The sequence below is a fragment of the Triturus cristatus genome, chromosome 4_1 (assembly GCF_964204655.1).
Source record: "Triturus cristatus chromosome 4_1, aTriCri1.1, whole genome shotgun sequence".
In the NCBI taxonomy this organism is placed as follows: domain Eukaryota; kingdom Metazoa; phylum Chordata; class Amphibia; order Caudata; family Salamandridae; genus Triturus; species Triturus cristatus.
This window is the reverse complement of record NC_140585.1, coordinates 789,632,801-789,704,889: the sequence shown is the minus strand read 5'-3', so window position 1 is coordinate 789,704,889 and position 72,089 is coordinate 789,632,801. Positions and strand designations below refer to the sequence as shown.

The following is a 72,089-nucleotide window of genomic DNA, read 5'->3' as shown; positions in this document are numbered from 1 at the left end:
GCCAATTTGAAGCCTAGGCCTGCAAGCTTGTTGTCTGGCCTTGTTGTCTGCCAACAGGCCTGCTTTCATCCAGTAGGCTCAGAGCAGGTAGCCACAGCTGTATTAATCAAGTGTTTCTGTGTGGTCTGTTGAATTTAGACATCATTTAGGGCATGGATGGCATTGGATTGAGTTGGGAAGTGTGGTTTTTTGGAATGGGCTTTCTGATGTTATTGGGCCTGCCCATGTGGCTGGTGGCCATTTTGAAGCCTAGGCCTGCAAGCATGTGGTCTGGCCTTGTTGTCTGCCAACAGGCCTGCTTTCATCCAGTAGGCTCAGAGCAGGTAGCCACAGCTGTATTAATCAAGTGTTTCTGTGTGGTCTGTTGAATTTAGACATCATTTAGGGCATGGATGGCATTGGATTGAGTTGGGAAGTGTGTTTTTTTGGGGTGAGCTTTCTGATGTTATTGGGCCTGTCCATATGGCTGGTGGCCATTTTGAAGCCTAGGCCTGCAAGCATGTTGTCTGGCCTTGTTGTCTGCCAACAGACCTGCTTTCATCCAGTAGGCTCAGAGCAGGTAGCCACAGCTGTATTAATCAAGTGTTTCTGTGTGGTCCGTTGAATTTAGACATCATTTAGGGCATGGATGGCATTGGATTGAGTTGGGAAGTGTGTTTTTTTGGGGTGGGCTTTCTGATGTTGTTGGGCCTGCCCACGTGGCTGGTGGCCGGTGGCCATTTTGAAGCCTAGGCCTGCAAGCTTGTTGTCTGGCCTTGTTGTCTGCCAACAGGCCTGCTTTCATCCAGTAGGCTCAGAGCAGGTAGCCACAGCTGTATTAATCAAGTGTTTCTGTGTGGTCTGTTGAATTTAGACATCATTTAGGGCATGGATGGCATTGGATTGAGTTGGGAAGTGTGGTTTTTTTGAATGGGCTTTCTGATGTTATTGGGCCTGCCCATGTGGCTGGTGGCCATTTTGAAGCCTAGGCCTGCAAGCATGTTGTCTGGCCTTGTTGTCTGCCAACAGGCCTGCTTTCATCCAGTAGGCTCAGAGCAGGTAGCCACAGCTGTATTAATCAAGTGTTTCTGTGTGGTCTGTTGAATTTAGACATCATTTAGGGCATGGATGGCATTGGATTGAGTTGGGAAGTGTGTTTTTTTGGGGTGGGCTTTCTGATGTTGTTGGGCCTGCCCATGTGGCTGGTGTCCATTTTTAAGCCTAGGCCTGCAAGCATGTTGTCTGGCCTTGTTGTCTGCCAACAGACTTGCTTTCATCCAGTAGGCTCAGAGCAGGTAGCCACAGCTGTATTAATCAAGTGTTTCTGTGTGGTCCGTTGAATTTAGACATCATTTAGGGCATGGATGGCATTGGATTGAGTTGGGAAGTGTGTTTTTTTGGCGTGGGCTTTCTGATGTTGTTGGGCCTGGACATGTGGCTGGTGGCCATTTTGAAACCTAGGCCTGCAAGCTTGTTGTCTGGCCTTGTTGTCTGCCAACAGGCCTGCTTTCAGCTAGTAGGCTCAGATCAAGTAGCCACAGCTGTATTAATCAAGTGTTTCTGTGTGGTCTGTTGAATTTAGACATCATGTAGGGCATGGATGGCATTGGATTGAGTTGGGAAGTGTGTTTTTTTGGGGTGGGCTTTCTGATGTTGTTGGGCCTGCCCACGTGGCTGGTGGCTGGTGGCTGGTGGCCGGTGGCCATTTTGAAGCCTAGGCCTGCAAGCTTGTTGTCTGGCCTTGTTGTCTGCCAACAGGCCTGCTTTCATCCAGTAGGCTCAGAGCAGGTAGCCACAGCTGTATTAATCAAGTGTTTCTGTGTGGTCTGTTGAATTTAGACATCATTTAGGGCATGGATGGCATTGGATTGAGTTGGGAAGGGTGTGTGTTTTGGGGTGGGCTTTCTGATGTTGTTGGGCCTGGCCATGTGGCTTGTGGCCATTTTGAAGCCTAGGCCTGCAAGCTTGTCTGGCCTTGTCTGCCAACAGGCCTGCTTTCATCCAGTAGGATCAGAGCGGGTAGCCACGGCTTTATTAATCAAGTGTTTCTGTGTGGTCTGTTGAATTTAGACATCATTTAGGGCATGGATGGCATTGGATTGAGTTGGGAAGTGTGGTTTTTTGGAATGGGCTTTCTGATGTTATTGGGCCTGCCCATGTGGCTGGTGGCCATTTTGAAGCCTAGGCCTGCAAGCATGTTGTCTGGCCTTGTTGTCTGCCAACAGGCCTGCTTTCATCCAGTAGGCTCAGAGCAGGTAGCCACAGCTGTATTAATCAAGTGTTTCTGTGTGGTCTGTTGAATTTAGACATCATTTAGGGCATGGATGGCATTGGATTGAGTTGGGAAGTGTGTTTTTTTGGGGTGGGCTTTCTGATGTTGTTGGGCCTGCCCATGTGGCTGGTGTCCACTTTTAAGCCTAGGCCTGCAAGCATGTTGTCTGGCCTTGTTGTCTGCCAACAGACCTGCTTTCATCCAGTAGGCTCAGAGCAGGTAGCCACAGCTGTATTAATCAAGTGTTTCTGTGTGGTCCGTTGAATTTAGACATCATTTAGGGCATGGATGGCATTGGATTGAGTTGGGAAGTGTGTTTTTTTGGCGTGGGCTTTCTGATGTTGTTGGGCCTGGACATGTGGCTGGTGGCCATTTTGAAACCTAGGCCTGCAAGTTTGTTGTCTGGCCTTGTTGTCTGCCAACAGGCCTGCTTTCAGCTAGTAGGCTCAGATCAAGTAGCCACAGCTGTATTAATCAAGTGTTTCTTTGTGGTCTGTTGAATTTAGACATCATGTAGGGCATGGATGGCATTGGATTGAGTTGGGAAGTGTGTTTTTTTGGGGTGGGCTTTCTGATGTTGTTGGGCCTGCCCAGGTGGCTGGTGGCCGGTGGCCATTTTGAAGCCTAGGCCTGCAAGCTTGTTGTCTGGCCTTGTTGTCTGCCAACAGGCCTGCTTTCATCCAGTAGGCTCAGAGCAGGTAGCCACAGCTGTATTAATCAAGTGTTTCTGTGTGGTCTGTTGAATTTAGACATCATTTAGGGCATGGATGGCATTGGATTGAGTTGGGAAGGGTGTGTGTTTTGGGGTGGGCTTTCTGATGTTGTTGGGCCTGGCCATGTGGCTTGTGGCCATTTTGAAGCCTAGGCCTGCAAGCTTGTCTGGCCTTGTCTGCCAACAGGCCTGCTTTCATCCAGTAGGATCAGAGCGGGTAGCCACGGCTTTATTAATCAAGTGTTTCTGTGTGGTCTGTTGAATTTAGACACCATTTAGGGCATGGATGGCATTGGATTGAGTTGGGAAGTGTGTTTTTTTGGGGTGGGCTTTCTGATGTTGTTGGGCCTGCCCATGTGGCTGGTGTCCATTTTTAGGCCTAGGCCTGCAAGCATGTTGTCTGGCCTTGTTGTCTGCCAACAGACCTGCTTTCATCCAGTAGGCTCAGAGCAGGTAGCCACAGCTGTATTAATCAAGTGTTTCTGTGTGGGCCGTTGAATTTAGACATCATTTAGGGCATGGATGGCATTGCATTGAGTTGGGAAGTGTGTTTTTTTGGCGTGGGCTTTCTGATGTTGTTGGGCCTGGACATGTGGCTGGTGGCCATTTTGAAACCTTGGCCTGCAAGCTTGTTGTCTGGCCATGTTGTCTGCCAACAGGCCTGCTTTCAGCTAGTAGGCTCAGATCAAGTAGCCACAGCTGTATTAATCAAGTGTTTCTGTGTGGTCTGTTGAATTTAGACATCATGTAGGGCATGGATGGCATTGGATTGAGTTGGGAAGTGTGTTTTTTTGGGGTGGGCTTTCTGATGTTGTTGGGCCTGCCCACGTGGCTGGTGGCTGGTGGCCGGTGGCCATTTTGAAGCCTAGGCCTGCAAGCTTGTTGTCTGGCCTTGTTGTCTGCCAACAGGCCTGCTTTCATCCAGTAGGCTCAGAGCAGGTAGCCACAGCTGTATTAATCAAGTGTTTCTGTGTGGTCTGTTGAATTTAGACATCATTTAGGGCATGGATGGCATTGGATTGAGTTGGGAAGGGTGTGTGTTTTGGGGTGGGCTTTCTGATGTTGTTGGGCCTGGCCATGTGGCTTGTGGCCATTTTGAAGCCTAGGCCTGCAAGCTTGTCTGCCAACAGGCCTGCTTTCATCTAGTAGGATCAGAGCGGGTAGCCACGGCTTTATTAATCAAGTGTTTCTGTGTGATCTGTTGAATTTAGACATCATTTAGGGCATGGATGGCATTGGATTGAGTTGGGAAGTGTGGTTTTTTGGAATGGGCTTTCTGATGTTATTGGGCCTGCCCATGTGGCTGGTGGCCATTTTGAAGCCTAGGCCTGCAAGCATGTTGTCTGGCCTTGTTGTCTGCCAACAGGCCTGCTTTCATCCAGTAGGCTCAGAGCAGGTAGCCACAGCTGTATTAATCAAGTGTTTCTGTGTGGTCTGTTGAATGTAGACATCATTTAGGGCATGGATGGCATTGGATTGAGTTGGGAAGTGTGTTTTTTTGGCGTGGGCTTTCTGATGTTGTTGGGCCTGCCCATGTGGCTGGTGTCCATTTTTAAGCCTAGGCCTGCAAGCTTGTCTGGCCTTGTCTGCCAACAGGCCTGCTTTCATCCAGTAGGATCAGAGCAGGTAGCCACAGCTTTATTAATCAAGTGTTTCTGTGTGGTCTGTTGAAATTAGACATCATTTAGGGCATGGATGGCATTGGATTGAGTTGGGAAGTGTGTTTTTTTGGGGTGGGCTTTCTGATGTTATTGGGCCTGTCCATGTGGCTGGTGGCCATTTTGAAGCCTAGGCCTGCAAGCATGTTGTCTGGCCTTGTTGTCTGCCAACAGACCTGCTTTAATCCAGTAGGCTCAGAGCAGGTAGCCACAGCTGTATTAATCAAGTGTTTCTGTGTGGTCCGTTGAATTTAGACATCATTTAGGGCATGGATGGCATTGGATTGAGTTGGGAAGTGTGTTTTTTTGGCGTGGGCTTTCTGATGTTGTAGGGCCTGGACATGTGGCTGGTGGCCATTTTGAAAACTAGGCCTGCCAGCTTGTTGTCTGGCCTGGTTGTCTGCCAACAGGCCTGCTTTCAGCTAGTAGGCTCAGATCAAGTAGCCACAGCTGTATTAATCAAGTGTTTCTGTGTGGTCTGTTGAATTTAGACATCATGTAGGGCATGGATGGCATTGGATTGAGTTGGGAAGTGTGTTTTTTTGGGGTGGGCTTTCTGATGTTGTTAGGCCTGCCCACGTGGCTGGTGGCTGGTGGCCGGTGGCCATTTTGAAGCCTAGGCCTGCAAGCTTGTTGTCTGGCCTTGTTGTCTGCCAACAGGCCTGCTTTCATCCAGTAGGCTCAGAGCAGGTAGCCACAGCTGTATTAATCAAGTGTTTCTGTGTGGTCTGTTGAATTTAGACATCATTTAGGGCATGGATGGCATTGGATTGAGTTGGGAAGGGTGTGTGTTATGGGGTGGGCTTTCTGATGTTGTTGGGCCTGGCCATGTGGCTTGTGGCCATTTTGAAGCCTAGGCCTGCAAGCTTGTCTGGCCTTGTCTGCCAACAGGCCTGCTTTCATCCAGTAGGATCAGAGCGGGTAGCCACGGCTTTATTAATCAAGTGTTTCTGTGTGGTCTGTTGAATTTAGACATCATTTAGGGCATGGATGGCATTGGATTGAGTTGGGAAGTGTGGTTTTTTGGAATGGGCTTTTTGATGTTATTGGGCCTGCCCATGTGGCTGGTGGCCATTTTGAAGCCTAGGCCTGCAAGCTTGTTGTCTGGCCTTGTTGTCTGCCAACAGGCCTGCTTTCATCCAGTAGGCTCAGAGCAGGTAGCCACAGCTGTATTAATCAAGTGTTTCTGTGTGGTCTGTTGAATTTAGACATCATTTAGGGCATGGATGGCATTGGATTGAGTTGGGAAGGGTGTGTGTTTTGGGGTGGGCTTTCTGATGTTGTTGGGCCTGGCCATGTGGCTTGTGGCCATTTTGAAGCCTAGGCCTGCAAGCTTGTCTGGCCTTGTCTGCCAACAGGCCTGCTTTCATCCAGTAGGATCAGAGCGGGTAGCCACGGCTTTATTAATCAAGTGTTTCTGTGTGGTCTGTTGAATTTAGACACCATTTAGGGCATGGATGGCATTGGATTGAGTTGGGAAGTGTGTTTTTTTGGGGTGGGCTTTCTGATGTTGTTGGGCCTGCCCATGTGGCTGGTGTCCATTTTTAGGCCTAGGCCTGCAAGCATGTTGTCTGGCCTTGTTGTCTGCCAACAGACCTGCTTTCATCCAGTAGGCTCAGAGCAGGTAGCCACAGCTGTATTAATCAAGTGTTTCTGTGTGGGCCGTTGAATTTAGACATCATTTAGGGCATGGATGGCATTGCATTGAGTTGGGAAGTGTGTTTTTTTGGCGTGGGCTTTCTGATGTTGTTGGGCCTGGACATGTGGCTGGTGGCCATTTTGAAACCTTGGCCTGCAAGCTTGTTGTCTGGCCATGTTGTCTGCCAACAGGCCTGCTTTCAGCTAGTAGGCTCAGATCAAGTAGCCACAGCTGTATTAATCAAGTGTTTCTGTGTGGTCTGTTGAATTTAGACATCATGTAGGGCATGGATGGCATTGGATTGAGTTGGGAAGTGTGTTTTTTTGGGGTGGGCTTTCTGATGTTGTTGGGCCTGCCCACGTGGCTGGTGGCTGGTGGCCGGTGGCCATTTTGAAGCCTAGGCCTGCAAGCTTGTTGTCTGGCCTTGTTGTCTGCCAACAGGCCTGCTTTCATCCAGTAGGCTCAGAGCAGGTAGCCACAGCTGTATTAATCAAGTGTTTCTGTGTGGTCTGTTGAATTTAGACATCATTTAGGGCATGGATGGCATTGGATTGAGTTGGGAAGGGTGTGTGTTTTGGGGTGGGCTTTCTGATGTTGTTGGGCCTGGCCATGTGGCTTGTGGCCATTTTGAAGCCTAGGCCTGCAAGCTTGTCTGCCAACAGGCCTGCTTTCATCTAGTAGGATCAGAGCGGGTAGCCACGGCTTTATTAATCAAGTGTTTCTGTGTGATCTGTTGAATTTAGACATCATTTAGGGCATGGATGGCATTGGATTGAGTTGGGAAGTGTGGTTTTTTGGAATGGGCTTTCTGATGTTATTGGGCCTGCCCATGTGGCTGGTGGCCATTTTGAAGCCTAGGCCTGCAAGCATGTTGTCTGGCCTTGTTGTCTGCCAACAGGCCTGCTTTCATCCAGTAGGCTCAGAGCAGGTAGCCACAGCTGTATTAATCAAGTGTTTCTGTGTGGTCTGTTGAATGTAGACATCATTTAGGGCATGGATGGCATTGGATTGAGTTGGGAAGTGTGTTTTTTTGGCGTGGGCTTTCTGATGTTGTTGGGCCTGCCCATGTGGCTGGTGTCCATTTTTAAGCCTAGGCCTGCAAGCTTGTCTGGCCTTGTCTGCCAACAGGCCTGCTTTCATCCAGTAGGATCAGAGCAGGTAGCCACAGCTTTATTAATCAAGTGTTTCTGTGTGGTCTGTTGAAATTAGACATCATTTAGGGCATGGATGGCATTGGATTGAGTTGGGAAGTGTGTTTTTTTGGGGTGGGCTTTCTGATGTTATTGGGCCTGTCCATGTGGCTGGTGGCCATTTTGAAGCCTAGGCCTGCAAGCATGTTGTCTGGCCTTGTTGTCTGCCAACAGACCTGCTTTAATCCAGTAGGCTCAGAGCAGGTAGCCACAGCTGTATTAATCAAGTGTTTCTGTGTGGTCCGTTGAATTTAGACATCATTTAGGGCATGGATGGCATTGGATTGAGTTGGGAAGTGTGTTTTTTTGGCGTGGGCTTTCTGATGTTGTAGGGCCTGGACATGTGGCTGGTGGCCATTTTGAAAACTAGGCCTGCCAGCTTGTTGTCTGGCCTGGTTGTCTGCCAACAGGCCTGCTTTCAGCTAGTAGGCTCAGATCAAGTAGCCACAGCTGTATTAATCAAGTGTTTCTGTGTGGTCTGTTGAATTTAGACATCATGTAGGGCATGGATGGCATTGGATTGAGTTGGGAAGTGTGTTTTTTTGGGGTGGGCTTTCTGATGTTGTTAGGCCTGCCCACGTGGCTGGTGGCTGGTGGCCGGTGGCCATTTCGAAGCCTAGGCCTGCAAGCTTGTTGTCTGGCCTTGTTGTCTGCCAACAGGCCTGCTTTCATCCAGTAGGCTCAGAGCAGGTAGCCACAGCTGTATTAATCAAGTGTTTCTGTGTGGTCTGTTGAATTTAGACATCATTTAGGGCATGGATGGCATTGGATTGAGTTGGGAAGGGTGTGTGTTATGGGGTGGGCTTTCTGATGTTGTTGGGCCTGGCCATGTGGCTTGTGGCCATTTTGAAGCCTAGGCCTGCAAGCTTGTCTGGCCTTGTCTGCCAACAGGCCTGCTTTCATCCAGTAGGATCAGAGCGGGTAGCCACGGCTTTATTAATCAAGTGTTTCTGTGTGGTCTGTTGAATTTAGACATCATTTAGGGCATGGATGGCATTGGATTGAGTTGGGAAGTGTGGTTTTTTGGAATGGGCTTTTTGATGTTATTGGGCCTGCCCATGTGGCTGGTGGCCATTTTGAAGCCTAGGCCTGCAAGCATGTTGTCTGGCCTTGTTGTCTGCCAACAGGCCTGCTTTCATCCAGCAGGCTCAGAGCAGGTAGCCACAGCTGTATTAATCAAGTGTTTCTGTGTGGTCTGTTGAATTTAGACATCATTTAGGGCATGGATGGCATTGGATTGAGTTGGGAAGTGTGTTTTTTTGGGGTGGGCTTTCTGATGTTGTTGGGCCTGCCCATGTGGCTGGTGTCCATTTTTAAGCCTAGGCCTGCAAGCTTGTCTGGCCTTGTCTGCCAACAGGCCTGCTTTCATCCAGTAGGATCAGAGCAGGTAGCCACAGCTTTATTAATCAAGTGTTTCTGTGTGGTCTGTTGAAATTAGACATCATTTTGGGCATGGATGGCATTGGATTGAGTTGGGAAGTGTGTTTTTTTGGGGTGGGCTTTCTGATGTTGTTGGGCCTGCCCATGTGGCTGGTGTCCATTTTTAAGCCTAGGCCTGCAAGCTTGTCTGGCCTTGTCTGCCAACAGGCCTGCTTTCATCCAGTAGGCTCAGAGCAGGTAGCCACAACTGTATTAATCAAGTGTTTCTGTGTGGTCTGTTGAATTTAGACATCATTTAGGGCATGGATGGCATTGGATTGAGTTGGCAAGTGTGTTTTTTGGGGTGGGCTTTCTGATGTTGATTGTCTTAAAGATGTGCCTTTGTTGTGTGTGTCTGGTGTGTGTTGGTGTGCAATGCATGCACCCTGCAGACCTTTTTGGGGCCTGTGAATTTTCGTATTTGCATTTTGTTGCATTAAAAAGGCAGAGCAGTGTGCTTTAGCATGCATCCTCTGCCTGGCTTTTATAGGCCTTTTGTCAGCTCCTGGTGTTTCCCAGGCCCCCTGCTTGTTTGTGATTTGTGAGTGTCCATGTGGCTGGTGGCCTTTGTTTGTGTTGGGAGTTATTAGTGTCCTGCTTTTGCAATATAGGCCTGCATGGTTTTCCTATTGGCTTACTGCTTCCATCCATCCACCCCCTTTGCCAGCAGCAGCTCCATGAATGATGAGATGCTCAAATAATTTAATGGCAAACAGGTTCCACCCCACTTCCATTACATTTTTATTTGGTGGTTCCTATTATCTTTCCTATCCTTCCTGAGAGTGTAGTGAGTGTACACAGTAGTATAACATAGCCCTTGTTTCAGAAATGGCTAGACTATATCTTTTGTTTGCACTAGTACGGTAGTAAGTAACTGAACCACAACAACAAATGCAACATTTCACTGATGTTCTTCTCCTGGCTTATTTGCTTTTAGGTGCACAAAAAGCCAGAGGAGGAGGTGTCATCATCATCACCCGTTGTACTGCCAGCCAGACAGAAGTCCTGCTGCGCATCACGTTCACGTGTGACCAGAACTTGTTGTGCATCTGCGTCCTGCCTGACATCTGAAGAAGATGGCCCCAAAGAAAGGTACCAGGTCCAGTACCAAGAAAGGTGCCGGTGAGAAGCAGGAACAGAAAAAGGAAGTGCCATTAACCACGACTGGTGTGCCGGCCAATGTTTTTTTTGGCACCAAAAAAGTTATGCCTGCAGCAGCGTTGTCCGGGAACCAAGCTGGGAGTACACAATCAACGCAGGCGGAAACTCAGCAGAAAAGTGTGCAGCCGCAACAAGAACAGCAGCAGCCGCAACAAGAACAGCAGCAGCCGCAACAAGAACAGCAGCAGCCGCAAGAACATCCCACCATAGTAGTTGTTGCTCCTGACGTACGGGCATTTCAGGAAATTGAGCTTCCTGCAGACAAAGTGGAGCAAACCACTGTTTCGGCAGATCTATTGTCTTCCAGACCACCAGCAAGGAAAAGGAGGCTTAGTCCATCATCTTCTTCTTCAAGCCCCGCTTCTGATGATTGGGATGCCACTTGGCAGCCACCAGCTCCATCTAAGAGTGATGCACGCCACAAGACAATGCTTCTGAAAAGGAAGGTCCCAGAAAAACTTAGAGTTATGGAGGTAGATGTAGAAGAGGGGGGTGATGTTGATGAAGATGAGCCAGTCATCACGCACATCGCTCCCGCCCCAAAGGGATTGGAGACCAACATTCTCACCCTATCCAGAAAGGCTGCTACTGAGCGGGATGTAGCACGGATATCACCAACACAGGTTACACCACCACCACCTCCAGCTGCCATATTTTCCAAGGCCCGGCAGGGACCTACATCCAGCTCAACCATCTCAGTAGGTAGTGGTAGTAAAAGTCACAGTGTAGCTGCACAGAGTCACATTCCAAGCACATCCTCCAGTTCATCTGGTATTGAAAGTGGCACATCCAGCAGTGCCAGACAGTTCTCCTCCCCACTTTGGGATTTCTTTTCTGTTAGCACCAAGGAGGAGAACGTTTCTATATGCTCAATTTGTCGACAAGGTGTTCGGCGGGGTAAGCTTGGTACAAACTATGGTACCGGAGGCCAAGCAAGTCATCTCAGAATACACCACACTATCGTGTGGGAGAATCACCAACTTCAGTTAAAAGAAAGTAGAAAAACTCAACCTATTGAAGTTGGTCAGGAAGAATCAGGGGCGATATTATTGTGGTGGAAGGTGAAGAAGAGGGAGGCATTTCTAGCCCTGTCCCCAGTAGTGTAGTGGTACCGCCCACATCCTCCTCAGTAACATCTGAGTGGCACCGCAGTAAGAGCCATACTCAGAGTCAGGCTGAGACACCAAGGCGACCGAGTACTGTAATGAGACAAACTGCGTAGTTGAGCCGAAGTGGGTTAATGAAAACAACAGCACCACAAAGGAAAGTAATCCAGCCTACCACTGAGAGCATGCTTAGGTTGGAGGGGCAGTTCCAACGCAACCACCCAACGGCACGGCTGTACAATGCGAAGCTGGCTAAAATGTTAGCGCTGGACCTTCTCCCTTTTTCATTTGTGGAAGGGGTGGGTTTCCTTGAATTTGTGTCAGCCATCTGCCCTAAATGGAAGGTTCCCAGCCGTTCCTATTTCGCAAGAATTTCTGTTCCGGCACTACATCATGATGTGCTGGAATTGGTTGGACAAGCTTTGCAGCAGAGTGCTGTTCACAATATCCACCTGACAACAGATATGTGGACCAGTTGCCAAGCCACAGATTACATGTGCATCACTGCACACTGGGTCTCTTTTGTGGGGGTTAGAGATAAGCTATCTGAACGAGGTGCTGTTGAGACAGCTGCGATTTTTAAAGGTACTCGGAAACATGCAACTGTAGCCATGTTCGCCATGGAGAAATCTCATACTGCTGTAAACATTTTGCAAGAGTTTCGCAGCAAGGTTTTTGAATGGCTGCGCCCAAGAGGGCTTAGTATTGGTTCTGTTGCCACAGAATATGGCAGTAATGTACTTAAGGCCATGGATCTTGGTTCCTATTTCAGGGTTCCGTGTTTGGCGCACTGCATAAACATTATAGTTCAAGACTTTCTGAAAAAAGAACCCATAGTCAGCAACTTACTGGCCATCTGCCGAAGAATATGCACTCATTTCAGCCATTCTTTTAAAGCTCGGAAGCAGCTGAGGATCATTCAACGTGAATATAGGATGCCAGTCAAAGCACTCATCCAGGAGGTGGCAACACATTGGAACTCAACGTATTACCTGCTTGATCGTCTGTTTGAGCAGTATAGGCCACTCAATGAATATGTCATGCACAGAGGGGATGCTACTGCGAAAGGCATGACCCTTCAGATGGAGCAATGGGGCCTAGTTAAATGCCTGACTGAGATGCTTCGTCCTTTTGAGGTCTTCACACGTGAAGTCAGCAAGGAGGACTGTACAATGGGCCAAGCTATCCCATTATTGCAAATGCTAGAGCATCAGCTGAAGAAGGTGTCTGAATCATACAAAGGTGTAGAGGACAAAAAGGGAGCCTATGACTTGGTGGAGACCGTAGCCCGTCGCTTAGCTGAAAATACAAGGATAGAAAATCAAGTTGTCACAAGAACATTACATTTCTGCCACAATTCTGGATCCACGGGCAAAATTTGGCCTGAAGACATTCTTTCCTTTTTCAGAGCTTGATGTTGTCCGCTACAAAACTTGGATAGCTGAGGCAGCGAGTAAGTTGGAAAATGAACGGCTGCTAATTAAAAGCCCGCAAGATCAACCCATAAGAAGTACTGAAGCAGGGCATGCAACATCAAGTGCAACTTCGGAGGCTGAGGGCAGTGCGTTTGGATCACAACACTCACCATCACTATCGACAACAGCAACAATAACTGGATCATTAGGCCCAGTAGAATCGTTAGACGATTGGTATGTACAGTTAGGCATTAATAAGCACAGTGCTTATGCACAGAGAAAAGATCCCGAAAGCTTAGCAGCAGCACCCCTGAACATTGAGCGGATGGTCCAGGCCTATCTGGACGACCCAACAGAGGTGTACATTGATCAAAACCCAGTGCAGTATTGGTATAGGAAAAGGTCTGAATGGCCACTGCTCAGCAGGCTGGCGATAAGCTATCTGGCTTGCCCTGTCGCAAGTGTCTCTTCCGAACGTGTTTTCAGTGCTGCTGGTTCCATTGTAACAGTGAGCAGGACCAGTCTCTCGCCCAAAAACGTGGAGAGGTTAACAATGATCAAAATGAATCAGCACTTCATACCACCAAATTACACAATACATGAAGCAAGGGAGGAAGATGAGGACAGTGGCTCAGGTGACGGAAGTAGTGTGTCACATGATTACTACTGGCTGAACCCCCAGAGTTTGAGGACGAGCTATACTTCCCTGACAATTAGGCTTGCACTTACTGTCTTCCTCCCTTTTTTCCCCCCTTTATTTGTGTGTCTGTCGTTCCGGTTACAAACTTGTGAATCACAAAAAATCCATTACCACCGTCTTCTACTCTTCTTATTTCAATATACAAGTTTCAGGTGTCTGCAATTTGACAGTACAGTCCTCCGAATCCAGCTCCTCCGCTCCATCATACTGAATCTCCCGCCTAAATCCATTGCCCTCATGAATGATGATTGGATGATGGAAAATAGAAGAAAAAATAAAAACTTGCCTAGTCCCACCAAAAGAAGTGGAGCATGAATCAGATGACTACTATAGCTATCCTCCTTTCAGAGCCGAGAGAGACTGCCCATTAACTGAAAATGAGATGGAACAGGTAGTGATTGATGCCATGCATTGGATGCAGAGTCGCAGACTGAGTGATTTTGTTGTTGTTTGTTGTGCATGAAGTTATGTCATTGTGCACTAATCATCGTTCTACAGTACACACTAAACGTAACTCAAGGTGAATTTTCCCCTTCTTGCAAATAAGAAATGTGTACTTCTCCTGCAGCTGGATACATTGCTTTTGATTGAATACAGGAAGAGGACTCAATCTGCGCACTGAGTATGATTGACAACAGCACCGTTCATGATGATGATGATGGCGAAAAAGACGGCCCGTTAACTTAAGATGAGAAGGAACAGGTAATGAAAATTAATGGAATGCACTGGACACCTGACTGAGCAATTGGTGTTTGTGTTTTTGTGGTTTGTTTGTTGTGCACAAAGTGAAGTCAAAGTGTACTAGTAGTCTTACTGTACACACTAAAGAGTGACTCAAGTCAATAATATTTCTACTCTTGTTGTGTGATAACAAAATTTTACTTCTACTACAGGCCGATCTTCACAGTCAGTCAATACAAGTATCGGAGATGATTGATGGAATAATAACAAGTCAGGAGGACGTTTCATGAGTGGCATAAAAGCCTAAAGGTAAACACGTCAACAACAACCACAGCAGACCCAAATGTCTGTGTAGAAGTGGAGTCGAGAGTAGCGGTGGGATGACTGCGATGCATTGATTTACTAACTTAAATTGTAAAATGCTATGTTTGGAATGGATATGTGCTTTGCCTTTGTCCAACTCTTTAAAAAAAAACAAGTCCTCTAAATGGAGAATGTGCTAAGCAACGTGCCGTCAGGCCTGTCACTGTGGGCCTGCTCTGCGCTGTTGTTGTTGAAGGTCAATGCTGGAAACAGACTAGAGTAGAGATGATGCATATATGCCGCCTCGGAAAGTGTTCTTGTTGCACTACACCATAACTAAATAAAATATTACAATGTACACTTACCTTACCAATAAATCTACATTTTTTCCAGCCGGCCAGTGCCGAGTGGCGACACCCAAGACTGATGGACGAGAGGACCAAGAGGAATGCCGAGATGCAAATCCAGTCCACATTTTTGACCAGGATAACACAGTAACAGTATCAACTTTCATCTTCTTCTAAATAATTTGATTCGTTTTTTTGCCTACAATCTTTACAACAGTGTGTTCTTCTTGTTGTTATTATTATCATTAGGTTTGCTCTCTGTTTATGATTCATCCCTACCAATATTTAAAAATTCTATTTGCTATCTGTAAAAGTATTAAGCCAGTAACAACAGAACAAGAAGTGTATGTAATCCCGGTCTCCTTATCAATCATCATCATGCAACCATTTCCTTTTTCTCCCTTAACATATTGATATGGATATGGATATGGTAGTCTTCAAAGATTGTCATTTGTTTGTCCATGCGTACTGTTTTTCACTGTCAAACCTTTCCCCAAACCCCCTTCCCATCCATTCAATAAACCCTAACCCTCTTCCCCCGGGCTGTGTGACTTATTGTCGAGGTGTGACTAAATTAAATGTACACCAATACTTAATCACACACTTGCTGGGGCGGATGTGGCGAAAGCAACAGTACTTCAATTTCAAGGCAGAGCGATGATCTTCTTCTGCTTGCCCACCCATGAGCAGTATATTTTAGAGGTGATTTTTATTTAACAAAGGAACATATACCTCAGCATTAATTGCCGGCATTGATTGGATTTGTTGTCATTCCTCATACACAGCACTGTTACGCTGTAGGCCTAGTCAAGTGACTCGACACAACTATTGTTTGTAACTCTGTCTAGTAGGCTATCCCCACCACCATTATGTTTTGTTGTAAAATATTTTAGCATATTATTGTTGCTCGGTAAGGTCTGTACTGTACATTCTACTACACCTCGAACAGTCTCTCAAAGGCGACTGACTGTCTCATTTTCTTTTTTTGCAAATGCTGCTGCCCTGCCAGTGTCTACTACTACTACTACTACTATACTACCACTACCACCACCACCCCAATCATGGCATGTTAGAAAAAGGAAACCATCTTCACCATGAAGCCATCACTGTGCCTAAGTTAAACATCAAGCAAAGGTAAGAGAAGTTTGGGGGAGGCATATTTAATAATGGACATGTTTTCAATGAATTCACACACCCCTTTGAGTCCAGATAAAGAATGCATAGACTAGAAGAGAGACTGAAAGTACTAGTAGGACAACTCAATCACTTACACAGTCAGCCAATTATTTAAAATCAAACACTGGCTATGGGCGGACCTGCACCACCAAGGAAACAGTGTGATGTAAAACAGTAACCCCACCTACAAAACATTAACAACATTGCATGTAACGTAGAAATATAGATTTAATGTACCCTAACAAAAATAAATTATGTAAAAAAAAAAAACACAAAAGCTGACCCACCTCCCTCACTAATCCCAACCAATGTCTGTAAGAAAGTCCAAATGTCCAAAACCCCAATGCCCAATTCCCACCCACCCACCCAAACAAGAATTTAAAAAGGGGCAGAAGACAGGGACTAAGATGTGGGGCGGGATTGCAGGACGACATGCATCTGCTCCTCTAGACAGGCAACGCGGCGCTTGAGAGCGCGGCAGTTGCAGCCACAGTGGGGGGCACCAGAGATGGTATTGCGGCGGCGGGCAGCCACCAGATGGTGGCGCCGTACCGCTGGAGGGTGGTGGCTGGGGCCCGGGGCACTGGAGGAGGCTTCAAGTGCTGCAGTCTCCTCCTCCTCCTCTGCCAAGACCATCAGCCGCCGATATTCGTGCTGGATTGCCTCCAGCTTGCGGCGCCGTGCCTTGGTGGCCAACTCCTTCCGATCAACTTTGGAAGGAGTAGCTGTATATCAAAAAGAAAAAAACAAGACAATTGTAAAATATACTCTTAGAAAAACAGTAAGACAAGTTAACTATACACATAGTGGCATTGTAGCACTATAAAGCACAGTACATAACATTTATTAAATCTAGCCCGTCCTTCCTTCCACCCGTCTTTCACTTTTTAGTTGAACACCAGGTGATCTGATCTGACTTTTAGTCTTCTCCATAAAACTTTCAAAGCGGAGTTGAAATCAGATAGATGAGGCCATTGCTTACTCAATACTCCCGCCCCTATGCCAATTAAAGGGTGTCTTCACTCTTCAAACGTTCACAACAACTCTTACTTAGGACATTGGATGGCGGGCGGACAAACGCTAAAAAGGAAACGCCCGCCATAAGGGCGGGGGTCCCGTGGGGACAATTAGGATGCGCCCGCCACAGTGGTGGGCGCATCCCGTATTTTTAACATTGTGGTGGGTGGTGCCAAAAGCACCGCCTGCCGCAATGCTAAAAATACATGTTGTGCTTTTCCAAGCACAACGTGACAGGCCCCGCGCAGAGCCTGCCACGTTGTGCTTTGAAAGGCAAGGGGGTACCATAGCATAGGTACCCTCCATGGGGGCCCGCAACGGGCACCCCAAGCATACTCCGCATGCCTTTCCATGGCGGCAATGCCGCCACGGAAAGGCATTCCAAAATGCAGATTATATGGCTGGCGGTGTGTTCAGACACCGCCACCATATTGAACCCTTTTTGCCCGGTCGACATGTCAACTGTGCAGAAAATCGGCAGACGGTTTCTATCCGCCGCGGACCCCCCAGCCATTGTGGCGGGGGTCTTTTCTACAGGGATGGCGGGAGGTTTGCCCCTGCGGGGTCGGAGGTGACTACCGCCGGCCCGGCGGGGGCAATCCGCCCGCCATCCTAATGGGGACCTAAGTCTCAACAGTACCGTATACATACAGTACACCCTTGCAGTGAGTGTAATGTCAACAATAGTTAAGGATTATGAATCTAACTTACCACCGCCCGCCACTGGTGCTGGCACTCCCCCTACCGCTCCATCGGTATCGGCAACTGCCGCATCCTCTCCCTCCGCGTCGCCTTCGCTGGCCCCGGCAATGGTGGTCGTGGTCAGTAGTGCGCCTAGAAAACATTACACATTTTTTAGGCGTCATATACACCTCCCCCTATTGGTCAGTAGCAAGATTGAAAAATGAGTTAATAGTATAGAACATACATCACTAGTACAAATCAGGTAGTAGTAGAGTAGACACTAGTAGTTATATATGATCCCCCCCTAGGGTCATTCCAGCCTTTGCTTAGTTAGCCCGAGCCATGCAACCATTTTACCTTTGTGTCTTTTATTTTTGCACATGTGACGTTACCTTGCAGCTTGTTGTATAAGACATCTTTGAGCCCACATGACCTCACATTGCTACTGTCTACGCGCTGCGTACAAGCGGTCAACCAAAACATTAACAAGCCACTTTTTTATGAAGTACTGGTGTACTGTTAGTCCATATTGCTTATCCATAAATGCTACAGTTTTTGGCACGGCTGAGAAATGCTTGCAATATACTAACGCGCACCATTTCATTTTTCGCATTACAGACGGAAGATTCCCTTCTACGAACCAGAGCTTTGCAGAGCTTATGATGCAACAACTACCAGTACTAGGTTCTTCTAAGGTGAGGGGTCCCTTCACTCAGAGATCTTCATTTATAAATTTATATAAACTAAATTCCTTGGGGATGGTGGTGCTTCCACCACTGTTCAGTTATCATGATTTAATTCCCAACTGTAAGTAAGTGTAACAATGTTTATTGTTTTAATGTGATTGATTTTCCTGTTGGTGCTGCATTATAATAGAACAACGTACAGAGCTTGTCAATTCAAAATAAACATTTTGAACTTACATAGACTTGGTGTGGACTTACACGAGTGAGCAAATTAAAGGAAGGGTGTGCATGTGCATTGCTTCCACGACTGAGAGGTTGGGTGTGTCATGTTCTGGGTTGGGTATCTTGGGGGGAGGGTTCGGAGAGCTAATAGTTATGACAAGACACTACTATAACTAGTCGGGCAGGGGATTGTGGTGGGTTCTGAATTTCTGATTGAGGTGTGTGAGGAAGGTCCAACCTACCATCACCAACATCCTATTTTCTTGTGCAAAGGTCTGTATGTGCAAAATCCCTACAACAGTAGTTGTATGTCCTATCATATCAAAATAGTAATAAATCTGTCTGGGCATTTGTTGGTGTGAATTGTCAAAGCCTCAAGATTAACAAAGACTCAAGATCAATAAGACTAGAAGTAGTACAAGAGGACAACCCAAAGGACTGGACTCAATGGCTAGAGCTACTGGTGAATCTGAGTTTTATTTACAACCTTTCAAATAAAGAGTGGCCAACTGGGCAAGCTTAGCTACTACAGTACAGACAGACTGATAGTAGTAGTAGTAGTAGTACAGAGAGTCATCATAGCAGAGGCAAGGATAACAAGATTTTTGAAACAGTACAGATCGAAGGATAATTGTTGGTAAAAAAAATAGCATTGGGAAACTGAAACAATAGTTCAGGAAAAATATGGTGCAGTAAAAGTTATGGAATAAGAATTATTATTAAAAACCAGGCCTGGGCGTAGTGGGCGTAGTTGGGCTACGTGGAGCAGCGCATAGTGTGCCCAAATCTACGCACACTCGCGCGCTCCGCGTAGCCCTACTACGCGCCACCCGCCTCCCGCCCACTCTCCTTTTAAAATAATGTAAAGTATGATAAAAAAATTAAATATAATGACTTACCTGCGGCGCAGCATCTCCGGGGCTCCCTCTTACTCGTTGACAACTTCTTTTCACGCATGCGCGGACGCCCGTGCATGCGCATTTCTTGTCCCATTTCGTGTCCCACTCTCTGTTTGCCTGCCTCTGGGTGCTGACTGCTGAACAGGAAAGATATAAGAAAGAGACAAACATTGATGGATGGTGTCAAACAAATAAACGGTCAAATAACACTTATGTAACAACAATTTCAATAACTAAATTGATCGATCTTATCTGGTCAACAAGTAGTATCGGGGGATTCGCGGATCGACTACTTACTATTTATCAACAGTTATCCAGTCTTCCATTCTGATTCCAGAATACTAACTAAGCCCAAGTACGACGTACCACCCGACCTAGCCCACCTATTCCAGGCGTGCCAATTGTACATTAAGTATGCATTTCCACTTCTTTTAGTCCTCAACACTGCATATGGTCAAATGGAGGACACATGACTACATTTTTTGTATACACCAAATTTTGGGTTGATTGATTGATGCTGATGTTCTGCTAGTGCTAAGCCTATTACCACCACTCATTGAACAAACTAGAAAAGGTTCTAATAAAGACGGACGTACTAGCAGCACGTGACGTAACTGAGGGGGCATCACGCATACCACAAAAAAATTACAAACTCATACAAAGTAACTAAACCTAAGTATCAATCCGCCCCTATCTCTTAGTGACAGGACTAAGTAAGGACTAGAGTCACTATAGCATTACGTAACTTAATTTCCCTAAAATAAACTCTTACATAATCACGCTAAGCAAGCGCAAACGCAAAGTTGCAAACAAGTAAGATTAGTAGTAGCGCAGAGGAGCACCTGTGTCATAACAATCACAGAAGACTTTTAAACATAATTAACCTGGAATGTAAGCAGCAACATTCTAGCTGGTTGGAAGAAGAAAATATATTCACAATATATAACACAGAGCAGAAGAACAGACACAAAGTAGTAATAATTAAATAGTTACTCACCAAGACCCGGGACCTCCACTCCTAGCAGGTCCTGCAGGTCCTGCTCACGGTCCAGGATGTCGGACTACCGGTGCGTCAACTGCGCCTGGGTGCGCTGGACCCCAGAGCAGCGCAACACTGCCCGGCGCACCTTCCCCCACCGCTGTCGACGCTCCCGGAGCCCGTACCCGGACCCAGGCCTGCCACCTGCTGCCAGGGTTGAGGGGAGCTGGCGCTGCACAAAGAAGATGAGTGCAGCCAACTCCACCTCCCCAAATAAGGCCCGTGCCTGAACCCCTTGTGGGCGCTGCCTTCCACAAGGAAGGCGGTCGCGGCTCTGGCTGTGGCGAGCCCTAACCTTCGACATGGTTCCTGGGAGAGAGAGACGGGCGGGAAAGAAAAGGTAATAAAATTAAGTAAGTAAAGGAAATAAATAGCAGGCAATAGAAAAAGAGTGAAAAAGTAGCTAAAAAACACACACAAAAAATAGACAAAAACAAAAAATATAGAAGCAGGAAAATAGTTAGAGAGATAATAAATAAAAAAGATCAACAAAAAAGTTGCTTGAAGCAAAGGATTGGAAAGATACAGGGAGGATTGAAAAATCAGGCCCCAGAACCATGCAATAGAGTGAAAAACAAGATGGCCGCGCCCATTGCGACCACCTGCGCAAGTTTGCGTGATATTTTCTCCCCGAGCACGAAAAAGCGGCGCAAACAAGTAAAAGCGTTCCCAAACAGGAAATACATACCGCGAACGGGCGAGAGCATGCATTGCGCGACCCGGAACAGGAAGTAAGCATCGCGGGTGGGCAGGACAAGGGAAAACAAGATGGCCGCGACCGTGAGCAACCGCATGGGTAAGTTGGCGACCCGCGATTACGCAGAAAATACCGCGAACGGGCGAGAAAAAAACTTCTGCGTCCTCGATATTTCCGCGTGTTTGCGGAGATTTTTAACATTTTCGCGATAGTTTGCAAAAGTGAATTTCGCAAATTCCGCCCACCCCTGGTGGAGATGGATTCCCTCTATCGATGCTCGCTGAATTAACTTCTTTAGGGTACCCATGAATCGTTCAACAACACCATTGACTTGGGCCAGAGAGGTGTGCTCTTTTGATGCTTGACATTAGGTCGAACAAGAAACTCCTTACATTTTTTGCAATTAAAAGGCAGGCCACTGTCAGATTTGAGAATAATAGAGATTCAACACACTGGAAAAATGTCATGTCGATGACAAGTCTTCCATTAAAGGAAAACATGAATATTCATCAATGACTAACATTAGAGGATGTCTTTTTCCTAGAGACCCAAAGAAATCAACTGCAACTCTCCCCCAGGCATGCATAGGAAGGTCTGACATTGCCAATGAATGTTGTGTCACCTTGGGGGATAGACAGTTACAAAGGTAGCATGCTTTCAGCTCTTTCTCGACTTGGTGAGAGAACCACACTCGGTCTCCTAGGTCTCTTTTTCAGGCTACAATGTCATGATGTCTTTCATGGGCCAGTTCAATGATTTGCTGTCTTAGACTCAGTTATGACAATTCTCGAGCCTATCAGTGTCAAACCTTCTTTTTGTATAGCTCATCGTGAACATGTTTGAAGTATTAAAATTCAACATCGTCAGCAAAGGATTTAACACTTTTGTTACAAGATTGTGTTGTAATGATATCTTTAAGGATGAGCATGTCCTTATCAGTGTTCATAGCAGCAATAATTTGTTCAATTGATAGAGTTGCTGGTGTGCTGTATCTCACAATAAAGTGGAGATAGTTTTCAGCCGCTTTGGACATTGAACTGTGGTGATTTAGTGACTCTAGTGAAAAGTAGTCTGCAGGGTTTTAATCATTCCCTGGCCTGTGCACAACCACATAGTCATTCTCTTGTAGCCGCAACCCTCACCTCTTGATACGAGGGGGCATCTTAGCTTTCCGGTTTTGAAGATTGTGAGCAATGCCTGGTGGTCTGTTATGATAGTGAAATGATTCCCATACAGAAACACTTAAAAATGTTTGCAGGCCCACACTACAGCTAGACTCTCCTTCTCTAGTTGAGAGTAGGCCTTTTCTGTTTAAGACAAGCTTCTACTGGCATTGGCTACAATGTGTCTCTGGCATTCGGTTTACCATTATGTTGAGCAAGGATTGCCCCCAGTCCCACCAGGCTCGCATCTACTCTGATCTCAGTATGGAACTTGGAGTCAAAGTAGGCCATTTCAGTTGCATTTTCAATTGTATGTTTTATGTCTTTGAAACTTTGGTCCCATTCAGGAGACCACTGGAATGGAACATTTCACTTTGTTGAATCTCTCAATGGAGCACTCACTTTAGCAAAGTCACAAATGTGTCTTGAGCAATAAGTGACAATACCTAAGAAGGATCGCAGCATGGTATCTTATGGGGGCAAGTAGATGACAATGAAATGTACTTTATCCAGGTCAGGAGCCATTCCGCAATCCAAGAACGTGTTCCCAAATAATTTGAGTTTTGTTTTGTGAAACTCACACTTTGCCTCATTGAAAGTGAAACTTGCATCAGCAAGTAATTAGCACACTTGCATAAGGACCTTGTCATGCTCCTTTCGTGTTGTCCCAAATAGGAGGATATTATCACTGTAATTCAAATCAAGGGTGGCAGGTAGAATTATTCGGAGGACATCATCCTGAAATATCTCCGCAGCCAAAGATACTCCAATACTCAGGGGCCGATTATGAGTTTGGGGATGTGGGAGTGGGTCACCACACCAGCACCCTGCTCCCACACCGCCAAACCCGACTGCCCGCCAGATTACGAGTTTCCACGAGGTCTGGGAGGCGGTACTTTGGCAGTCCCATAACTGTGCCTATTAGAAAGGCACAACAATGGGCGTGTCAAAGCCATTTCCTTCATGGCATGGACTGTGCTCTCCATGCTGTGAAGGAAAGGGGGTGCATGCACACAGGAGCACACCATGTGCCCCCCTTCATGTATCGCCAGGCACAAAGGCAACAGGGCCCCCTTAGTTTCCTCACTGCCAGCACTTTCATGGTGTGAGCACCGCCATGAGACCGCCGATTGTGAGGAAATTCGTAATATGCTCAGCAGTGCCACAGCGGCTGGTCAAGAATGTCATGGCATCAGACCACCGTGCCACTGTCAGAAATCACGGATCCCCAGCGGTTACAGTGGTGCCATGGCGGTTCGACCGGCAGTTGTAATACGGGGTCAGACCACCAGTCGTAATACAGTGGTCGGACCTCTGGTGCGGCGGAAGCCACACCGCCACCACTGTGCCACTGTGGGTTTGGCGGTTCACAAATCGCCATACTCATTATCAGGCCCTCAGGATTTTGGTTCTGAACAAACCAACATGAGTTGTAAACATAGTAATGCACCTACAGTTTTCTCACAGCTCGAGTTGATGGTATCCTTTGTTCAGGTTAAGATGGAAGAAGGCTTTGGCACTGTTCAGCTGCATGATCATATCCGCGATGTGGGGACCAGGATGTCCTTTTCTCTCAATTTATTTGTTGGCCTGGCGCATTTCCACACAAATGCACACTGCACCACTACTGTCCTTATTTGGCGAAAAATGGTGTGGGACCAGAGGAGCTTTCATGATGTCATGCTTCAATAGTATTTCTAGTTCTTTCTCAAAGGCTTCTTGTAAGTGGAAAGCGACCCTCTGGTGCTGTTGATCAACAGAGGGAATGCCCTCAAAAATATGAAGTTGCACTTTCATTGTCTTGAGTCTTCCTAGGCAATGAAACAATGACAGGAACTGACTCACAATTTCAGACTGAGCACGGATGTTGCAGTTAAGAGATTACAGTCCCATGTCAGCAGCAGTGGCAAAGCTAAGTAGAACCAAAGGGGATGATGGATGTTGAACAATGCAAGCACTCACCCCCAGTCAACTGATCTGGGTTTAATCCATCATCATTCTTTAGCTCACTCCGCCTCCCCAGTTCAGACATGGCCATATGCAAATCAGTTTGACCCTGTGCCTCAAGGAAACAGTCCAGCCCGAACTGCCAAGCCATGTCTTCCCTGGACCGGAAACAAGCATCCTGGGACCGGTTTCTGGCTAATCAGCCGTCATCAGCCAGGCTACCTTGAATCCAGTGGCAAAGTGAGCAAGGGACCCACGTCTGAGCATACCCTGCCAACTTAGGGCGAACAAAGCAAAACCAAAGGGGTTGATGGACGGAGTGTTGAACAATGCAGTCTCACCCCCAGTCAACTGATCTGGGTTTAATCCATCATCATTCTTTAGCTCACTCCGCCACCCCAGTTCAGACATGGCAAGCCCTCGATGACGTTCCTTGAAGAACATGAATTGGTGCTTACACTGACGTCGTTTTATGTCTCATGGTTGCTGTAAATTACCCTTGACTCTGTAATGGTTTAGACGCAGCCCACATGTATACCTTGGTGTTCGACGGGGTAAGACATTAATTGATGCACCACTGTCTATAATTAAGGTGTACAGGGCAACTGTTCACCTTTAATGTAATTTTAGGACAGTGTCCAATGACACATTTCACTCCATTTAATGCTTTCTTTTGACTTTTGATTTTCTTTGCAAACAGATAATCTTACATATGCATGTCGTTCTTTGGTAGATATCATCAACGCACATCTGTCTTCTTCAGTGTCTCTGGATAGTGATGTTGAAGAATCTTTGTATGATGAATTTGACGTTGATCAACTTTATTTTTTTTCTACTTGTCGTAAATGATTTTGCCTTTTGGCCTTGTGGGTGTGGCTAGAATGCTTCTGGAACCTCTTGTGCCCATTTTCTCTCCTCATTGTGACTCATTTAGTTTATTTTTTGTTTTTCAGACAGATGTGAAATGGTTTTCTTTCTCGCAGCCTTTGCATGTCTGTCCCATGGCTGGACATTTGCCTTCATTGGGAAATGAAATCCCACATCAGAAGCATAGCTTTTCTTTCTTTGGAGAAGTCGGCTTGGGTGCATCGGTTCTTTATTCATGCTTTCTTTTCATGACCAACGCTGATTCATTGTGTGCTGTTCCTGCTTCCATATCAACAGTTTGTTGATCCACTCATAGAACTCGTAGTGTTTGGCAAGTGCATCAAGTCTTTAAACAAACTCATCCATCATTTTACCAGCTTGTTGTCATTCTTGGTTGAAGATGTACTTTTCATAGTCATCATTCGTCATCAGAATGAACTTGCCCTCCAAACGCTTCTTTTATCTTTTGGTATGATGTTGCATACGTTTGTGAGACTTTCTTCAACACTTCTTTTACTCCATCACCGGCAAGATTTTTAAATATTTGATGATTTTCTTGTCTTTTTCTTCTAGTGTGCATATGAAGTCATCAAACGTTTCGATCCATGTAGTTGACCTGGCACCAATGCTTTGTTTCTTTTCCATGTCAAACACAGGTGGTGGCTTAAGGAATGTAGCAACCTTGTGCTCCCTTCTGTCACCATCAAGAGCACGTGCTGATCAGGCAGCGTTCTTTGCACACAGCAGACTAGCAACCTCTCCACAGAACACCCCTGTTGTTTGAGCCAATTTTGAGTTCGTATAGCACTTCCCTCACCTGTGCCAGTAAGTAAATTTCTGGGTTTGGTTGTCACTGCTTTGAGCATTTGCTTTGTATGGATGATGGTTCTGTGTTATTGTGTGGGGCGGTCTCTTTTCTTTTTGTCTTACCTGTCGGTTCTGGTGTGCATTTTCAATGTGCTCCTCTATAGGGCCTTCAGCTTCTTCGATGGCTGTAAATGGGCTGGAGTGGGGCTTTGACTCCACATACAACACCTGCAGACTGCTTTGCATTGATTCGGGACACACGTGGCATGCACAAGCAGTTTGATGTACCATTGCAAACTGTCAGGGAGAGCAGCCTTGTTTCTTTGGGCTCATATCCCCTACTTGTCGCCAGTTGTAGCGTTGTTCCCAGCCCGTGAGCATGCAAATGAAACAAGCCGCACATGGAGCAGTGCATCAAATGGCTTTATTATTCAATGTACAACAACACCGCACACAGTAAGTCATATCTTTCATAACCACACCTTAACACCTCCCAGCAGATAACATAATTACTGCCTAGAGTCTGCCCAGAACCATAAAGGTCCAAGCACGGATAATCTCAAGACACTATAAGTAGCTGCCTAGAAAGATTGGAGCAATTATTAGAAATATACACCAATGTATTGGAAGTCGTCTTTCAGAGAAACAGACAACACAGTTACATTTTTTAAAGATAAGTGCAAATATAGTACTTCATCAGAGCAACACATCGCTACCACTTTTGGAAAGACCATTCATCTTACCCTTCTTTATTGGAGAATGTTGAGCCAGACTCACATACCTTGACTCACAATAAGGTGACCTTCTAACAAGGACTTTTTTTGCCAATGCTGAAATACCTATTATCTTACACTAAGCATTTTTTAATTCAACCATACATGATACATCTTGCATGCAAGGTAATCTAGAGCAAAGAGGGCTTACTATCCTATAGTTTACAAGGCTGATGTCTGGACAAAATATTGAGTTTTAAATATTGTAATAAATAAATATTTGTCACCTTAAGTGGGAACGGTATGCCCAGTTGTGGGTCCCGTTCTCACTGCACCACTGGATTCAAGCTAGCCTGGCTGATACCCCGAAACCAATCCCAGGATGCTTGTTTCTAATCAAGGGAGGACCTGACTTGGCACTTCAGGCAGGACTGTTCCCATGATGAGCAGGATTAAGACTGATTTGCATATGGCTGGATCCAAACTGAGGCAGCGTGGTGTGCAAAAAAACAATAGATTAAACTTAAATATTTGTCACTGGGGGTGAATTGTTGCATTGTTCAGCATTCCACCCATCATGTGTTCTTTTTGCTTTTGTTGACCCGAGTGGGAAGGGTACGCCAGGTCATGGGTCCCGTGTTCACTGCGCCACTGGAATCAAGCTAACCTGATGAGGGAGGATACACTAAAACCGGTCTCACAATGCTTTTTCCGGTCCAGGAAGAACCTGGCTTGGCAGTTCAGGCTGGACTGTTCCCATGAGGAGCTGGATTAAGACTGATTTGCATATGGCTGGGTCCTAACTGGGGTGGCGTGGTGAGCAAAAAAACAATAGATTAAACCTAGATCTTTGTGATTGGGGTGAATGCTTGCATTGTCCATCATTTGTTCTTTTGGCTTTTGTCAACGTAAATATTGTGTCAAAAATATTGTTAGTACAGAAATATCATGTCACAGAATATCGGCATCAAGAATATTGTCTTATGCTATCAATTGCTGGGGCCACTTGCTAGGGGTCGCAAACCTCGCATTCTTCTCACCCTGGTGGGACTCCTGTCCCAGAGTGCAACCTGCTCCTGAGCCGCTGCTCTGGGGAAGGCGTGACCAACGTGCATAAAGCGCTGCCTCTCCCCTCGTGGCGCGGGCTGCGCTCTGGCAAAGCCTGGGCCGAGGGCAGGCCCGTTCTGCGCCTGTCATCAACATGAAGAGACAGGGCAGGGACACCCCCCTTGATTCTTCTCACTACATAACCGTTGTCTCCAAGCTTACAAGTAGGTGACACTCTTGGTCTGGGAGCTCACCCAAGCCCATTTCCTTTTGTTTACTGACTTGGTGAGGGGAGTTGGGCCTTTAATTTAAAAACCACGCTGACCATTGTGTTGCTCTACCCAGAACTTGCTTCACACACTTTCAGTGCTGTTTGACCTCGGTGTAGTGAACACACTATAGCTCCTAGTGGAAATGGGTAAAAGAAAGGCCACAGACTCTGCTACAGGGAAGAGTAAAATTCCAAAGAACGTAAAACACAAGAAAACAGCTGCAGACAATTGCCCCTTAGCAGCGATTGATGACCTAATCGAGGAGGTGGAAACAATTTTATCAAACGGGAATAAACTGACTAGTGAAGGCACAAAAAAGATAACTACCTTCTGTAACAAAAAGGACAAGGTCAACAATGGAAAAACTGCTAAACGAAATATCACTGTCCATCATGCCCCTGAAGAGATACAACCGCAGGCCCCAACCTTTTCCATGTCCTCTTCGTACAGTAGGGGGGCAGCTCGCTCCAAACTGATGCAGTGAAGCCTGTTACATCTTAACCATAGATAGGAACAGCGACAATGAGACAATTACAATCAACTCCACAAATAGGTACACACCCTTGATTACATTGGAAGACCAAAGAAGCCCATGACAAGGGATCCTGAACCAAAAACACAAGTACAACTCATACAGTAGTACAGATAAGGCGACACAAACTCAGAGTCTAGATAGCTCCAAATCCACTACCGAGCTACACCAAAAACTAAACTATGTGATAGAAGAGGTACTTGCCTTAAAAATGTAATTGGAGTCTTAATCTCACATGATAGTAGAACCAACAGCGTCAATGTGAGAAGCCAAATGTAATATCCACCCGAGAATATAAATATTACTAAGGCTTGCAATCAATACACGGGCGGCCACTTAGATCATCTCAACTAGACCATCCCAGAATAAGCATTGGGAGTGCTGTCCACTCAATCAACCTCACCATCCACTAGTAATATCAGGTCCTGGAACTATCATCCCTTGCTTAAGACCAGATACACCTGGTAGACAATAGAGAGCAGGAAATCCCAACACAATTAGGGAGCAAGCAACACACAAGGTACACCAAACTAGTTCATTCTTTTAATGTCCCTAATCCCACTCTGACTAATGACAGATAGCCAAACAACGCTACAGCCCAAGAGAACCCAACAAAATCATAGGCAGGCAGGAACAACCAACCCCTTTCTGCACAACAACAAGCTATGTATTACAATAAATACACTAATGGAGGTTACAAGGTATTTACGACAAACGTTCCCAAACTAAAACAGGGTGACAGAGAAGATGAGAATTCTCTAAAGAATAAAGTTGTTCACTGGATCAGAAATAGGTGCCATTGCTTATCTGTCATAAGATTAGATATAATCAAAGTTGAACAGCTCCAGTCCGAAACCGGGTACCTGGATGACATAAATCTAACTCTCCAGTCCAAATTCATTGCAGATAGCCTGATAGTCCCTGGACTTACGAACGCACGGCCTGGTGGAATCTAGTATTAGATTCAAGTCAAATAAAACTTTATTTGAGAAGAATGAGAATGAGAAGAATGATAATCCCTAAATCATTGAGAAGGGCAGTTTATATGCTGCCTTTGTTGATCTCAAGTCAGCTTTTGACCTCGTCTCCCGTGTTAAATTGTGGGCTGTATTACAAGAGCTACGTATACCCCATGAATTACCATCACTGAGAGTTAGACTCCATGAGGTAAACCACGCAAGAATCAGATGGGGCACACAAGGACAGACTACTAACACCTTTCCGGTAGAAAGAGGAGTGCGACAAGGTTGCGTAATGGCACCTACACTTTTCTCTCTGTTTATTAACAGGATCGAAAAATGTATGGAAGCTACCCCCACTGACGCTCCAGTTTTAGCTGGTGTGAGAATACCGATCCTAATGTTCGCGGACGACACGTTGATTATCGCTAAAACACCAAGCGGCCTACAACGAGCCCTGCTGCTCTTTGAAGAGTTTTGCCATCTGCGGGCCTGGTAATCAACGTGTCAAAAATGAAGTTTATGATCTTTAGTGTACATAGATCATTTAGAGGAGGAGTGGTATTGAATAACCGACCTCTAGAGCAGGTAAAAGACTTTACATATCTAGGGGTCACAATGCAGGGAGACATGAAATGGAATAAGCAACTGGAAATGGCTACATTGAAGCATCGCCAACTGGCGGGAATTCTCCAAAAAGAGTTCAATACATCACTAGCTAAAGCAGTTAGTCGAGTCCTGCAAATATATAACACAAAAGTTATCGCTTCCGTGTTATATGGGGCAGAGTTGTGGGGTTTTAATAATCTTTCCAAACTTACAGGAGCAGAAAACATGTTTTTGCAGAACATTACTAAACTCCCACAAAGCACACCAATACGACCTGGGTAGGAAGTCACTGGCCGACATAGCCAGATTGCGACCCCTACTACACTGGCGGAGAATCTGATCAACACCAGAATTAAGAGTTTATGCACTTGGCCTGAAGGACCTAATTAGAGTAGATCGTTATAAAAAAAGTCAGATGGTTGCAGGAAATCAGAATCATATTATCCAATATTGGCATGGCTACACTGTGGGAAAATCCAGAAAATACCCGTTTCCAACTAAGGCTTTGCTAAAAGAAAGATACTGGAGTTGGGTGACGGATAACATCGTCAGAGATAGTGATCCTTTAACACTAACAGGATACTTTCTGAATGTGAAGCCCGTGCAAAAGCAGGAACCATACTGGGACATAATTACAAAACCACATGATAGGAAGTTATACTTCCATTTCAGAGTTGGCACCTTGCCAGTTAGGTCATTTTTGGCAAAATGGGACATGCAAATCAGTGTCTCCTGTCCAGTATGCCCCGCTCATTCAGACTCTCTGGCCCATTTACTGTTTGCTTGCCCAGTGTATACGGCCCCGCGCCGTATGTGGTTGACCCCGATTTGTAGAACACTGGGAGCTGGAAGCAATGAAGTGGCGCTTACACTACTTTGCGCAGAAACAACAACATCTATTGTTATCGCTTTGGCAAAGTTCTTAGACTGGGCATGGTCTATAAGATCCCAAATAATCTCAGTTGGGTAGCGGGTATGTTATGTGCATATGTACTGATTTTCAAATGCCCCTAAATGCTTGATTGACGTTTTTTGACTTCCATAGTCCATCTGCTTTAGTTAACAGTGGTTTATAATAATAGCGTGGCCTGGCAAAATGTTGAGACTAACTAATTCTGTTTTGTGCAATAGGTAGTAAAAACATATAATGTATTCAACTATTATCAATTTAGTTTTTATTCCTAAAATGTTTTAACTGTTTTATGTATTTTAGTGCAAATCGATTTTAATGTGCTATTTATTAATGGTCATGTGTCTTAAGTTTTGTACATCTGCTTTGATGATTAATATTGTCGAATAAAGCTAATATGACGATAATCCCTAACTAGCTTACCTACAATCTGATAACCTGGACCTAGTCAATTGACTATCGAGGAAGGATAGCACTAAAAGAAGGACTGATTTAACACCAATCATTCCTGTTAGTGACTGTAATCCTATAACAGCTGTCCAGTTAACAACACGCACTACACAGAGACATAGCAAGACACCTTTGGGTATTGCACCCTATGAAAACATGTACCTTGAACAAGGTCTTGATATCCCCTCAGGGAACATTAGGATCATCTTTTGGAATATTACCGGGTTAAAACAAAAACCTTAGATCCTGGCTAGCAAGAGTAAATAGCAATCTTTGACCTTTACTTAGTTCAAGAAACTTGGGTAATAGAATCCCCCTATAAATGAGGGTATAGGACCTTTAGCATAGACGCGTTACCCTCTAAAAAGGGGAGACCTTTGTGTGGGCTGGTCATATGGGCAAAAAGGAACCCCAAGCTAACCTTAGAAGTGCTGAGTATTAATGCTCCAAACATACTTGGATTAATGTTGAGTTCCACAAACAAAACTAACTTACATGTTTTTAATATCTATATAAGACCGAGATTGCTCTCGAAAGAATAACCAATAATACATATGTTAGATGAGGCCCTTGACTTTCTTATAGGTTTCTATCAGAAAAACAAGCTTTCACTATTACGGACACCTTGCTCGGCTCTCATTCTTCTATGGCTAACAGCGTCGTTCTGAATCCCACACAACAGCTTTGGTGGCACGCTGCTTTGAATATCTATGGCTCTGTAAGCACATCCCTGGGCACTTCTCCTTGAGCCACTTCTTAAAGTGCAATGGTACGATAACTCTTGATGGGTTTAGTATGTAATTAATTTCTTCTTTTCTAAACGTCAATTTGCATTTTCTGACACGTGATTGCTTTCCGCCTTGTAGCGCTTCTATTAACAGTATTATTTTGCAATTGTTGATTATCAATGGCTGCTCTTCGAAAACCTGGTTGCATCTGACTTCAGCATTAATGCTTTGTATAACGTATAACTTGATCTAGCGTGGCAGCGTGGTACCTTAGTATATGGCATGACAAGCAGGTTCTTGGCCAACGGCGTGTAGATTCTCAGCAATGCTTTTGCCATCATCAACTGCTTCACAGACACTGGAGCTGCACTTTGACTCCACATGCATTATGCGTTGATTCCGTACTTTGATGACGGCACACATGGCACGCACAAGCAGTTTGCTTGGACCACAGCAAACTATGGGAGAGCACTGTCGATCTTTGGGTTACTTATCCACTCTCTCATTGCCAGTTGTAATGTCTCCCCATCCTGGGTGCCCACCAATGACTATGCCACACACAGAGCTTAGTCTTACATATCTTTATTTGTCTAGGTGTAACTGCAAACGCAACATTCTAAACCAACCTTCATTGCATTCCAATCTAACACTTAAATCACAGCTCTACAGAATCCATCAGGAGCCAAAAGGATTCCGTCATTGCTAACTTGCAAGACTCCACAACTGCCAAACACTAGTAAAGTGAATCAAACACCCAAGACAAGGCCTCACCCCTGCACGGCTGGACTGGGAATGCAAACTAGCTCTGGCAATTAACTTGAACTGGCCTCTAGGGGGTGGTGGTGAAGTGCTGGTGGAAACACTGCTGATGCTACACTGCTGCTGCTTTTGTTGCAGGGGGACGATATTGCAGCACTGCTGCAAAACCGGCACCCAGTCACAAAACGGCCCCACCAGTCCAAAAATGGCCCCCACCCTTCCGGCCCACCGGGAAAATGTCCGGTGCCTGCTACAGCCAGTCCGGCCCTGCACCCCTGAGAAACACAGCTAAACTGCCTGTTCTCAGGAAACCTTAGACAACCTGTGCATGGAAGTGGGCTCAGTACCTGGGATCTATACAAATTACAATAACTTCAGTCATCTGAGTCGAAACATTAACTATCAGTGCCACATTCACTCCTCCTCCCAACTGTATTCTCATTCTACACATACTGTGTCTGCCAGTGGCGGCTGATGACATTTGAAAGTGGTGAGGCGTACAATAATTGTCGTGCTTCACTGCGGCGAGCGTAGCGAATGAGCCTGAACCACCTACAGGGGTTTCGGGGGGTTCTCCCCCTAGAAATTTTTGAAAAACGAGTGGGCAAATGGTGCATTTTCAAGCAAACCAGAAGGTGTGAAGAACAGCCCTGGAATACTTTCTGCCCAGAACTCAGGATCCTTCCCACCTGACAGTGCCCAAGGAAAAAATGAAAACCTGCCTCTTTGAGGAGGCTTTTCTAGCCCTCTAAAAAACTCACAGGATGCCTCCCATCCCATCCAAGGAAAAATTCCCTGAAAAATGTTAAAGTGCCGCAGAGGAGTTCTGTGAACTGGGTAACAAACAAATGACCTAAGCTTGTCAGATTTTGCTCATCCTGTGCGTATGTAGGGGTTTTGGTTACACATGAAATACACCCAGAATCAATATCCAAAACAGCGCATCTTTTTCCTGCTCAGGGCCTACTCGTGCTCACACGCAACAATACGTTCAGTCTAATGTATAAATATGGAGAAAGAGTATATCTACACACCTGATACTGTGGCAGGAAGAAACAAACACTGTTACACATCAGGGAACACCAAAACTAAGCACGCACGCACATAGTCAGGTACCACACGAAGACACGTTTACAGATGCGCATAGGTACACACACCACGCTCGCACCCACCCACACGAACGCATGCACACTGACAGACACGGACACTCACGGTCATGGGGAAACGCAAAAAAACATTGACACACACTCTCCCACAGGCACACGTAACTAGACACAAAAGCATTGTGACTTTCTATCAACCTCACACACAGGCCAATATACCCGCACAAACACACCTATGATACACAAACTATCTCGGACACGCAAAAATCCATCCACCCATCAGACTGACACACACGATTGCTCTTAAAGAAACAGAGACAGTCACACGGTCAATGCACCGTGACTCACTCTTTTTCACTCTCCCAAATGGGGAAGGAAAATGGGACAATTTGTGATAAGTGACAGTGACAACACGCAGGGCCATTAGTTAGCTGCAGTAGTTGTCAGGGTTATTTGTGTGCACATAAAGTTGATTATTTTATGCCGCCTCTTTCACCTGCCAGCACAAAATGCCACTGTGTAAAGAGCTGTACTATGAAATATTAAACTTTATCACCTGCTTCTTTCCTTGGATTTACCTTCATTTTGGGCACTTTACACACTGACACCTCACTGGGGCACACATGCCTCTTCCACGGGAGCGGCCGCTCACCTGCACCTCGCTCTGATGCTCCCGGCAGCAGAGGCTCCGTAACACAGTGCCTGGACCTGTAAGTACCCGGTGTTCAGCAATACTAAATATTACACAGCAGCGGTTTGGTAGGAAGTCTTGCTCTCCGCCGAGACTGAAAGAAAGTACAGTTGCGTCACGTCGTCTGCGCTCCCTTCCCGCGTCTAACAACCTGCTTCTCAGGGACAGGAGCCTGGACGTCGCAGCCAATCTGGTCTTGGACAGTTTGCCGCCAGCCAATAAGCACATGCCTGTCGATGGGTGCCCGAACCGGGCACCTAATGATAGTGTGGTAGCGTGGTGGAATAAACTTTTTAGTTAAAAATGCTGGCCCAAAACGCGCAAGACTGAGTTGGTCGGCCCTGGGGCCGACCAAACAGTCAGTACCCACAACAGTGGGAAAAGCCACTCCCCCCTGCCCTCGAGCAGGACCGCCCACCCTCCCACCCCCAACCAGGCACTCCAGGCATTTCTGCTTTCTCACAGTGCGAGAAGCAGAAACATAAAATGGTATACCACGCTTTCTTCATGGATTGCTTCACCAGTTTTCACGGATAATTTATTTCAACCTGTTTCTCTAGAAGAATCTTGGCGTTGTAAAAGTAATCTTTTTTTGTGCAGTTTCGCCTAATTCTTAGAAACTGGCTGTGAGGTAGAATTTCACTTAGGTTGCGTTGATGAAAGCTGGAGAATTGCAAGAACGTGTTTCTATCGGTTTGCTTGGTTTATAAGGTTGCATATATGATTCCATCTTCATGTTTCACCAGGAAGTCGAGAAAATTAATCTCAACATTGCTTGAATTAAGCGAAAAATGAATGTCTGGGTTCCTCTGATTCAGCCATGATTGGAATTCTTCTAGCTTTTCCTATGTACCCCTCCAGAGCATAAAAACATCTATGTATCATTGCCAGATCTTTATATGACCATCATATGGGCTGTTGTTATATACCCATCTTTCCTCATACAAGGCTATGAACATCACTGCCATTTCTGGGGCGAAGGGACATCCCATTGCAGTCCCTTTTGTTTGTAAGAATTGCTCATCATTGAATTGAAAGAAGTTATATTTAAGACACACTTCGGCCATTTCTACAAGATAAGCGGTTGGCACATTGTGTGGTTTGGTCAGTTTTTCTAGAAAATGATATGGAGCTTCCAATCCTGCTTCTTGTGGGATGTCCGTGTACAAGCTGACTATATATAATGTTACCAAGAGTTCTGCTTCTGGAGGGAGGAACATGGCGGCAGCAGGGTAGCTGCCGCGGTACTCTGCTCCGAGAATCCTGCAGGGCGTCGGTCTAATGCAGCTTTTTCGCCTCTGTTTTCGGGCCTATTAACTACTTTTCAGCGCACTGAATAATCAAGGACCCCCTGTTTAAAATTGATGAGCCGGCTTTGTATAATTAGATAAATGTTTTTACCTCGTTGTTCTCGGGGGTTAGAATCTGCCGAGTTGTCGTGCTGGGTGGTCCTCTTTTTACCTTCATGAGTCCGAGGTTAGGCGTGGTGCAGCCATTCCTCGAGGACTCGGCCCCAGTAGCTTCGCCGTCAGCTGAAGATCGGCACAGTTTGTGGCCCTGGTCCCGGGCCGCTCTGGAATTTTGTCGTGGAAGGAGACAGTGGAGTTCCCGGCTTGACTTTCAGCCTGGTACCTGCGTTCGTCAGAGCTGCGATATTCTCAAACATCAAGAAGGAAGTAATACTGAGTGTACAGCTGGTAGATTTAATCCAGTGGGACTGGTGTCGGGTAAGGTCTCTGACAGGGAGTTATCTTATTGTGAGGAGATTTCCCGTGCAGCTGGGAGATCAGAGAGACCCCCTTTACAAGTGACAAGTGATCTCTGTTTCAGAGCCGGGGTGGCGGGGGCCAGTAATTCTACGAGGGTCACAACGAGAGCTACTGCTAGAGCCAACACACGCGCGGTTTACCCCCAAAGGTTAGAAATACCCTCGTCTTCTACTAGTAAGGGGTCGTTTATAAACAAACCCTTGGGAGGAAAAGTTAAAAATAATGCAGAAAAAAGAAGCGCATGCCTAAGTAGAGTGTCAAGGAAGCTCTCTGTTGGGCTAGTGGCTGAGGTTGCCGAAAAGTCAGTTACAAAGCTGGATTGCGGTAGTGATCTCCAGGGTGGTATAGAAGGGGGTGGGGAGTCGATCGTGCCTCCCTATAAAATAAAACCTCCTGAACCCCAGATCCCTTCCAAAACTTCTTCATATCTGCATGTTGAAGTCAAAGCCAAACATACGAAGAGGTCAAGCAAAACAGCTAAGGTGAATAAATCTGCCAAACCGCCTTCAGATTCTTCTTCAAGAATTACACCCTCACTACGATCATACTTTAAGGTTGTTCCTCAATTACTGGATTTGGCTCAACTTCAACCTCAACCTCAACTTCAGCCTCAGACTCATTCTGCCTCCGCCTCCTCGATAATACCTTCTGATATGTCGGCTACCTCAGTCACAGGAGGTTCTCCTGAACTGTCTCCTCAATCGGTAGCTCTGGCGCCTGTTGCGCCACCTGTTCCATCTGTAAGGGCCTGTTCTCCTGCAGCTGATTTATTTTTGGCGTTAGCTCCAGTCCTGGTTGAGAATGTTCTCTCTAAGGTACCTATCGATCCTGGGGAACTCCTTAAGCAAACCAATTTAGGCCTAACCCCCCCAGTTGTCCTACCCCTGCTAGAGCTGGAGCCTTCATCGTATCCACCTGATGCTTCTGGTCTCAAACTTAATGCGACTCAGGTACGGGCAGCTTCTGGTGGTGAAATTAGCGGGACAGTACATCATGACCCCCAGTCTCTAGCAGTAAGGTTTTAGGCGATTTTGGTTTTGACAGTCTTGGGGGTGTGGGCATGCCTATTGTAAAGGACCTAGGGCAAGTTTTTGATCCTGTAAGTTCAAGGTATGCTGTTCAACAGGAGTTCTCGTCCGCCATTGAAGTGGTACACTTGAATCTTAATTCAGGTAGTACTATTCATCCTATTAATCCTAACAGTGGTTTGATTGCAGACCTTCCTCCTTTAGATTTCCCAGATTTCGCCCTTCAGCTTATGTTTACCACTCTCTCGGCGGATATCAAGAGGGGTTTTGAAGAGTCTGCATCAAACCAGCGGGAGATAAGAAACTACTGTGAATCTCTAGATACTAAGATCGACGGGCTCTGCATGAGAACAGGAGTTCTAGAAGAGACAGTGGCCAGCATGTCGATTCAACTGGACAAAGCTAAGGAGGAAATTGAGAGTATTAAGAGAGCTGATACTGCTATCGCTGATAGAATGGAGACCCTTGAAAATAATGCCAGACGGAGTAACATTCGAATTTTGCATGTGCCCGAGGGCAGTGAAGGATCTGACATTAAGCGCTATATTATCACCCTTTTGAGACACTCCCTTAAATTGGACCAATCTGAGGAGGAATTATCATCTGAGATTCAGCGAGTACACAGAGAGCCATTTAGGCGGAATCCACAACGGACAAAACCAAGAAAGATTTTATTGAATTTCCATACTTATTCACTGAAAGAACACATCCTTAACCTTGCACTCAAGCAAAAATCCCTGGCAGGGGTGGGTTTTACCTTTAAAATTCGATCCGACCTGTCGAGGGTTACTCTTGAGAAACAGTGGGAGTTAGGTAGCAGAATGGAGGCTTTCAGGAAGCTTGGCGCATCAGTCCAGATGGGGTTTCCTGCTGCTCTTAAAATTATGATTAATAACAAAATGCATAACATTCGTACAGTACAGGCTGCGGACGATCTTCTGAGGTCCTTGGGGGGGGGGGGGGGTTAAGGGTGGTCTTGTCTTTGTTGAGACTTTGGTCTTATTATCTTATTATCTTTGACTTTGATCTTTTTTTGGAAGCGCTAATGTAATTTTCATCCACTTTTTCCTTCTATTTTTTCTTGTCTTTGAACAGATCTAATTTACTTCTTTTTTGTCCTGTTAGTAGGTTTTTTATGTGTTTGTGGGCAAGCTTAGTTTAACCTAGATAGATTAGAAGGAAAATAACTTATAAGTGGGAAATTAAAAGAAAAAGGGAGAAAAAAAAAGTGGAAAAAGAGGAAGGTAAAGGGAAAAAAAAGAAGAAAAAGAAGAAAGGTAAGGGAAAAGGAAGAAAAAAGAAAGAAGGAAAGAAAGGGGAAAAAAAGGAAGAAAGGAAAAAAAAAAGAAAAAAAAAAAGGGGTTCCTTCCTTAAAGGAATATGTGAGGATTGCTGCTTTATAATTATTTTATAGCACTTAGTTAGTGACGTCCTGTGTGGGCTCGGTAGAGGGTTGGGAGTACCACAACCGGGCTTGATCCGGTTAGGTAGAAACAGGGTTCCTCATGGGTGGGGGGGGCACATGGGTGAGGGTTTGGGTTTGGGTTTGGGTTCGTGTGGGGGTGTGGGTGTGAGTGGGGGGGGAGGGTATATAAGCGAAATAGATCCTCATCTTTGTTTTGGTTGCAGACATGTCCTTTTTTCTTAATGTTGGATAACTTGTTTAAGTTTTTTTTCTATAGATTCTATTGCTATGACTGACCTTAAGATTCTCTCCTGGAACGTTAATGGCCTGCGCACCAAGCCTAGGGCAAATAGAATCCTACAATATCTGCGTGATTCTGATGCACAGGTCATTATTCTCCAGGAGACCCACTTGGTGGAGAGCGAGATATCTGCTTTGGTTAAAAACAACAGGTGGATAGACATATCCGTTTCCACCTCCCAGTCGCTTAATGTGAGAGATGTATCCATTTTCTTTAAGAAAGCTATTACCACTAGATTGGTTAGTCAGCTGGTAGATCCGGCTGGGAGGTGGGTAATTGCTATGGTAGAGATAGGAGGTTTTCGATTAACACTGGTAGGATATTATGGGCCTAATAGAGATGACCCTTCAGTATTGGAGTCTTTATTTTCACAGCTTTTGCACTTCCCTGAACCCATTATTATCGCAGGGGATTTTAACATTGTGCTCGATTACACTCTGGATAAAACGCCATAGAGTCGACAACAAGTCCTTTCTAAATCTAGAGCGCTTTTACTTAATTTTATGCAGCAATATGGGTATATTGATATCTCGCGGGTAAGGGCAGGTCAGCAAACTGGTTTTTCCTTTCGGAATTTCAAATATCACCACCAGTCTAGGATCGATTTCTTTTTGACGAGTCGCAATTTGCAAGGCTCCATAAAGAATGTTAGTTATTTGCCTTCCCATCTGTCGGACCATTCTGCAGTAAAGTTAGATCTTGTAGACATCGTGCAGCTCCCTAATAGATCATGGTCTTTTGATCGCATTTTTCTTTCATCATCAGATGATGTTGCTTATCTAAAATTGGAGACACGTGAATTTATGCAACTTAATATTTCTACAGCATGTACGAACACTGTACAGGATGCGTTCAAATCCTTCCTGGAGCTATTAAAAACAAGCTCACATTTCGTAGAAGGCAGTATACCCAGGAAATAGCATCTATCGAAGCCAATCTTTTATTAGCGCAGGCGGAATTTGATCTTAGTAGTAGCAGTAACAACTCTAGTCTTATCTCGGTTAAAAAAGAGAAACTGCTGGTGCTTAAAACGCAATTGGCTTCGGTCTTAAGGCAACGCCTGCTTTGTAGTTGGGAAGCTAGCAAACTGGCCCAATTTGAATTTGGGGAAGGGGCTGGCAAACTGCTCGCTTGGAAATCCAGGATTGACCAGGTCCGTAACACAATTTATTCCATCAATTCCGGCTCTGGGTCCTTAACGTCGGATGCAGAAATTAGAACGGCATTTAAGGATTTCTTTCAAGAGATCTATCAAGAGGATAAAGAAATCTCCCCAGAGTGCATTAGAGAGTGGCTAAACAATATATCTTTGCCCTCGCTCTCGTCAGATCAAAGTGCTTTTCTAGACATGCCAGTTACGGAGGAAGAGGTGGTAGCCGCAATCTGCGGAAGTAAGAGTGGTAAGGCGGCAGGGCCAGATGGCCTACCAGTTGAAATATATAAGAAGCTGGTGGTAGAGATTTCTCCTTTTCTTGTTCTGCTTTTTAACCAAATATTACAGGAAGGGGCACTTCCTCCTAGCTCCTGGAACAACGCCTCTATCACTCTGATACTCAAGTCTGGCAAGCCCCCCACACAGTGCGGGTCATATCGTCCAATTTCCATTCTCAATGCCGACTATAAAATCTTTGCATCTCTTTTGGCTATGAGACCGGATATTCTACATCTTAACCAGAAGGGTTTTGTAAAGGGTCGCCAGCTCTTTGAACTAACCTATGATCTGGTAGGAGCTATAGATATGGCTACTACTAACTCTTTACCATTTGCTATACTCACGTTGGACACCACCAAGGCATTCGACAGAGTCAACTGGTTGTATCTGTCAGGTGCCTTGGCTAAGTTCAACGTGGGTAAATGCTTTTGTAGAGCCGTACGACTTCTGTATCATAGTCCATCTGCATCTGTTCTGGTTAATGGGGGCCTAGCCGAGTCTTTTAACATCACAAGAGGAACGCGGCAGGGCTGCCCTCTATCTCCCTTGCTTTTCAATCTCTATATTGAGCCCTTTGCTCAGATATTACGGGATAATGAATCCATCAAACCCTTTAAGTTTAAAGCATGGGAGAAGAAGGTGGCCCTATATGCGGACGACGTTATGATCTTAACATCAGAGATCAGCACTGCCTTTCCTACTGCTATCAAGCTAGCCCTTGATTACGGGAATGTTTCGGGATACGAGGTGAATGCCTCAAAAACCGAAATTATGGCTTGGAATACGGATCTGACTGGATTCACTGTACCACTTAGTACAAGCCTGAGATATTTGGGGTTAAGAATCGTTAAGGACCTTAAGTTAATTGCGTCTACTAATCTATCTGTAGTAGCTAAAGAGTGCCGGAAATTGATGGATGCTTGGGGACACCTCTCTTTGTCAGTTCTGGGACGTGCAAATCTGGTCAAAATGTCTATACTGCCAAAACTCACGTTTTTATTTAATACAATTCCACTTTATTTTGATAAACTCTCTTTGACCAAGTTACAAGCCAACATTAGCTCGTTCATCTGGAAAAAAAAAAGAATGTCAGGATTGCATGGAAAAAAAATCAGGCGGCGTCGTGAAAAGGGGGGACTGGCAGGACCTGATCTACAGATCTACGCATGGGCTTTTCAGTTATCCCACGCCCGCATGCTTTTAAAAATGCCATCTGATCAGGGGGTAGGGACAATGTTCTCGACTATGCTGGAGGCTGAAGGAATTGGACAGTCTGGTTTTTTATTTAAGTTCGGTGATCCGAAGTACTTTAAGAAGGTTAAACTCAAGGTGTTACAGAGTTTTGCCAAAACTTGGTTTAACATCAGATCATCGATTAAACTGGGATATTATTCAGATAGAGCACCCATTTGGGATTTACCGGCGCCCCCGGCCTGGTCAAGGGATGCACTATCAGCTCCAGTGAAAGAGGCGGGCATATTAATTTGGGGGCACCTATTTACTGAAGGGGTGATGCTTCCTTGGGAACTTTTAAGCAATAAAATAGGTCCCAATTTTTTTAGATTTAAATTTCTTCAAGTATCAAGCTGGGCACAGGCTCTTCATAGTCAAAATCCTCGTTGGAAGAACTTTTTAGTAGGCGGCACTAGTCAACTGGTATCTCTCCTATTGGACAAACCACCTGTCTTAAAAGAGATCTCCCTGTGGTATAATTTAATACTTGAGGAGCTTGACGGGGAATTTAATCTACCTGAACAACTCTGGGGCCCTGTGATATCTAGCTGTAATCTACATGATTTCTGGATAAAATCCTGCACAGTTATGTGGGATATAGTTAAGCCAGCTTGGCTTTGAAGAAATCACCTATTTACTATACATAGGGCATATTACTCTCCACAGAGGCTGTCCAAGTTTTCTAGTGATGTTCAGGTCTCTTGTCCTCGATGTGGTTTGGTATCAGCTTCTGACCCCCATATGTTTTTTTGAATGCCCCCAACCTGTCATCTTATTGGGACGCCATCGGCAAGAATCTTACATTTTCCTTTGGTTTTCCAGTCGTTATAGATCTTGGGTTAGTAGTCTTCGGAATTTTTGATTTGGTCCAGAGTCCAGTTAACAATCTTATTTTTTATTGTATGCTGGCAGCACGTAGGGAAATTTGTAAACGTTGGAAGGAACCTGATCCCCCTACTTTACTTGACTGGTGTTTATCAATCTCTCAAATCTCGAAGCTTGATCTGGCCAGAACTGGAAATCCAAGAAAAAAAGCTTTTTGGTTGTTGTTAGATTGTATTGTGTAAGCAGCTGGGGTTTTTTTTTTTCCCCCCAGTCCGATGATTATCTAGCCATGATACAATTTTCTTTTGCATAAATGGTCAGTATTGGTACATGATTAGCAGTTGCCGGCTTAACAACTCGGCACCGGGCTATGTATGATATTGGCTATTGCTTTGGGGCTGGGCCCCCTCCGATCAGCCGCCATCCCTTACCAGTTCACTACTGAGTCTGCATGCCTTTTATCCAATAAACCCGCGTTGTCCTGCTTGTATAGCTTGGCTTTTGCGGTCATGACAGGGATGAGGACAAAGAAAAAAGAAAAAAGAAAAAAAAGAGTTCTGCTTCTGGGTGGAAGGAATGACCTTCCAGAATCGTGATCGCTTGCATTGCATCTCGGAGGTAGCTCTTCGTTGATCCGACCAGTGGTTTGAGAAAGGTACCTATGCATTTGGCTGGTCTCTCTAGAATGGAATTCACTCCTGAAATAATAGGTCTCCCAGTGGGGTTGACTGAGTACTTATGAATCTTAGGAAGGACATACATTTGAGGCATCCTAGGGTTTTCATTGAAGAGGTATTTGGCTTCTTTTTTGGATATCCAACCTTGTTCTTCCCCAGTCATTATTAGTTTAGTCAATTTGTTTTGTACCATTTTAGAACAATCTTTGTCTGTTTTTCTGTAGTGTTCTTTGTTAGCAAGTTAGCGATTGATTTCTGCTTCATATTTCCCTCCCACCATGATAACCATTGCTCCGCCTTTGTCGGCCAGGCTTTATTATGATGTCCTGGTTGTTTCTCAGCTTCTCAAGGGCAATCTTTTCATTTTCTGTCATGTTCCACTTCATGTATTTTTGCTTACCATCTAAGGCATCTAGATCTCTTATAAAAAAAATTCCACAAGCTTATCTTTTGAAACAGTTGAATGATTTCCAGTTTTGTTTGGCTCATATCTGGCATACTCAATGGTATAAAGGATAAACCTTTAATAAATACTTGGGTTTCATCAGTTGTTAAGGTACAGTCAGTTAGGTTGTAGATGGAGTTGGATTCGCTCCTTACCATCTGTAGATGTTTCTCCTCATTATAATTTCTCCCTGTATTAATTGGGGTTGGGATTGTACCTTTGTCTTACTCTGTTTCTTCGTCGGGGGTGTCCATTGCCTCTGTCTAAAAAAGGTTCTGGTCCCTGATAAAAAATTGTACTTGCTGGAGCTTGTGGATGGTTTGGTGTCACTTGAGCTGTCGGAGTATGATGATGCATCCGAAAAGGTAGTGAATTGTCTTTTGCTCCTGCCACCATGCGTTCTCAGGATTCTTGTATTGATCGGTTGTTTGTAGTATTTTTTGTCTAGATGTGGATAGATCTTTTTCTCACTGAAATTGAGGATATCTTTTTGCAACTTAGCTCTTTTAAAATTGTCTGTGTTCTTCTTGAAAGTAGTGTTTTCCTTTTCCAATTTAGTTAACAGTGACTGTGCGTTCTCAATTGACTCGTTGTTCAGAAAAGCTTCTTCTAGCTCCTTTATTAGCTCAAATTCTTGTCGGATGAGGCGTTCTGCTGTTTTGATGGAGAGGAACATCCAATCACAGGAACATTTCATTCATATATGGCTGAATTCTCCTAGATACTCAGGCTGATCTACAAAGATGACCAGGACGTTTTTTACTTGCAGGCCTACAGGGATTGTACCTGCTCTTAGTTCTTCCAATAGTACTTCACCGTGTAAAGCTGTATGAATTTGTTTCTTCTTAAGTCTTGTTATTTTCTCTAGTTCTGATTGTTGTCGTGAATTGGTTGTGGTGTTACCAATATTAAGTGTAGAGGGTCTTCTTAATAATTCTTCTATTTCTTCCTCCCTGTAACTTAATGTTTTGTGTTCTGACATTTATGATCTTTTTGTTGATATGTATATGATGTCTGTCCAAATGAATCTTTTGGTGTCAATCAAAAACTTGATGTATGGAAAAACTCATGTCTAGTGGATACACGATCCACTCAAATTAGGACTGCTACCTCTAATTATTTATTTCTCAGGGGCCTCCCTCAGAGGCGTGGTGCCTACACTCATGTGGGTCTCAAAGAAGGGGGAGTGATTCTATTTAGGACTGAAGAGGCTGGAACCAAGTATACATTACAGCTAGCAAATGCCCCTCAGGCAACGGATCAGCAATCTTTTTGCACCGGAGATCTCCTACTAATACCTCCGAGTCTGTTAAATTAATGAACTGTGATTACTTGTGTGGTTCTTATAACATTGTGCTAATGGTTTTCCATTTGTAACAGACCAAACTGTTAAAAAAAAAATTTGAGGTCATATGTCTAACAATGCACCTGATGTTTTGTTGTCATGTCATTTTGTTGCTGTGCTATTTCAATGTTCGTTTTAAAGGCAAAACGTTTGATACAGTAAATTCATAAGGTATTTAAGTAAAAATTGATAGTCCTTTTATGCTGTATATTTTGATTCAAAAATGGAAAAACATTAGCACAATGTTATAAGAACCACACAAGTAATCACAGTTGATTAATTGAACAGACTCGGAGGTAATAGGTGCCAAAAGATTGCCGATCCATGGTCTGAGAGGCATTTGCTATCTGTAATGTATTAGGTAGCACCAGCATAGAAAAGTCAAAGTGCAGGGGTTGAAGGTTAGAAAAACAGAAAGGAGATCCTAGCAATACTCTGGATCTCAATGGCATGAGAGAGCTGTGCTGTCAGAAAATATGTGGACATCCAAGATCGAGTAAGTGACTGTGGAGTCGAGAGTATGCAGAGAAAGCCTTTCGAGAGGGCTGGAAGGAGGCGCTGCACTGACAGAGTGCTGAAGAAAGATCTGGTGATATCAGCTGTGCGACTCTGAAACAAAGTAGCCTTGCACTGGGCCATACTGCAATATAGAGGAGCATGCTCCCACAGCCACTTCCCCACCAGGCTATGAAAGTGACACAAAGAAGAGAGAAGCCAGGGATGGTCTGCAGGGACAAGTGAACTGGTGCTGGTGGCTGGAAGATCTGATTCAAGGTGGCCTGAAGGATTGCTAGGGTAAGCACAACTTGACTGGGGAGCAGAGATTCTAGCAGCAGGACGGACAGATTGACCTACTGGATGCTGGGACATGCCCTAGTAGAGCTGGATATCTTGCCCCAGTGATTCAGTCTCTTGCAGACGAAGAGTGGTGGCATGGCTAGGCCTGCACAGATGTTTAGTGGGGTGGCAGTAATGGGGACCTGCACCACTCAAAGCCCCTTGCAGGCCTAAGGACATATAGACCATAGGTATGGGCCTGGCGTAGTACTGATGAGGCCTGGAGTGAAGCTGGTGATGTCATCAAGAGGCCCGGTAGCTGTCCTGCAGTGAAGCAGGAGCAGTGTGGAAACAGTAGAATAACTACACTTCTCCTTTTAAAGGGACAGACAATTCCCACTCAACAACAAACCCAGCCCAACAAAAAAATATACTTAAGAGACTTCAGCTTAAATTTGAGAAATTCCACTGCTGCCACCTTTCATCTTTCAGACATCACCCCTGACAGTCTCCACTTAACACACCTCTCCGAATTACCCACCCACACAAGAGGCACAATCTGAGACCTAGTTCTCTTTGACAATGTCTAACTCACTTGCTGGAAACCAATAGAAAATGACTGACCAGACCAGTTTATCATCACTTTTCCAAAATGCATAATTCACACACACCCACCTCAAACCCATGTCTAAAATGCGCCTTTGAACATTTTTCTGAAGACGGCGTTGCTCAAGTCTTAACCAAAGTCACTGAAAATCTCTCTTACAGTGACAACATTAACCAGCTACTCTCACAATTTGATAAAACTCTCATTATGGATATAGACAATGTTGCACCATTCAAATCAAAGAGATCTTCCAACAACACAGCAATCTCCGATATTCAGATTACCTCTTCCAGGAAAATAACGATTTTAGGACTAAAACACTTTGGGCCTAATTACATTGTCAGTTGGAAAGCCTCCGACCGACATTGTAGGTTTAAACTCCGACTGCTTTCATTGTAATACGGCGGTCAGAGTTTTAACCTAACAATGTTGGAAGGAGCCTGTCGGCCTGTCGGAATGGCCTCATAATCCCTTAAGGACAGCGTTTCCACCGTCTGGATTATGATTGGTTCTGACATCCTTACCATATCGTTCTTTTTATACATGGGCCCCCTTCCCCCTGGCCTTCTGTATATGGCCCGAGGGTTACCTATGGTGCCACCCTGAAAATTCCTTCAACATGTGGCCACACGTTGCATGGATTTTCACAAACTCTCCTTTCTCAATGAGAGCTTGTGCTGAGGGCTGTTTTCGCACACAGCACAAGCTCCCACAGAGAATTAGGAGTTTGTGACCGCACTATGTGAGGTTGCTTCGTAATCAGGTGTGCAGAACCGCTGACCTATGGTCGGGCGGTTCCCTCACCGAAACCATGTCGGTGGAAGGCAACTCCGATCAACATTAAAATCAGGCCATGTATGTCAAGTTTAGGTAGGGTATGCTGCTAACATAAGTAGGCAAGTCTTCTTGATTTTAATGAAAATTGTTTGACTTGCACTAACATCCTGGAAAACGTTGATCATTATCTGTGTTTTTTTCCCGGCCTCTAGAAATGCTAGGAAAAAATAGATAAGACAGCATTGTCTGAACATGGGCATTAGATAGTATGTAATGGCTTCCAGAATATTTCCCACTGATATGAGTGACATATTGTTTTTAGTATTTTTAGCATAAGCACATTTTATATGCTGTCTGGCATCGAAGAAAGCATGTCTTTCTTTTTAATCCCAATCTGTTTTTTCTTGTTTTAGAATGATTATATTCATGGATACACAGTAGGAATTTTATATATATGTGTGTTTTACGGGGGTATATTCCTCGAAACAAACATTAATTGATTGACAAAGATATGAGATAAATAGAAAGTCTTTGGAGACCTGACAAACCTTCTAGATCTTACTCCACATTATCACCTCAAAAGCCCTTTTTCCAACTCAAGTTCCACAATTCCATAACTAGACCAGAGCTCTCTTTGACCACTTAAGCATAACCTCAAACCACACTCCAAATCTCACCTTCCTCAAACCGATCCTAAATGTGAAGAACTACAAACATTTGTCCATAACAAAATCTATCAAATCAAACATCTATCTCACCTTAATTCAGTAGTCACACCATAATTCCTCACACCTCCTGTCACACTGAATGGCCAGAATCTGCCCCAATCTCTGAAGACATCCTAGACAAAATAATCAAAAACATAAATGATACACACTACCAAGATGATGTTATCTCAACAAATAACATTAAAACAAACTTCCATCTCTTCAATAAAACCTGGTATTACCTAGTCAACACATCTCTAAAAACGCTATCTTCCCATACATCTTCAAATTGCCTCACAGCACTTCCCTCTTAAAGACAGTGGATCCTAACCCATTTTTCCTATAAAACAACAGCACCATTACTAACATCCTATGGATGGGAAAAGTAATTGAAAAATATGTTGATCTTCAGCTTACAAAGCACGTGATCAACAATGAACTTCAAGCCTACCAATCGGGCTATCACAAAGGCTTCAGTACTGAAACTGCCACCCTTAAAACACTTGATGGCATTCACAGCATGATAAATTAAACCATTTGGTCTACTTTTCCTACATGTTCTGTCAGCAACCTTTGACACTATCAATCACCCAAGACTAATCAAGACCCTTGAAACCTGCATGTATATTCGAGGGACAGTTCTCAACTGGTTTGCCTCCTTCCTCGACAACCACAAACCAATAGTCAGATTAGGTGTTTCCATATCTAACCCAGCAACCATCACATCCGCAGTCTCACAAGGCTCTTCCCTCGAGCCCACACTTTTCAATCTTTACACAGATCTACTGAAGGATCTAATCAAAGGTTTAAGAGTCTAATATACCAATAAGCTGACAACACCTAGCTCTACCTTGAAATCAATTCTCATCTAGACATTTGCATTTTGAAATCCTGTTTAGTAAAGATTTCAACACTTGATGACTGCCAACGTCCTCAGGCTCAATCTAGATAAAACAGAATTCATCCTCTTTCAGAAATAAATCATCCAAATTAAAAATCAATGGCTGCAGAAACTTTGATCTGTCAGTTCCAACCCATTCCATTCCCCTGAATTTAAACCACCGGACAACTGGACTGATCCCTTGATTGACACCACACATCAAACACATGGTTAAATCTACTAAAATGTCCTAATCTCATGATCCATTTCATCATCCAATTCTTGTTAATTTCCAGAATTGACAATTCTCGTCCGAGAGTCCAAAACCATCTATGGCACCTGTCAAGGTTGACCTATAATTAGGTTGTAGCATGGTCTCTACTCGTAAAATCGAACACACGACCCATACTTGAATTGGCAGCCCCAATGAGCCCAGAATTAGGTTTAAATTATCATGCATACCCTTTAAAGCCATCCACTCTCCTCAGCCAAACTACCTACAATGTGCCAACAATATCGCACATGTCAAGAAAGCACTCGAGAAACAGTGACATTCTCAGACTTGAATCTAAAAATCTGGTAACCCAGTTAACCGAGTCATAGTCCTTGTATGGCGGAAGAACTTTTTCCCCCCTGAAATTTGTTGCAGAGATAACTGCCTAGCTTTCTGAAACCGATTAAACCTTTCTTTTCAGATGTTGTTCTGAACTAATTCCACCATGATCTTCAGTTCATGCTACAAATGTAACCACTTCAAATATAATTGTTTTATTGCACCCTCCACTCCAATTTTTCCCTTGCCACTCTCCTCTTCAATCTCCAATGCTGGCTTTTTGCCTATAGTCCAGCTGATCCACATCTCTCCCTTTTCTTCCCCGGCACCCCCAACCCCACCTGTCTATTGCTAACCTCTCTCTGCCTCCTGGCTTCTGGCACTCCTGCCTTTCACCTCCTCCACTCCCCCTTTCCACTGCCCTCATTCCAACTATCTTCCTGATATCTTTCTCCTTCTCTTCCTTACATCTATTTTCCCCTTGACCAACATCACTTCTCCCTTTCACACTTTCCCTCTAACTCAATCGCTGCCCACCTCCTGTTTCTTACCCCACCTCTCCCCCAGGTTTGTCTCTCCTCCCCTTTTTCACCTCCACACCCTCCACTTTTCTTACCTGCCTTCCTTTCCTCCACTCTCTGCCAACCATACACAATCCCTCCAGTTTCCAACGGCTCCCTCCCCCACCTTCTTTACACCTTCTTCCATTCCCCCTCACACCAAAGTCTGTCTTGTTGTCCTTTTTCCTATCCCCAGGTCATTGGCGTAATTTGGAAGTAGTCAGGGGTCGCAGCTGTTCCTCTCAGTTTCGAGGGTCTACTTTTCATATGTTTCATTTCATTTCTTTGATATTGCTCATTGTAAGCTTCGAGAGCCAGCTCTCTTTGTTATTCTCTATAAAGCAATTCAATTCAATTCAATAATTACTTTATATCGGTCAGTTTGACCTTAAAAGTACATCTAAAATAGCATACAATTAATTTGCTTTCGAATCGAAATAGATAGAAAAGAAAGGGCAAAATCGGGTACATACAATAAAAACAATCAGTTAAAACATACACAGGTATAACCTGGAGCAGTATAAAGTATGGTAGCGGCTCAACAAGTTGGAAAATCAGTTATCAATCAAAAGTAGAAACAGTATTTGCGGTTCAAAGTGCATGTGCGATCTATGTGAACAGCTCACCGGTCTATATATGAGAGGTCAGAGCTTTATCTTCGCCACTAGAAGCAGTCAATTCTCAGAAGCAACAAACCAATATAACAGTAAATTCGGAATGTAAATGAACTGCATCATTGCAAGTGATCTCGCTTAAACAATAAAACAGGTAGTCATTTTAAAATTCCTTAGTTCCATTGTGCAAGAGTCTAGACCTTATTTATTGAATTGGTTTTAAAAGTGCTCTACGAGTGCACCACATGGAGAATAAGAAGCCTGCTACCGAGTGTACAATAGGGAGGATAGAATTTGTGTTTCAATATCCTAAAAGCCTCACAACAGCGCCTGGTGCCTAGGTTTCTACAGGTCTGGGCCAACCACTGTTTTCTCGCTTTGTGGTATCCGGGGCAGCAAAAGAACACATGGAAGTCTGATTCTGTGGAGCAGTCACAGGCCGGACACTCCAGAGTTTGCGAGCCCGCCCATTTATTTGTAAAAGAGCCGAGTGGCAAGAACCCGTGTCTAAACTACAGATAGAGCTTTCTGGCAGTTGTCGGCTTGATATCGCTCAGTTCCGGCTCTAAACTATACCAATCCTTGGTTTCAAAGAAAACTGCAGTGAGCTTACCTACGAAAGGCTTTCTCTGGAGTTGGGCCAATTTAAACTCCCAGTAGCAGTCCTTCAGCCCTTTCCTGGACACGGTGGCACAAGCCACCTCTGGGTCACCCCAAAGATTGCCCCGTCCCAGATTCTCTGAAGTGTGTTGAATGTAGGAAAGCCAGGGTAGTTTGCCCGCCCCCGGTAGACTCATCACCTCTCTCCATTCGTCCCTGAATTCTAATAGTTCTGGGGTAACCCACAGACGCCGCCAGAATAAAAGGGGTCTGAGATTAGATTCTTCGGCGTTAGCCCTTACCCCCAGGTCCAATTGGAGTGGCGTTGCGTGGTGTGCTCCGTTGGAGGCCGCACAGTTGCCTGAGAAAAGTGTTTTCAGTTTGCGTGAGACTCTCGGAACTGCGGTGGGCCATATTTCTGCTCCATACAGCGCCCCTCCCCTGGCTTGGACCTTATATATTTCTATTGCTGGGCTCACAGGCTTGTGGATAGATTTTCGAAAAACCTTTGTTAAGCCCCCTGATGATTGTGCCAGTTTCAAGGTTGATTTTTTGATTTGGGCCCCCCAGTCCATCGATTATGTGATAGTTATGCCTAGGTAATCAAAAGCAGATACTCTCTCTAGGGGTTTACCATTTAAGCTTGGATTTGGTCGGTACTTTTGGCTGAGTTAAACGCCATGAATTTTGTTTTTTGGAGGTTAATTTCAAGCCCTCTTTCCCTGCAAAACGCATCAAATCTATTAAGTACCCTCTGTATCCCCATGGGCGATTTTGATAATAATAGAGTGTCTTCGGCAAACATCATGGCTGGGATTTTGCGTAATGTCAGCTCAGGGACGTCCAAGTCTTTCTCGCTATGTAGAAAATCAACTAGCCCATTTTTATATAGGCTCAAAAGAGTCGGGGCGAGGACACATCCCTGGCGAACACCTCTGTTTACGGAAATGGGGGCCGTGAGTTTTCCTTCCTTGCCAAATCTAATTTGAGCGTAATTTCCCTCATGTAACCGCTTCATGATTTGGCACAGGTATGGCGGAACCCCCATCTCATGGAGAACTGCCCACAGCTTCTCTCTTGGGACCAAATTGAGCGCAGATTTCCGGTCTATAGATATAAGGTTGAGGCTGCCACCCTCCAGACACACGATTTTCCAGTGTAATATTTGTAGCCTGAGGATTTGATCCAATGTGGACAGTTTTTCTCTGAACCCTGCCTGGAGAGGACTAAGTATCTTATGCTCCTCCATCCAACTCTGCAGCCGGAGCAGCAGCACCCACGCAAAGATTTTTTGGGTGATATCTATAAGGCTTATAGGCCTATAATTTGTAGGTAGCAGCGGTGAGCCCTTTTTATATATGGGAATTATTTTGGCTAAGGCCCAACTAACAGGAATCTTCATGCCTTGGAGTATGGCATTGAATAAAACCCAGAGATATGGTGCCCAAATGGTGGGTTCGCTGTGGCATAAGTCCCCTGGGATCTTGTGTAATCCTGGCGCTTTGCCCGGGGCTATTTTAGAAAGGGCACCTGTTATCTCTTTGAGAGTTATTATCAGGGTGTCATCCACAGTTCTGTTGGTGGACATGGATGCAATCGGGCAGTCAGCCGCCAAAGAGTAACCTTTGGCGGCTGAGTCGTCCAGTGACTCTGCCCTTGAATAGAGGGATTCAAAATGGTCCCTCCTACGTCTGCCTCTAGGTTTGGCTCTATCGGTGATTTTGCCTCCGAGCTACCTGTATTGACCACCTTCCAAAAAGTCCTCATATCGCGGGCACCCAGGGAGCTTCTCAAGGTATCCCACTTGTCACTTTACCACCCTTTTTTTGCCTCATTGACACTGACCTAGTAGGCCGCTCTAGTTATTTTGATTAAAGAACGGTCATTAGCCTTGATAGATGTAATCAAGGCTGTTTTAGTCTTTCGGCATTGATAGTTATACCAAGGGTGGGGGGGTGGGGGGGGGGGGGTTCCTATTTGGCCTGGTGATTTTTATAGGAAAGAAGAAGTCTGCCGTGGTTGACGTTAACCTAGTGTGATTCTGGGTAATCATCAGGAAATCAATTCTGGTGTGGATAATGGGGACACATTTAATTGCAGTCAAGAGGACCGGAATGATGGCTTCATACAGGGAGCCTAGCCTATCCTGTGACTGTTTTATGTCTGCCTTTGCACTCTCTCCCTACAGTTTGTGAGAGACAACCTGTCGTCGGTAGGGGCATATGCCCCTGTGGCACTCCCGGGATTCAACTTGTTTAATTCTAGTGCAGGGCATTATGGTCACTATCGTGCCGTATCATGACCTTGAAGTTGCATACCCTATGCCAAGATTTTTAGTCGATTAAGATATAATCCAGTAATGAGCCTCGCCCGTTTCTAATGAAAGTAAAGTTACTGTTGTATCAGATTTTGTTCTTCCATTAGAGAGTATTTTAGAGCAAGGCAGTTCATCTGGATCACCAGAGGGGACCAGATTTTTACTGGTGGCCCAGTACTTCTCTTCTTCACAGAGACTGTCCTTGGGCATACCATCTAATAGCTCAAACTGACAATTTAAATCCTCTCCTATAATCACCATGTAGTGGTCTGAGATGGTGGCTAGGAATGACATTAGTTCCTCGAGTGTCTTTGACTCCTGGCTATGACTAACTGGTCTGGAGTACACGTTTATAGGTCTTGCTGGATTCTCTCTGGGGGATAAAAATAACCCAATGGGAGGACTCTGATAGTACCCGTTTGTCTTCCATCGTCTCTGTTTAAAATTTCTTGGACAACGCAAGGGTTTCTAAAGTTTATCACTATACAGTCTCCTTGCTTGTCCTTGGGCCTCCATCCCAGCCAACCAACTCTACGTGTTGTTAAGATCTTTCCTGCATCGTCGTACCGGAAGTGTCTGTGGTTAGCTAACCATTGCATGCATTTGTGTTTTAGTTCTTGGTGTGGTTCGTTTTGGCCCGCTCTGAGCTCAGGGATGCCTACAAGAATAAGAACATATGGCGTGGAAGCCGGTGGTAGGTTTATAACTGGTGGGGGAGGGTTTTCTTTAATGGCTTCTATGCGGTTGGTAAAGTCTACCCCTGCCCGTTGTTTGTTCGGCTGCCATTGCCTAGTGGGTTGTTGGTATAAAGGCGTTGGGTTTGCTCTGTTAGCGGTTGAGGTGGGGTGCCTCTCTATATTGGCTCTGGCGGGGGCTGAAGATTGCTGTCTCTCTGGATTTGGTGCTTGAGTAGCTGGGAAATCCTTATGTGTAAGGGACGGGGTGGCCCTAGTGGTGTTCGCTGCTGCCTGGTCTCTGGGTCCAGTGACGGGCCCAACGTTCCCATCTACTACCCCCCTGCCACTTGTCCAATCATTCAGGAGCGAGGTCAACTTGTCAACCCTTTCTATGAGTGAATTGAGCTCGTCCTTTACTATAGCCCTTACTTGGATTTGTAGATCCACCACTAACTTGGTAACCCACACTGGCTGTTCACTGATCGTATCAATACTGTTTGCTGTTCCTCCCATCCCAGTATTCCTATTATCTATCTTCTCTCCCATAGCCTTCTTCCTTCTTGCCGCTGTTTTCGCTTGTGTTTTAGGTCTCCCTTTTATAGCGGGCTGTATAGGTGATTCCACCCTGGATTGTTCAGAGTTAATTACTTCAGCTATAGCAGTTTGGGCCATAGGAGTATCGTTTGGCATGACTCCTGAGGTTTGCGAGGTGTCTGGATGTACCAGAGGGATTTCCAGGTTAGGGGTTAGTGATAATCGTCTCTCTGTCCGCTCGATTTCAGTGGCCACTGCTCCTAATGCTTTTTCAAGCATCCTGTCTATAGAGGTCGGTTTGGCTTGGGAGGTGTCCGTTTCTTTTCTGCACACACACACACGTTTGCTCATTATTCTTTGATTTTGTGAATTACCTTATGTGCGAAGGATAGTTTAATTGGAGCACTACTGGTTGACTCGGGACAGAAGAAGCAGAATGTGCAAGTGCTTGAACGCAAAGTGCAGAGTGCAGGAGTAAGTATGCCAGACACAGGGCAGAAGAGCGAAGAGAGCAAAAGTGCGAGTGCGGGAGTACATGGGAAAGCAGGCTACAGTGTGAATCTACATAGGATTGGCGGGACTACCAGATAAGAGTGTCTAAGGTAAAAAGGTCTGCCTACGAACTGATCACTAGAGGCATTCAGCACTGTAGTCAAGTTAGTTCAGATCCAGATTGAAGCCCAGTGTTCTAGTAAAGTTAGGGACCTTGCAAATACCGAGAAGCTGAAGACCATAAGATCCTATGCGCGTCCAATATGGCTAAAATAACAGTAAGACTAAAAGGTAAAAATTGTGCAGTCCAATGCTTGGCCGTTAGCTCTCAATAAATAGTTAAAACACAAAACCTCATTTAGCAGATTCATTTGGACCACCCTGCGGAAGGTTACCCCCTCTAATTGAGCAGTCTGAGCAGCCGGTGCGGATTATTGGCAATGTTGATGGGATAACAGTCACCGGGGGAAGTGGCTAGAGGAGTAAGAAATGGGAGAATAGGGGTTGGGGCTCACCGCCTTGCCTTCCAGATGATTACAGGGCCTGTTCTGTTGTTAAGTACCATGAGAGTTGTGGCCCAGTGAAGCAGCCAAAGGGGGTGGCCCAGCCCAGCCTGTTCCAGCCGCTGACAGGCACAGACAGGCCCACCCTTGGCACGGACTTCGCCCGGGCGCGGCCTGTGTGAGTCCCGCGCCGCGGGGTGCAATCGGCGCTTAAAAGGCTTCAGGCAGCACCTCCCTCGCAGCTGTGAGTATTTGTAGCCACGCGTTGCACTCTGGGACTGGAAGTCCCACCAGAGTGTGGATTTGTCTTGCGGTTGGTAAATGAGCCAACAGGCGCGTCCCAGGTTTCACCCCAGGATTGGCGGGTGTCGGGGGGAGGACATGAGCTCTCACAGCCCCGTCTGGTCAGCGGCAGGTCACCCACGGCAGCTCACCCACGGCAGCTCACCCACGGCAGCTCACCCACGGCAGCTCACCCGCAGCAATTCGTGCTTCCCGTGCTGTGGGGTGCAAGCGGCGCTTAAGAGGCTTCAAGCAGCCCCTCCCTCGCAGCTGTGAGTATTTGTGGCCACGCGTTGCACTCTGGGACTGGAAGTCCCACCAGAGTGTGGATCCGTCTTGCGGTTGGTAGATGAGCCAACAGGCGCGTCCCAGGTTTGACCCCAGGATTGGCGGGTGTCGGGACAGGAGCACTCACAGCCCCCTCTGGTCAGCAGCAGGTCACCCACGGCAGCTCACCCGCGGCAGCTCGCCCGCAGCAATTCGTGCTTCACGTGCCGTGGGGTGCAAGCGGCGCTTAAGAGGCTTCAAGCAGCGCCTCCCTCGCAGCTGAGAGTATTTGTGGCCACGCGTTGCATTCTGGGACTGGAAGTCCCACCAGAGTGTGGATTCTGTAGTATCCGGCTGGATACATTCTAGTGTTCCATTTCACTGTAACCCACACTGAACACCCACCCACCACAGGCGTCACGAGTCAGGTGACCCTGTCAATAAAAGGGGCCGAGCGCACGTGCTCGTGGCCAGTTTACAGTACCAGCATCCTGTGTCCTGCGTCCCTCATTTGTATGCATGAGGGCCTGAGGGCCCAATCACCACATTGGCGACGAGGCGGGTACACTACCCGCGTGTGCAGCCCCTGATATGTGCAACGAACGCAATCAAACAAAGAGAGAGAGCTGCCCGCAGTGAGGGCACCCCCCGTGGGAAAGCGCGACGCGCCGAGAAGCCTGCGGGGCGAGGCAGAGCTTGCAGCGTCTCCTGTGGCGACCGGGGAGCCCACCCCGCACCAGTAGAGCCAGCAGCGCCGGAGAGAACACGGCGATTAGCCCACCCGCATCCGCCGTGAGGGTGGGACCCTGCCGAGGAAGCCGGGTGTCCACCCCGACCCTACCGCTGTGCCCAGAGGTTCCCAGAAGTTAAGGCAAGCCGAGCGGAGCCCACCCGCATCGGCTGCGGCCCCCGTAAGAAGCGTGAACCACGCGGTGCCCACCCGCGGAAAGGAGAAGCCCAGCCGGGCTGAAGGTGAGCCCTGTATGCCGCGACAAGAGAGCCGAGCGTGAGAGGAGGAAGAGAGTGGCGGTCGTCCACCTTCCCACGAGGCAGACTGAACGCGGCCCAGAAGCGAAGGCAGCAGTTCGAGGGAGCCGCGCGGATCTCGCTGATCGCGCTTGGAATGGGAAGCTGCGTTGGGGGGAATCAGCCTCTGGTTCGTAGCCGGGTAGAGGCGAACGCACAGTGCCCCTAGAAAAGGACCCGACGAGCGAAGGTCCCCGTCCCACCGGCACAGGCGCGAGGAAGTGAATCGCTGCCACTGTCCTGCAGAAGCTACGGCGTAAACACCGAAGGCGGAGCCCACCCGCTCAGGAGCACCGTGACAAACGGAACCAGCGGGTGCCTACCCCGCATAGGGACAGACATGCCGACCCCCCCCCCGCGCAGCAGGAGAAGTGTGCGAGGCTGCTGCGGGAGGGAGGGAGATGTGCCCAGAACTGTATGCGGCCAGCGCCGCTCGCGATAAATAAATAAATAAGTGCCGCAGCTGTGAGGAGCTCAGTGAGCGCACCCCCACCCCTTCCCTGCCGTGCGAAGATTGCACGGAGCTGCAGCAGGGAGGGCGATTGCGAACACAAAGAATGGCCGCTGCCGGCCATCTGGATCATGCCCCCCCCCACCTCGCAGGACCCCCAGCAGCTGAAGAAATGAAGCGGAGCCTACCAGTAGTGAAGGAGGAGCACTTTCTCACGCAGCCTGCGAGTGATGCCTCATCATCCTCTGGTTAGCACTGTCAATGCCTTTGTCCCCCTCACCTGCCTCAGAGCAAAATAAAAGCAAAAGAGACTTACCTGCTGCCATGTCCTGGGATCTCCACAGCTCCAGCCCCATCTGGACTCCACTGGTCTGCCTGGCTCCAGCTCCCCTCCGGCTCTCCTAGGCACGAGTGAAGCCTGGAGGAGTGGAAAGGAAAACAAGGCATAGAGTTCTGGCAGTACAGAATGGTGGCTGCTGAAGCCAAAGAAAAGCAACACTGCCACCCAGTGGCCACTGGTGGTATTGCAGCCACCAAGCACATCAACAAGCCTACAGCAATCCAAGGAAGTCCAGCAGCCACAGGAGATCGACGGCTCGCAGCGCAAGGATGAAGATGCAGCAAGGCACGCACCGCAAGGTCTGACGGAGGCGCGAAGGTGGGCGCACGGGAGTGCGACGGAGGTGCACAGGAATGTGCCAGAAGCGCAGGAACGCGACAGAAGCACAGGAAGAAGAGACAGAGTGTCACCGGGATGCCGCGCCACCCCACAGCAAGACAAGGTGGAAGAATAATGGTGTCAAGCCACATCCACCCCAGCAAGGACTGTGCTGTCGCCGCATCAAGTGGAGCGGAACCCTCGAGCGAACTAAAGGACTCAGCGCAGTTGTACCCCGGACGCGGAAGGTACACAGCAGCGCCTAGGAAGAGGAACCCACTGACGAGGATGCGCGCAGCAAGAATCCGACACTGGCGGGCTAAGGATGAAGAAGTACACCCAGTGGCGCCAAGAAGCCACCACATCAAGAAATCACACAGCGCAAGGAGCAACGCGACTCTGAAGATGTACCGCGACGGTACGAAGAGAAGCATGCACCAGCACTCGGCAATTCAGCAAATACAGGTAGTCGCACGATGTGACGCACCCTGTGAAGCCGACCACCCAGATGGTCGCGCGAAGGTTGCCGACCACCCAGATGGTCGCGCGAAGGTTGCCGACCACCCAGATGGTCGCGCGAAGGTTGCCGACCAGCCAGATGGTCGCGCGAAAGTTGCCGACCACCACGATGGTCGCGCGAAGGTTGCCGACCACCACGATGGTCGCGCGGAGAACGAAGCCAACCATCAAGATGGTCGCAAGGAGGAAGAAGCCGACCAGCAAGATGGTCGCAAGGAGGAAGAAGCCGACCAGCAAGATGGTCGCAAGGAGGACGACGCTGACCACCAGTTGGTCGCAAGGAGGATGCAGACCTACAAGAGGTCGGAGAGCACACTGACCTGCCAAGGGTCAGAGCCGGAGAGAAGAGAAGTGAAGAGGACCCCATGAGAGGTTCACAAAGAGGACCAGGAGGAGCAGGAAGAGAGGTCCGGTAACATCACTCTACATCAGAAGCAACATCAAAAGCAACTACGAGACAGAAGGTCGCGACGACCGGTCCAGTCACAGAGCGAAAAGAAGACAGTGTCCTAGTGGCGGGACAAGACCAGAGGGAAACGCGTAGAGTGCACGCTACACGAGGAAGCCTGGTAAGGACGAGCAAAAGGCGGGAAGACTGGATCACGTCGCAGTGGAAGGAGAAGGAGAACACCCGAAGAAGAAAGGAGAAGAGCACAGAGGTGTGCGTAACAGATCAACACGCACACACCAGAAGGAGAACACCCGAAGAAGAAAGGAGAAGAGCACAGAGGTGTGCGTGACAGATCAACACACACACCGGAAGGAGTACCCGAAGAGGGGAGTGAGAAGGTGCGTGGACACCCCGACCCAGTACCTGGAAAACAACATCAGCCCCACTGGGAGTATACGTCGATGCGCTAACCCGAAGGTCACCAGGGGATGACAGAGACGAGCAGGCCGGTCCGTTGGTAACAACCACCTCTGGGACGTCACGGAAACAGGACCGTGGACATCCAAGGGGCAGAGGCCTCAGGGACACCGGTGGCAGCGGATCTCAAGACGAGAGATGGACTGTTGAAGCTGGCTCTGGAGATCCTAGGAGAACAGAGGCAGAGCGCGAAGGACCAAGTGCCAACAGCACCCTTTTAGGTGGAACTTCGGACACGGAAAGGACCCGTAGCGACTCCTCCAACGCGATTGGAGCGACCAGGCGCGGTCAACCGTTCCAGTGGAAGCCTGGCAACAAAAGGGCCTCCGGGTCGTCCAGTGAGAGGGGACACCCACGAGAGAGGGGTATCCGTGAGAGGGATATCCTGCAACGGTGAGTCCTATAAGAAGACAACTACTAGTTGGAGGAAACACCTCTACCAGGGCATACAGCAGAAAGTTGAATAACAATGGTCCACCATCATTTCACCCACACCTCCACCGTTGGCGGTACAAGAAAGAGACTGTGAGGCGCGCTTCCACGGTGTAAGTCCAAAAGAACACATCCGTAGAGCACTCGGACATCGTGCCAAGGAGACGGAGTGGTCCCGGCTGTCAGAACACCCTCGCCGGCAGTTGACCATCAGCAAAAGACTACGTGGAAGTCCTGATCACCAACTTCTGTTTCATTTGTAATTTGTGTTTACTCCCACAGGTTCGGACTTTCATTTTGGTTGAACTTTCATTAAAGTTTGGGAGGGATGTAGTATCCGGCTGGATACATTCTAGTGTTCCATTTCACTGTAACCCACACTGAACACCCACCCACCACAGGCGTCACGAGTCAGGTGACCCTGTCAATAAAAGGGGCCGAGCGCACGTGCTCGTGGCCAGTTTACAGTACCAGCATCCTGTGTCCTGCGTCCCTCATTTGTATGCATGAGGGCCTGAGGGCCCAATCACCACAGATTCGTCTTGCGGTTGGTAGATGAGTCAACAGGCGCATCCCAGGTTTGACCCCAGGATTGGCGGGTGTCGGGACAGGAGCACTCACAGCCCCCTCTGGTCAGCAGCAGGTCACCCACGGCAGCTCACCCGCGGCAGCTCGCCTGCGGTAATTCGTGCTTCCCCCGCGGCAATTCGTGCTTCCCTGACACCCGTCGGGTAAAGTACTGCAGATTTAAAGTTTATGTACATAATGTAGATGATTTTTAAATGTATGATTTTTAAATGTATTCGAACATCCAAGACAAGACAATGCAGTTTCATAAAGAATGGGGTGCCATGATCCCACCTGATGAAATTACCTGAAGGGAGCAAGACAGACCAATGCCCTACTAAGTGATTATGTCTGAATGTAAGGCAGGCCACACAAATCCTCCTTTCACTATTACATTTTCACTTTACATCTCATACACGGACAGCATAGGAGGGCAAATTCCCTGCCGATGTATGAAATTCAAAACACATAAAAACAACAAGGTGTGCATGGCTTTTACTCTCTCTCTCTCTCTCAATCTCTCTCTCTCTCTCTCTCTTTCTCTTTCTCTCTAACTTTCACTCTCTCTCTCTTTTTCTCCCTCTTATTATAAAGACCAGCCATTGTCTGTAATAAGGTTTGTATTTACTATTCCAACTTCAAGTGCGCTTTAATGGTAGGGTATTTATTTTCATTCAATTCTTTATTGTTTGTTGAGCTACTAAAAGCCTTTACAAATAGTGTGCAACAATAAAAAAGGAAAGGACAGCAAGGATTCAAAGTGCTTACAAAATATACAGTAATCCTGTATTGTAGTCACCCTTTCTCTGGTGCGAAAGAAACATTTCCAAGACTCTATAGCATAACTATTAAAACTTATACCCAGGAGGCATGGTCTTGGGAATGAAACAGAATAGGAGATAAGCCTCAATCATCTTGTGTGCCAACTGAATTAATAATTAAGTATTCCATACATCCCATAACTAAAATAAAATGAAATGAACTGAAATTAGTATTCCACAATTTACAGACTTAAAATTCAATTATCTAATGAATTTACAAATAACAATTAACAGTTAATTTATTAATACTTAATTAACTTCCCAACCTATCCTCCTACAAACCCAACAACCCACTACAACACTTTAAATTGTGATGTCTCCTTTGCAGCTCTCCTATATCTCTTCAAGTAGTCTGGTTGGCCTCTTATGACTTCGTTTGGATTGGCATCTTGTGGGCACTGGTTCTTCCTCTCTGGGTAGTTGCTGTTATCCTACATTGTGTAAGTCCATTTGTCCTGGGGACTCTCTTATCCGGGGTAGCGAAGGAGATGGCACTGCTTCAAGTGAGAGGTTATTTGTCTGTCTCCTTCCATGGTCCCCTTTTTTCCAGGATTTGAAATGGTGTCACATCACATCCGTCATCTTTTGCTTTGCAGCGTCGCTGTTGCTTCACATAATCCACTCCCCTATGTGTATCTATGTGGCTCGGGCATATCGTTGGGAGTGCGCATAACTTTTCAATATTTCTTTGAATATTAGCCCCTGATAGATGGGGTTTGGGATTCATCTTGTGATATTCACCAGCGGAGATGCAGATTAGCGGTGCACCCCTTTCTAACACAAAGCAGGCAGGGTGTTTTCCCATTAGTATATTTAATTTGGGGTATCGCTCTTTTCAACTGTCCTCGTGGGTGATCATGAGCAAGCATCCGTCCGTCACTTCCTTGTATGTAGGAGGATCTTCAGCTGCTGGTGGAATTACTGGATGATGATTTCCTCAAACACCTCCTAGTCTGTGAGGTAACTCCTGACCACGGCGAGCTGCTGCTTTTGACCTCTCACATGGTGTCTCCTAGTATGACCCTATCAGCTCTCATTTTGTTGTGTCGCTTACCAGTAACTTTGAGGAAAGCTGAAGCCTCTTACTTTGTCTTGGCGCAGAAATTGAATTCAATTTGGAAAACAGTTGATCATTATTCTTTTCAAGCGAATGTTCACACCCTACTGTATAATAGTGTCTGCAGAAATGAAATGAAATGAAATGAAATGAAAAGGTGATTTGTATAGCGCGGCTGCTGCCCGAGGGCGTCCAAGCGCTGAGTAGAGGGCAAAGTACTCTGAGGAGGGGGTGAGGTGCTTAGTTTCTGAAAAGGAGGGTTTTTTTTTTTGGTTTTTTTTTTAATGCTGAGAGAATCACGTTTTAGTGGGAGTGATGTAATTTGGGGCAATTAATAGGTGTAGAAGTGTTGAGCCAGCAGTAAGGTGATTTTGGTAGAAGACAGTTTAAACAGTTTAGATTTATAGAGTTGTGGAAGTTATTCTGTTAGGTCCTGTGTTGAATAGTCTATGGTCTGGGTGTTGTGCACAAGGGCATGTTTAATAAGTTCCTGAGGTTTGCCCATCTTTGATTGTTCACTTCTTTAATTGCTCTGTCATGTGTGGAGGTGGAAGTGGAGTGGGTGGACCAGGAGTGATTACCGGAAAGAACGTGCCTCCAGTGATGAGCTCCAGTGAGGCACACAGAGAGAATGGCAAGAGTTCTGAGAAAGAATTAATCTCCGTTGCAGCAACTTGTCCGAGACATGCCCTCATGCTGGAATATTTATCATTTGCACATTAGAAAGGCGTGTGTATGACAGGAATGCCACACAACAATAAAACACATCAATAAATCACATGCAACAATATGCCATGTCGTGCTTGCCAAATGAGAGGCAACAACTAGTGGTGACCAGAAGGTTATGTTTTAGTAAAGGTTTGCTTCAACACCAGGTGCTGTATCATGATGGCTGTGCCTAGACCCCAGTGCCTAATGTTTGTGCTTGAGGTGTCTAAAATTCAAACATATAACTCCAAGTGTCCCCAAGAAAAAGCATAAACGTCAAACAAAAGAAGTCGGATAAGAATATCGTGAAGGTAAGCTTCTATGGGAAATCAAAGTTTTACTATTCTTTACTCCACACATATCTGCCATGACAATATATATATTTTAAAGGTCTGTAGATGTTGAGTTAATATTAGCAAATGTATGCTTATGTATTTGCACTTACTTTCTCGATATTTTTGACATAATATTCGGTCCACACAATATTTTTGACCTTGATATTCTGTCAGTAATACTAGTGAGTAAATATTGCCTGTCTTTGTTTCCGACATGCTCTGTCTAAATGTCCTGCATTAATTTAGAGAGATTCTGAGTTATTTGTTTTAGACAGCACAATTGGAAAAAACAGGTGTTGAGAGTCATCATAATACAGCCCCAGTGCTTTTAATAACTTCCAGGGGCTTAGACTTGAGGAGATTGTCATCAGGGGTATGCAATATAGATTGCACATGGGCAATCGAAATGGTGCATCCTCCTTTTCACATTATATTGGCCACAATCAAAAGCATGAATGTTGACTCACTGAAATGCAAGGGGTAGCGGGAGTGAAATCAAAAATCTTTTGACCCCCACCAACATGGCATCATAGGAAGTGACATCATATATCCTTTAACCTTGCTAACATCACAGTAAGTGCCATGAAATGAAGTTGTTGCGCACACCTTAATTTCTACACAATATTATTGTTGCTCAGATGCTTGTCAATACTGTTGTTCGTTTAGCGTGCATGTCAGGAATGAGTTTGCCTGCTTCATGTAAACTAATAAATGTATTGCAAGTGTAATACTGCACTTGACACCTGGCCGCAAAGCTACCTTAATTGTTCAAACTAAATCACACAAAATTAAACCAATATTTCAGCTATATTGTATGTACTTTCCCACACATTATTAGTCTAGTTACATATTATTGTTTTTATTTTCTGCGGATCCCTCTCCGCTGTTACACAATCATAATTTGTATATCATAAGATAACTTCAGTAACAACAAATACAATGTTAACACATGATATTTTCAATATTCCAGATGTGGACAGCATCCATCTTCTCTCAACAACTATCCCAATGCATTTCAGGATAAACAATCCGTTCCTCAGGGGTGCTGAAAACATAATCAATGAATAAACCAAAATTACAAATACAGGAAAGAACTCATTCATCGGGTTTACATTGTGATTGTACTATTATATACTGAAAAGCATTCACCAATAAAGCCAGATGTATACGTGCATGTAAAAGTACCTGCACCAAACATACTAAATAAGAGAGACACACTCGGCCCCTTGGTATAACGAGGAGCTAAGATCAATGCGGAAAAATCGCAAACAAGCAGAGAGGAAGTGGAGGAGGTCCTATGCAGAAGCAGATAAAAGAGAACTGAAACTGCTACAGGCCTCGTATAAGGAAGCCATCTCCAAGTCCAAAGCGGAATATTACGCCAAGACTATTGCGCAAGCTCCTAATAGTACAAGAACACTATTCGGCATTATAAAGGATCTAGCCAATCCGGCTTGTATGGGCAGTAAGGTAATTGCAACTCAGAAACCTTGTGATGATATTTCCGCTCATTTGGAGGATAAAATCAATAAGATTGTTGGGGGCTTGACTGTAGATAGCAACAGTGATCTGGTGGAGAAAAAGGGGCCTTCTGAGACATCCGCTATGGAGCAACAAACAGAGATGCTGTCAGGGTACCAGTTGAGTGCCTTTAAGTGTTTTCAAACTCTGACTGAGGACACATTTAATGGCCAAGCCCATGGTGTGGCCTCAGGCTCCCCTCTAGACCCTCTCCCACATGGGATCTGGAAAGAGTTTCACCTGGAACTATTCCCGTGGCTGCAACAGATTTGCTGTCAGTCACTGGAAAGTGGAACTGTTCCCGAAGCCTGGAAACAGGCAGTGGTTACTCCACTGCTTAAGAAGCCATCTCTGGACCCCACAAGCCCTTTGAGTTTTAGACCAATATCTCTTCTACCCTACCCAGTAAAAATTCTGGAGAGGGCTGTTAGTAAATCCCTGTCCTTATTTTTAGAGGAAAACCATCTACTTGACAAGGATCAATTTGGATTCCGACCAGGACACGGAACTGAGACGGCTTTGGTGACTGTCTTGGACAACTTGAGAATGCGTGCCGACAAAGGTAATTCATCTGTACTAGTATTGCTAGACATGTCGGCCGCATTCGACACAGTGAACCATAAGACACTGCTTGAGAGACTAGAGAACATAGGAGTAAGAGGGCAGGCGCTGAAGTGGCAGCAATCATATTTGATGGGCAGACAACAGGCAGTGACTATCCCGCCGTTTACATCCTCCAAGACTATTGTGTGCCATGGGGTGCCTCACGGCTCAGCAAAAAGCCCTATTCTTTTCAACATCTATATGAGAACCCCGATTCCTATTATTAGATCTTTTGGAATAGATACGGTCAAGTATGCAGATGACACTCAATTGGTATTCTCCATGGAAGGTAATCAAGCAGTGTTGTTAGATACGTTCCAGGAGTGTATGCGACAGACCTCCAAATGGCTCAGGACAAACTCCCTACAATTTAATGGTGGAAAAACGGAGATTATACATTGCTCTACGGCTAAAGTGTTGCGGCCTCTGCCATCTGAGTTTAGTTTTTCCCCTATGGATGCTCCACTGGTTCCAGTAAAAACGGTTCGTAATCTAGGAGTTTTAATTGATGACAATCTCCAAATGGAGTCACAAGCTAACAAGATAATTAGTACCTGTTTCTTCTTGCTGCGAGCCCTGCGACAGATTCTCCCACTTTTACCTAGTGCAACTAGACCTTTAGTAGTGAGGAGTATTATTTTAAGTAGACTGGACTACTGCAACTCGTTATTTTTAGGAGCACCGCAGTCAGTGCTACTGAAATTGCAGAGGATCCAGTCTATAGCAGCCAAATTGTCCTTGAATAGGCAGTGTAGGTTTTCATCTAGGGCAGCACTGAAGAATATTCATTGGCTGCCCGGAGAGAATGCTGTTTAAATCCCTCTGTACTGTATTTAAAGCAGTCCATGGTCTAGGCCCAATAGCCATGCAGGAAAAATTCACCTGGTATAAGCCTGGGCGAAATCTCCACTCTCCCAACGCATGCCTGGTAAACTTTGCCAGGTTTAAGAAGTCCAGGTCGGGCGGAAGAGCATTTGGGATAGTCGCATCACGAATGTGGAACACTCTCCCCCTAAATATTAGACAGATCAAGCTGCTGCTTCCATTCAGAAATAGTCTGAAGACGTGGCTCTTCACGAGGGATGAGTAATTCTGAGCTTCTGGAAATAGTGTACAGGATATCTGTTTTGCCTAGTGTTATCAGAGCAAGGTGCAGCGCCAGGATACCTGCAGGGTGACAGCCGCACTATATAAGTACATATACAATACAATGCAATACAATACTTGAGAATAACATGCATAGCAGTGCTGAATCCAGTGAAAGAATATACAAAAATTATACCTTGAAATGTGACTTGGAGGAAAATGCGAAGGTGATCACCAAAACTGTACATGAGAAACCACTTACTGAGAGAAACTTCAACTCCCTCCGTATACTCAAAGCAGAAACGCGACCTGTTGATCAATAACAATAATAATAATTTTGATTTTGCGTTCAGTTTTCCCTATGTACCTTAAGCCATATGGGCATTTAATACAGTGATTCACAAATGCCGAATTACAGTCGGTAGAATGCCGTCATTTGATTGGTTTGCGCATTAGTGAGTCTGTTCTGGAGTTTCCCGGAATAATGTTATTGCAGTGAATGCAATTATGACATTTTTTCATACCTGTTTCAGGAATGCCTGGTTGTGGTTCCGGATTAGTCAGCATTTCTTTGATATTGCGACTTCTAGTGTAAGCGAATAGAGGCTTATTTATGAATAAGCTGTTGAAGTTATGCACTAAATGGGACGCTGAGCAATACTACACTTTGAGGTGAGAACTGAGTTTTAGAGCACTGACGCTTTCCCGCGTTGTCTATTGGCAGACGCATTTACATTTTTAAACTTTTTTCCTCGTTTGAGCTTCCGATCATTTCTTTCATCAATTACAGAAAATCTGGACACTTACGGGTGAGACAGCTTATGAAGTTCTGTATTTTATGGTTTACATCGGCTGCAGACAGTCTAAGATATAGCGTTATTCAGTTACTATCAATTAGCTTTTGGCTTTATTTGGTCACATCTAAGCATGTTGATTGCAACTTCCTTATTATTGATCACAGGAAGTGCCCCCATGTGATGTTTTTAACTGGTAGTATCACAGGATGTGACAAGAAGGATGTAGACAGAAAATTACCAATATCATTTAGAAACAACTCTAGCAGACACGACAACCACAAAAACGAATATCTTTATCCTAAATGCCATTGCTGACATTTGCCTCCACATATGCTCTTATGATCAGGGTTGTTAATGGATAACCTTTCCAACCTTTCTAAATGCTCATTGATTCCCTCAGATATATATATTAAAAAATCACTATTCAGACATGTAATGGATGGTGCATAAATGATTCCAAAAGTATAAAGTTTTCCCTTTTTTAGGAAGTTACACCTGCTCTCAATATGCCTAAAACCACACAAATCATTCTATCCACAAGTATGATAATTAGCAAAATGTAATGCATTGTTTCCATGACATATATATTTCAAATACCTCCCTACTCCACACAGATTTAATGATCTATTTAGGGTTCTTGTAAAGTTTAAAATCCACCAAGTTTGCCCAAGAAAGCTCTAGTTTTATGAACAAAGGATGTTATGTTATGCAGATTTGTAGAGTGCACCCCGAGAGGGTATCCTTGCACTGAGCAGGTGTGAGTCTAGGCAAACCTAGGACCTAGTGGGATTTCTTGAAAAGCCAAGTCTTCAGCTTCTTGCGGAATACTAGAGGAAGAGGCTCTTATGTATAGTGGCAGGTCGTTCCACCATTTAGGATTGATGTAGGAGAAGACTTGAACGCCGGATCTGATTTTCTGTATGCGTGGGATTTGTGCAAGTAGGAGTCCAGATGAGCAGAGGAAAGCTTGTGAAAGCAGATGCATTGTTGAGGTATGCTGAGCCAGTGTTATGTCGTGCCTTGAAAGTGTGGATGAGGAGTTTGAATTGTGCTTATTTGTGAATTGGGACCAGTGGAGCTCTTACAGCTATGGTGAGCTGTGAGTGCACTGTGGGAGGTTGAGAGTGATTCAGGCTGCTGAGTTCTGATTGGTCTGCAGCCTTCTTGTGATTATTTTTTGTTGATCCCAGAATAGAGGGTGCTACTGTAGTCCAGCTTGCTTGTGACCAGGGTGTGTGTGATAGTTTTCCAGGTGCTGATTGTGAGCCATTTGAAAATCTTCCCTAGCATCTTCAGGGTCGGAAAGCATGAGGAGGTTAAAGCACTGACTTGGGTGGTCATGCAGTGGTGGCTGGTGACATTTGAAAGTGGTGAGGCGTAAAGTTATCATGGTACTGCACTGAGGCGAGCGAGCGAGCCCTAACAACTCCTCCGAGAAAATTTTGAAATAAGAGTGGATAAATGGAGCATTTTCAAGCAAATTTGAGGAAGCAGGAAGGTTGATAAAGCACTTGCGAAAGTATTATGACAGGATCTGTAATAACATCCTTATATCCATTAACTTTACCCCAACACAAGTACAAACACACACTCAAACTCTTTCAAGTACACACATAAAGCACGAGTCACAAACATTTGTTTAGGCTTAAAGACCTATAAACAAAAAAGTATACAGAGACCGCTGCAGCTGCAAGCAGACGTGAAATACTCTATTTACTCACAAAGTGACAAACACAAAACCCGCAGCCAGACATACTGGGCCCGGTGCCACCTCATAAGCACCCCTGGTCACACCTTCCCCTTTCTGGGAGCTTCCAGGAGACGTGCTGGGCAGGATGAGGAAATACTGAGTGCTTGTCCCAGCAAGTCCAGTTTCTTTCTGTGTTAAAAAATTACCACCTAATTTGAAAAAGGCAGTGTACCATCAGAAGTTCCCATGCCCGTTATCCCAACCTTGACAATCAGATTGGCCAAAACTAAGACACCAAGCAGCCTCAATAAGTCGGACACAGTGAAACAACCTACTACATATATGTCTATCTCGCTTCTTAACACATTACCAGCAACATCTGATACACAATAATATAGGACAGCGGTTCCTCCCTTCCCCACTCTGCCTACAGTGGTGGCTACAGGAAAGCATGGTAGCAAACAGACAGTCTCTCCTCTCTGGCCTCGGTCGCTGGTCTTTTTGCTGGGTTATGTACCTGTGAGTTTATGAACTCTACACATCGCCTGCACCTGCCCCCTGCTTACGTTTTATTGCCCCAGGATTACTGCCTCCTTAAATCACCAATAGGTGCAGCCCCAGCTATGTCACTTTAACAGCAGAGGCACAAGAGAGGCATCTGCTTGATGAAAAAGTGCTTAATTATACATAATGAAAAGCTACAAGTGTATTCTTTCAGCGAGACAGACAAAGTAGTACGTTTTTAAAGAACACCGCTTGTGTTTCTGCACTAACTGAAGTCAAGAGCCTTTTAGCCTTCATTGTGCGCAGGTCATTCTATTCATGTTCACTTCAGTTTAATTGATTTTATTGCATTCAATAACCCGTGCATTTTGTAAACAGAAACAAGCGTTGGCGAAGAAAATAGGTCTGGGCAGTGAAATCTTTTGGCATCCGCAGTGTCCAACTTGGAAAAGCATTTATTAAAATATTACAAACGGGTTTGCTGCATGTATATCCACAGCGGCCATCAAAAAAACAAACAAAAAAAACACAGATGGCTTCTGGGATGCGTGTAGAAACACAGCTGCCTTTTTGAGAATGCATTTGTAAAATGTTTATAAATCTAGCTCAAAGAAGGCTGCTGTGGATGCGCGCGCATCCATGAAAGCCAGTTTTCAATGGGGTGTTCAAAAATAATGTAAACAAATTCCTGTGTGCCTGCTGCACTTGCATGCGTGTGTACATGCATACTATCTACCACCCATCTTGAAAACATTCTAAGATTTAAAAAAGAAAGCTAAGCTTACCAGACCAGGTCCGCGCGGTGCCTCTCTGCTTCTCGGCCGGGTCCCGTTGGCGCCTCTTCTAAGGAACAGCACTGGTTGGCAACCCCTCTAAGCCAATACTGACGCTGATCCAGCAGCGCCAGCATTGGCTTAGAGCAGGGTGACTCACCGCCCGCCTGCCCATTAGGAGACCGAGGTATGAGCCTTTGCTCAACCCTCGCTCTCCTAATGGGCATGCGCCAGCCACAGCAGACAGTAGTGCGCATGACTGGGCACGGAGCGAAAATTCGCCTCCTTCACCCAGCATGCGCACTGCTGCCTGATGTGCGCTCTGTGCCACCCCTGGTCTGCTGCATGTCAGTCACTCAGCAGCATGACGTCGTACCGCCCTCCCCCTTCAGAATCTGAAGGGGGCGGGCAGTCCGAGTTCATGCTGACTCTGACTGACATGATTGTCAGAAAATTCTCCCTCGACGCCGAGGGAGCTGCCGGTGCGGGCGGCTTGTGGGGCAACGCCCCAGCGCCCTTAATGGACGCACCGCCACTGTGGTCATGTTGAGTTTGCTATTGATGATGACCCGGAGGTTCTTGGCAATGGTAGTAGGGGGGTCGATGTCGGTCCTAGCTCTGTTGGCCACCAGGCCCCACTGTGATGTACTCTTCCCAAAGACAATGATTAAGGTCTTGTCGGTGTTCAGGATTAGACAGTTGGTCTTATCATGTGGGCAATTTCAGTCATGCAGGCATTGTACTTGATCCGGGTACTGGGTTTCTTGTCCATGAAGGAGAGAATGAGTTGCGTGTCATCGACATAGGTGAGGAAGTTAATATTATGATTTGCATGATGTTGACTAAAGGGGTCAAACATTCATTGAAGAAGGTCGGGCTAAGGGAGGATCCTTGCGGAACACCACATATGAGGTTTCGGGCATCCGAGGTGAGTTGTACGATGTCAGGCTGACTGACTGGGTCCTTCCAGTCCGGAAGGAGTAAATCTATCGGAGTGCACATCCTTGGATCCTGCTGTTATGTTGGCATTGGGTGAGGATGGGGTCGGAGACTATGTCAAATGCTGCGGAGATAACTGAGAGGATGAGGGCCGCGGTTTCTTCTCCGTCCGTAGTTATGTGGATGTCATCCATAGCAGCAATGAGCTCAGTTTCTGTGCTGTGGTTGGGTCTGAAACCAAACTGATTGGTGTCAAGGAGTTGGTGGTTGTTCAGGTATTCAGTGAAGTGTCTGTTGATGATTTTCTCTAAGACCTTGGCAGGGAATGGCAGCAGGGAGATCAGTCTGTAGTTGGCAAGCATCGAAAGGTCCGCAGAAAGCGTTGAAGGGTCCCATTCAGAAATGTGAGGGCAGTTGCATCTTTCTAGGCATCTGGAAAGGTCACTGAGGGGAGGTGGATTGTAGTCCTCTGGATTAGGCGTGGTGGTGGCAGGGATCCGATGGGGCCCCTGAATGGATGGGCTTCATGGTGGGAGCAGTTTCTTCTGGGGTGACGACAGGCTGATAG

At 45.7% G+C, this 72,089-nt stretch overlaps 1 protein-coding gene across 1 annotated transcript; it reads right to left on the bottom strand.

Annotated features, from left to right (window-relative positions):
* Positions 1 to 16,150: 16,150 nt before the first annotated feature.
* Positions 16,151 to 58,042, bottom strand: LOC146855536 (uncharacterized). Its single transcript, XM_085650622.1, has 4 exons — positions 57,960 to 58,042; positions 19,267 to 19,403; positions 17,487 to 17,609; positions 16,151 to 16,483 (listed from the first exon to the last, which is right to left on the bottom strand). The coding sequence occupies exons 2-4, from the start codon at positions 19,358 to 19,360 to the stop codon at positions 16,161 to 16,163; spliced, it is 540 nt and encodes a 179-aa protein (XP_085506748.1). The 5' UTR covers positions 19,361 to 19,403; positions 57,960 to 58,042; the 3' UTR covers positions 16,151 to 16,160.
* Between the last annotated feature and the right edge of the window lie 14,047 nt (positions 58,043 to 72,089).

What these genes read in the sequence shown, in the direction of transcription:
- LOC146855536 (XM_085650622.1), bottom strand. Translation starts at nt 19,360, where the DNA reads ATGGGACAAGAAATGCGCATGCACGGGCGTCCGCGCATGCGTGAAAAG. An exon ending in CCGGAGATGCTGCGCCGCAG is followed by an intron (nt 17,610 to 19,266) that starts GTAAGTCATTAT and finishes AATGTTTTCTAG; the next exon opens with GCGCACTACTGACCACGACC. An exon ending in AGCACCAGTGGCGGGCGGTG is followed by an intron (nt 16,484 to 17,486) that starts GTAAGTTAGATT and finishes TTTGATATACAG; the next exon opens with CTACTCCTTCCAAAGTTGAT.